This window comes from Centroberyx affinis, unplaced genomic scaffold (assembly GCF_046629955.1).
Source record: "Centroberyx affinis isolate AG114_WGS23_722 - 3 ecotype Tasmania unplaced genomic scaffold, CSIRO-AGI_Caff_v1 ptg004049l_1, whole genome shotgun sequence".
Taxonomy (NCBI): domain Eukaryota; kingdom Metazoa; phylum Chordata; class Actinopteri; order Beryciformes; family Berycidae; genus Centroberyx; species Centroberyx affinis.
Window position 1 is genome coordinate 81,626 of NW_027281845.1, and position 60,948 is coordinate 142,573.

The 60,948-nt window shown below is 41.6% G+C and overlaps 2 protein-coding genes across 3 annotated transcripts; both read left to right on the forward strand.

Annotated features, from left to right (window-relative positions):
* Positions 1 to 18,149: 18,149 nt before the first annotated feature.
* On the forward strand, positions 18,150 to 48,534 carry phc2b (polyhomeotic homolog 2b (Drosophila)). The gene is made up of 16 exons (XM_071542277.1): positions 18,150 to 18,193; positions 22,853 to 23,123; positions 24,254 to 24,415; positions 24,873 to 24,950; positions 25,687 to 25,848; positions 26,844 to 26,987; positions 27,503 to 27,800; positions 34,904 to 35,208; positions 35,464 to 35,472; positions 36,206 to 36,470; positions 41,233 to 41,438; positions 42,691 to 42,823; positions 43,820 to 43,931; positions 44,033 to 44,147; positions 44,946 to 45,270; positions 45,475 to 48,534. Exons 1-16 carry the CDS (start codon positions 18,150 to 18,152, stop codon positions 45,627 to 45,629), a joined length of 2,784 nt encoding a protein of 927 aa, XP_071398378.1. The 3' UTR covers positions 45,630 to 48,534.
* A 1,118-nt stretch (positions 48,535 to 49,652) lies between these two features.
* LOC139663590 (T-complex protein 11-like protein 2) lies at positions 49,653 to 59,777 on the forward strand. Of its 2 annotated transcripts, XM_071542309.1 has the most exons (10): positions 49,653 to 49,779; positions 50,145 to 50,238; positions 50,441 to 50,573; positions 50,709 to 50,829; positions 51,868 to 52,088; positions 53,888 to 54,024; positions 54,974 to 55,155; positions 56,041 to 56,222; positions 56,792 to 56,964; positions 57,707 to 59,777. In XM_071542309.1, exons 2-10 carry the CDS (start codon positions 50,157 to 50,159, stop codon positions 57,937 to 57,939), a joined length of 1,464 nt encoding a protein of 487 aa, XP_071398410.1. In that variant the 5' UTR covers positions 49,653 to 49,779; positions 50,145 to 50,156; the 3' UTR covers positions 57,940 to 59,777. The 2 variants fall into 2 exon arrangements, with proteins under 2 accessions (XP_071398410.1, XP_071398411.1); XM_071542310.1 differs by lacking the exon at positions 49,653 to 49,779 and having other exon boundaries at positions 50,225 to 50,238; positions 50,445 to 50,573.
* Positions 59,778 to 60,948: the final 1,171 nt, after the last annotated feature.

Below are 60,948 nucleotides of genomic sequence, written 5' to 3' on the forward strand. Positions count from 1 at the left end.
TCTCTCTCTCTCTCCTCTTAATCTCTCTCTCTATCTCTCTGTAACCCCTCCCTCCCTTCCTGCTCTGATACCTCCATCTCTCCCCCCCCCCCCCCCCCTCTCAGCCATTCATTGCAGACGTGCGCAGTGTCTCATTTAGTGTTCTCATTCTTTCTGTGTGAGTCAGTGACGGCGACCAGGCAGCGTCACTCTCTCTATCCTTTTGTATCACTCCTCTCCTCTTCACAGTACGCGAGCCACTGCGGTCCACAGCCTCAACACACTTCTCTCACTCTGACAGACTGTAAAAAGAAGCCGTGTACGTGCTAGGAAGCATGCAGCACACAAAACCACCTCTGGTCCATGTGAGCCACTGTGAACACTGTGAGACACTTTTCTCTTTAACTGAGAGACCAAGTGTGTCATTTTTTTTGCACCTGTGTGGTTTCCAGTAAGAAAAAAAAGAAATAAATTGAGTTTAGAAGTAGGTCAAACCACTACATCATGCCTGGCAGTGCGAGGCTGCTCTCAGGCTCCGCCCACTTTTCCTCTTGTGTCACCTCAGATGACCCCCTGATACTCAAATACACACACACACACACATACAGAAAGATAGCACCAATTACTTTCTAATGATAACACTATATAATTAATAAATCTCTGACAAAATATTCAATCATGTTAACTTTTGTTTAGTGATTATTTTCTTTTTGTTTTATATATATATATATATATATATATATATATATTTTAACTCTGTAGCACTTTGAAATTCACTGTGCATTATTATTATTATTATTATTGTTGTTGTTATTATTGTTATTATCATTATATGTATTATTATTATTATTATTATTATTATCATCATCATTATGAATACATCTAGCTTGGCTTATGCAATACAACTATAGTAGTCTTCTGCTCTGGGTGGTTTACATGGACTCTAAAATGCATGACTAACCCAAACTAAAAACAACTGTTGTTTCCTACCATCCTCACCAACTCACTTAAAGGATAAGGCTGGTGTTTTTGTAATGCATTGCTTACCATCAACAAATCCTATGAAAATAACAAAATCAGCAATGATTTTGTTTTGCCAACAAGTCTCGTCCATGTAGCTGGTGCCCAATGAAGCCATGTCCCAGGAGCCATAGAACTCCATTGTATTAAAAAAAAATTAAAAACACGTCAAAGAGCCATGCCGTTGCTCTGGGCAACATATTTCATCATCGCAATGCACCGGGCCAGCTGACTTTTTCCTCAAACAACTTAATAAACCGGCTGTAAATCTCAGGAAAGTAGTTCCGTAGCACCGAACCGGCGTAATGAAGAATTTGTTCCCATTTGAATTTGATTTGGTAATAACTACAACAGCCTGACTTTTCGTGGTAACAGTTAGCGATTTTTAAAATTGAAACTATGTCTTTGTGAGCTGTATTTCAAGGTTTTTAGCTTACAATTGGAGCCAATGACTTCTGGGTTGACGGCTAAAAACGGTACGTGGGATGTCAGAAAGTAACGGGAGTAGAGCAAACGCATTGATTTTGTTATTTTCATAGGATTTGTTGACGGTAAGCAATGGATTAAAAAACACCAGCCTTATCCTTTAAATATCATCATTTTATTTAATTCATCTTTCATTTAAAAATACATTTATCACTTTTTTTGTGACATATAAGACAGATGAGAAGCAGCTTGATGAACTTGACTGACAACCTAAATTTCTGCCAACTATTACCACCCAGGACCAACTGATACTCACTGAGTTCCATAATAACCACATGGTCACACCAAAAGCCTCAACCTTTGCCAAGTTTTCTCCAACCAGCATTTATGACTACACACCCTTAAGGTACTGGGATGCTTTCGATTTACATTGTTTAGCTTCCCATAACTATGTTATGAATCATTTCTTAGCAGTGAAACATGCTATTTTGCATAATGAGAGGAAGAGAGAAAATGACCACCCTACTATTAGTAAAACAATATTTACTTCAATATCGCTTGTTGTTTACCTACTATAGCTGTTAAATGGCAAGACTTACATAATACAATGGTCACATTCCTCCAAGGAGATTTCAACAGGACTTATTTTCAGGCCTCTTGTGAGGTAATTACTTGTGGATTATATGGGAATAGTTAATCATCCGCTCACAGGAACAAAAACATTGACAGGTTCAATAAGACTTTGCGTCATTGGAATGAAGTTATACGTTATTGAGTGAAAATGAATGGCTGGTATTTAACAAGCAGCATTTAGGTATCAAAACATATGGGATGTCAGGAAATAAATAAATACGAGTAGAGAGGAACTAAAAAGTATTCTTGTATTATCATATTGTTCAATACAATAATGTGGTGTACAAATATAACCCTCAACGGTGAAGATCATAGCACTGATTGTGTAAATTGTATTTTTCAATATGTTCAATATAGAAGGGGAGAGGGGAAGGTTAGCTGGATGACTGTGCACTGTAAGTATATATTACTTATATGGACAATAAAATTCATAATTTTATATAAACAATAATCAATAAACAATAAAATTCATAATTTTATTGTACAAGTATGTCATACGTTTAATATCTTTTTGTAAATCCAATACTGATACTTGGGGGGAAAAAAATTCAATATAGCTTTGTTGACTATATATTTATTTTCCAATATACTGTAGATTATTCATCTACAGTTGGAATTGGCACGACATTGACATTCGTCTTTTCCGAAGAGAGCAAGGTGTGCCAACGAGGCCAAACAGAGGCACGGGCAGCACAGTACAGAACCAGCAAAGGCCATTCAAGGCCACGCTGCCACACACAGGACCCTTGTTCTTATTATACACACAGCACTGCACACCACACAGCGCACTGTAATTTCGATGGCAAAAATCCTATTATTTTGATTGGGTGTGGGGGAATTGAAGTAATGAGTGTGTTCAATGTATTTGGTCGTTCAGCTGCTCCTGGGAAGGCGGAGACTCTCTTAAGCTGCTGCTCACAAACCCAGTCAGACTTCAACAACTCGTGCTGAGGTTTTCCACTAACAGCACTCAGAGGCACATGTTCATAAAGAAAAAAAAATACAAGGAGAGGGCGTGAGGCTGCTCGAATACAAGAATGAGGAATCAGAAAAGGACATGGTATAGAGGAAATCCTTCTCAGAACTTATGAGGATGCCACAAAGGAGTCTTTGACATGTCAAGGAAATTATGTGAATGCCAAAAGGTGATGTTTCAGTTGACATATATCAGCCTGTGGGCAGCTGAACATCCTCCTGTGCCTTATTGGGTCATGTGGGTTTGGCATTCTTATCATTGCTAATCACTACGCAAGTGTAAATATTAGGATTAGTGATGCAAGTGTATTGCGGTAAGGTATCTGACGCAGAAGTCAGTGCACAGGATGTCTGTCATCTGCGATGTCCTCTTATGCCTCAGGGTGGGGATGTCTGCTAGGGGCTGAATTAGACTAAATATCCTTCCTCACAATAGTCATCCCTGCTGTACAAACACTCAGTGAGACAAATTGGAGAACTACGCAAAACAATGAGGAGAAAACTGAAAATTTCTTGAACTAATAAGCAAACTTTGATCCCAGAGGCCATTCTATCGTCATTCCCAAGCTCTTTTATGCAGAAAACAGTTCCAAAAGGCATCAAGGTGGTGGCTAAAGGCTCTTTGAAGCATAAAAGCAAACACAACAGGACAGACCAGAGAGAGCGTCTAACCAGGAAACAACCACACACAGCTTTTGACTTCAGGAATTTTCATTGTTTAGGGGAACAATTAACTGGATGCTATTTTGAACACCTTTGACAACCAAGAAATGATGACAATCTCCAAAGGAATTCTCACATGCATTTTCAGATTTTTCTCTGGATTTTATTAAAGCCAAGCTACCTGGCTTAACCTTTGTTTTTCAGGTAATTCTTTTAATCTCTGTGTTGAGTGCCAAAAGATTATTGGATTTTGTAAATTGTGCTCACGCGATCACACACGCGAGGGTGGACTGCAGGGCCCCTTATCAGAGACTTATGTATGTTTAGCCACAAGATCATACTCTACTACTTAAAAAACCACTAAACTAGGGCCTCAAGATGTTAGGGTCAATAGTGTTAGTGTAAGATAGTTTTTATTTATGGTTGTTTGTCCTCGGTTGTAAGTGTTTACTTTTTGTTGTATAATTTTGTCTGTGCGAGCGTATAGTTTGAGCCAAGAATGGAGATATGGTCCCTTATAGATCAGCAACATATTGGCACCCCCTTGTGGAGAATTATAACATAACACAACACAACAATACTCACAACATCAGACCAGTATCAGATTTATGCTGCAACACAGCAGTGAATGATTTAGTAAGAACTTGAAGCAGAAATGAAAGGTTCATTTAATGCACCACAATTTTCTGGACTACACCCCCCCCCCCCCCCCCCCCCCCCCCCACACACACACACACACACACACACACACACACAAGATTAAAGAACACGCTTGTGAAGGGGAGGTCACTGTTTGACATTGTGAACAACTGACTTCCTCCCTCAGTGACTGCCACTGCATTGCTCTTTAGCCAGGCACTTAACCTAATCCTCAACTACTTGTTCTGTGGCCAACAAGTATGTGAAATTGTTTGGGCATGAAGAGGAGCTTTGCTGAAAAGGAGAATGAATGCTCATCAAACATTTTCGGCATAAATAAAGGTGAAGAACACACCCTCCAGCATGTCGTTTAGTGCCGGGCGGTTCACAGTCTCACCACACATTTTATATAGGACCTCTGTTTGATTTAGTTGGATTTGATGAATTCGATGTCACATCTAATGAAATCCAGGGTTATCCAATTGTGTGTGTTGCCTAGTGAAGTCTTACAATGAAATATTTTTATAGTCATTTAATTCTGGGCAGCAGAGCGACCGTCTTTCATTACAGGTTCAAGGCACAACATCAAACATACACCTTACTGAAGTGTCTTTGAGCCAGACACACATTATTTCTCAAGTATCACATTATTATCATACTTAGAAAGCAAAAAGGAGACTTTTTTCTTCAACAAATCTGCATATAAATTTGCTCTTTGCTCTTCAACCTGGTGGAGTAGCCTCTTGGCCTTGAACGTTCATGTCTGAGGGGATAATTGTTCCAAAGATACACAGCAGAACTCACTACACAAATATCTACAAACATGGCCAAAGTAAATCACAGCTCTGTGTGCCTTGTAAGGTGACCTCTACATGCTATCTGAATGTTCATGCAAAACTGCTGCATGAGCAGACACACAAATCAAGTTAACCACCAGGAGGGGGAGTGATTGACATAACATGTCAGTAACTTAATTATAAGTAAGCTTGATTATAAAGAGTAGATAGAATAGAAATACTCAAGAATGCTGAAGTCATATAGCCTATATATGAATAAATATAACTTTTTTGTATCTGCATCATGCCCATTTTCTTAATTGTTATGCAGAATTAATCTTCGCATGCATGAACATCACGTTACCAATCATGACACAAAGACCCACACTGTGGGCATTGTTTCTCTTGTCCTGCTTTTACCACCAAAATAACACTGAATTAGTCTCTCCATTTTTGCTGCGTGAATCTGTTTGACCTTATTTAATAAAGCAAACTGGAAATATCTTTTTCTGTATACAATTTGTTAATGCCTAACAAAGGTTTTTTGTTTGCTCTTGACAGAGGGAATAACCAGGGCTCAAAACTTGTGGTTATTTTTGAATAGAGTATCTATTAGCATACTAATGCTTACCAAAAACAACAGGGGAAAAAAAGAAAAAAGAAAAATGTTACTCACCTCGGTGCCATGAACTCCTTTCAAAAGAGCGGTATTCTCTGTTGGGAAAATCCGTGTCTGTGGAATAACGGTCATTGATCCTTAGCTGTCTCTTATCAAAATAATGGAAAATATTAAAAACAATAACATTGGTTATTGTTGACACTGTGGAGACAGAAGTGCAAAGAAAGAGCAAAGAAAGCCGAAGGAAGAAATTAACGATGTTTTAGCATCCCAGCTTGTCACAGTTTACTCTCCCTCAGCAGTTCCTCCCTTTTTCTCCCATCACCTGATTTCATAATGCTATGAAGTCATTATCTGTCCTAGGAAAACGCCGACCCATCATGGGTTTTCAGGCGAATTCCTTCAAACTTCATCTAAAGTAACTCAGTGAAGCTGCACACAGTCGCTTATAGGTTGTAAATTGACTCACATGCAGGCCTCTTCAAATATGCCACACTAGATTGGGCTGAAGATGGTACTGTGACTTACAGTAAATAGGACCTGGTGTTATTTCTTTGCTTCAGGCAAATCATGACCCTGATTGAAAATGACTCTGTATCGATGTCTATAATGTTTAGATGCAGCAGATAGAGAAGAGCACACACTCAAATAGTCCAGATGTTTCAAATCCTTTTGAAACATCTGTCCATGATGACTGAAGGATATTTACGATGGTTTGATTAATGTGTACTGGTGTTTCACACACAATTCATATTAACAATACTTAAAATACTTATCACAACTAATACTAATTAATATTTTTTGTTTTAAGTTGACGATGGGCGATATTTTGTGGCAATATGCTGTGACATCATTTTAATCATTGTCACGCCAAAAATATCAAGGATTCAGTGTTTCCATCAGAATGTTGTTCTTTACAGAGTGGGAAAGCCTCTGAAACAGCATTTCAACCATCATGGGACACTAATAAAACTGCTAATTTGGGTTAGCAGCTGCTTCAGGCAGGGAGAGGCGAGATTACAGACTAACTTGACATCCACTTTCACTACTTTATCAGTCAACTCCATTTTTAGAGTGAAAAAGGACTCCAAATGAAAGTGTTTTAGACTAGCTTATTTGGCATTGCCTTTAAACATCAAAGAAGAAGAAATTTGACTACCTCTCTCTACAGTGGCTGCTCCCATGCAGTCACAGAGACTGCAGATGGCTCCTCTATGGATCTCTGTGGTTTTGTTGAGCAGCTCAGCATCAAGTAAAGGCAACTCTCTGGTTCCACCTGCTGGACTGAAGAAGTAAGCACACCAAAATATCCTACTCGTGTAGAAGTACCGATGCCTTGCGGAGAAGGAGGGCCTCCTCCAAAACATGGAGAACCTGAAGATGCTCCAGAAAGACAAGGCCTTGAGCATCCAGGAGCTTTCAATCAAGCTCAAGACAGAGAAGGAGATTCTCTTCGAAGAAATGGAGGAGCAGGCCATGAAGCTCAAGGCCTGCGACATGGAGAAAGAGACCCTCAACTGTAACACCAGAGAGGCAGAGGTGGGAGGCTCTGGAGAGGAAAACTGCACAAAAAGTCCAGGAGGCCTTCCATGCTCAGAAGATTCATAAAGCTCCTGACTCCAAAACAGAGGAAGGAGAAGAAAAAGGAGAAGAAACAGGAGAAGATGGAGTCTCATTACAACAATGACTCCAACATTTGACTTTTCCTGAAGTACTTCAAGCCAAGAGAACCTGAGCACCCCACCATCCTTTGCCTCCCTCAATAGAACATATTATATCAATGATATGTCTAAAATAATGAATAAAATATAAAATACTGCTCTGCCTGTATTGTTTTATTCCTGTAGAGAATTGTAAGTGGCACTGCAGTCAATGTTGTATGCAGAGTAGCAAAGACAGCTGGACAGAGACAGTGTTGTAGAGAAAATATAGACTAAAAGCTGTAGTGGATCTATAGTTGTTTTTCTGTTTTTAACGTATGTATTTCCTGTTGAAACAGGATGTTGGGGTGGGACATAACACAGGGAGGGATAATTCAAAAGTCTTAAACCAATGGGATATCAGTTAGGGAGAGAAAGGCAGTTTTATTTGATAGGAGGGGTGGGACTGTTCAAAAATCTCTGATGATCTGTTTTGGTACAACATAGATCACCATTAAATATACTGTGTTTAGCAATGGGAGTTCATTTCATGGGGACTGTAAAGGGTACTTTTCAGTCCAGTGGATTTAACCAAACAATATTTACCCCCTAAATTCACAACACATTAGTAATGTATTCCTGCTAAACAGCTGTTGTTTCAGTGTTGGCATTACGTCATTCATGGCAACAGCAACCACTAGGTAATCTGGGGCATGTTCAAAGTTGGCACTGTTTTGCTATACTTCCTGTTTGCTACATTTTGGGGCAATTGAACATGCCCCTGCTCTCCATTAAAGGAATAGTTCACCCAAAACTGAAAATTCTGTCATTATCTACTCATCCTCATGCCAGTTGAAACACAGTTCGTTTGTTGTTAGTTCATTTAACACACAGTGAGGTTGCCAGCACAACTTCGTAGCAACATTCTCCAAAACAACTGAAGTCAGTGGGGACCGGTTCTTTAGAGTTCCAAAAACAGCAAAAGATTACCATGGCCAAGGTCGATATTTACACCATTATTTAGTGTGAATCTTCACTACAGCCGTTGTTTTCGAAAAACCGTCAGTTCTGTGTTTTCCACACAGCAAAAACTTCAGAGTTAATTTAACTCTGACAATGTAAAAATCAACACTATGCCAGTGTCATAGTGTTAAGGCAGAGAGAGCCAGAGCAAGTATTTCATTGTATTTTAATACACATGACAATAAAGTTGAAAGTTGAAAGTTGTCTCTATCAGTCCACACCATCACACAGTTAATTTAACAGTTTTGCTCTGTGAGCGGACAAACAACTCTCCAATCAACACTTGTCAACTCCAAATAATTGTCACTGACAAATTATCAACACTGAAAAATTGCTGTGTTAGGACGAGGAATGTTTCCTGTAGTTTCATCACTCATAGAAGATTTTATGTTTTTTTCCCTCAATCTTATCTCTCCTGCTCATTAATTCACCTAATTTGATACAGCTTATCTATTTTCTGCCAGCAGGTGGCTGTGTTATAGTGCATTCAGAGAGATCACTCCCTCAAGCTTTCTCCCCCAGATTAGGGCTAATTAAATTAGAGAATTAGAACTATACAACATCTGGGTGGCTGCTCTGGAACAAACTATTCTATAATAAGTAATAACCCAGTTTTTTCTTCCTCTGTGGTACTGGTTTAAATAAATGATAAACACTAAGAGGATTAAAAAGTATTTCTCGATAAAACATCTGGGCAAAACATCCACCACCGACCACAAATAGTGTGATTTTACAAGAGCTCGACAACATTGTGCCAGAGTCGACCACAATAATCACAGTTCAAGAGTGTGTTTCTCATTGTTTTCAGACATATTAAAATTCTTTGTCATGGTGATTCATTTTCAGGTTTGCATTTGCCTTCTCAGCTCATAATGTTGTGCTTGAAAGCGCTGTAGGAAGACAGGGACACTTGTGAACAGATCGCCCCCAATCCTGATTTTGTTAAAACAGTGGATCAACCGAGCTGAAAGGGAGTCTTCATAAATATTCCATTAGGGTTCTCATGTATTATACACACACCATTACATTTGGCTCATGATATTGTGTAAACATGACTTTGAAGGTATGTTCCAGCCCAACAGAGCGGCGTTTGAGCTCGGCGTTACCGCTCTCTGAGAGGTGATTTCAAATATAGAGCATTAATATCATGTTGCCTGCCTAATATCATGGCTGCTAGCCCATAACAGGTCTTTAGGGATTAGCCAAGTTACTGGAATGATGCTGTGTTCATGCTGATGCTGGGAGCGTGGCGTCGAGGGAGCTATGAAAGACCAGATAATTAACTCAAGGGCCAACCAAATAAGTCATATTCTGATAAATTATTCAGTATTTGCAGGCGGATGAATACACGTCCTCCTCATATTGCAGGCAACACAATAGCGGCTCCCTGAAACATTAGCAATTCATTGCTGTCTGTTTTATTACCATGCTGGGTCATTTCCATCTGGATACACATTAAGAATTCAAAGCTTGTACACTGTTGTCTTGTACACTTTTAAAGGTGTTGAGAGCTGATAGTGCTGCACAAGAAGTTGAGAATATACTTAACTAGAATAAGTCAAATTTCAACAAAATCAGACAACAAAGTAAGAGAGAAACCCGTATCTCTTGTATTGTGTGGAGGGGATGAGTTCATACGAAAAGAGATTCATGAATTATCTTTTGGTTAATGAGCGGGAAATGGTGACATAGATGGAAGTGAATAGGGGGCCAGTGAGGCTTCAAAGATGTGTTGGATAATACATGACCCCCCGATGGTTACGGCTAATCTTCCTTGTGCCATATGCAGGATAAAGAAATGAAGTGGAAGTTTAAACAAATGAGCGTGCGTGCGCACACACACACACACACACACACACACACACACACACACACACACACACACACACACACACAGTCTCTGAAAGTGACCCCTGATTTGTGTTTAATGGCCTGCATTTGCATAATTTTTTTTCTCTTCGAATAGACTAGAGAACATGATTCTGAAATGAAATCTGAAATAATCGGGGAATATCTCATACTTTAAGTTTTGCAAAACCTACTCTAGGCATGATTTGTCTGAAGTCAGAAATCCATGGATGACAAAGGCTACTTTCTTTTTTTGGATCAATGCACATCTGACCCGATATTTATGATTAGTAGAATGGGATATTAGGCTATGAGCATATTTATTTTTCTCCATTTATCTCCACTTTTTGAGGTACGTGTACTGACATTCTCTATTTCAGTAAACTGAGCATCTCTACTATATCTAATATTTTAGACTATGGGTTCCCAAACTTTTTCATATCAAGGGCCCCCATATAGACTTTAAACCACAGACCCCCTTTTCGTAAAGGTTTTATCCCACGGATCCCGCCAATTTAAGAAGATATTAGTTGTGTAGAGTGAAACCTCTAATTTATAGCCAGTGTCATTCATCTTGTCATTGTGACAACTGCTAGCAAATGAAACTGAAATTGAACTAATCCTCATTTTGAAGCAGTATGGTAGCAGTAAGTAGGGAGATTGCCCTTTAACTGGAGGACCAGGGTTCAAGCCCCCTGTGTTGGCAAGCATCTGCTTTGCTGAAGTGTGCTTGAGCAAGACATGAATCCCACCAGCTGCAGGGGTGCTGTTCTGTAGAGCTGTGCTTCTCAGACTGGGGGTTAACTTGGGACCCCCCCAGGGTGACGCGAAATGAGTTATGGGATAGGAACAAATATATTTCTATAATACAAATTTATTATCACGTGTTATTTTTGCTTTTTTTCTTGTGAAAATACTGACCAGTTGTCAGCCTCCAGGCCTCCTCTGATAATCAAATGAAACATCCTGAAAAAGGAAAACAATTTTTAGGGTGAACTGTTCACCACTCTGCATGTGCAGTCTGTGATTGGGGCTCACAAGTAGGCATCACTTTGTTTTAAGGAGTCACGAGCCAAAAAGTTTGAGAACCACTGCTGTAGTTTATCCTGAGCTCTCAGTTTCCTGGAGGGGATCAGTGAAAAGGCAATTTCCCTGTGGATCAATGAAGCATCACATTATTGTTATTATTTTGCTGGAGACCCCCTGGAGCCACCTTAAGGATGCCTGGGGGTTCCTGGACCGCAGTTTTTGAAACCACTGTTTTAGAGTGCGTAAGCCCTTCGCCGATACAATAAAGGGCAGTGCAAATAAAACGCGGGCAAGGGTTAAATCTCCTTTTGTTACTATGGAGATCATGACAGTGGAAGTGACTTGACAGGCGCATGGAACAAGAGACAAGGGGGCGGGGTGGGGGGGGGTTGAAGGGCCGGGGAGGTGTGGTCAAATGTTATTGTCACTGATCATTGGTCGGATACGCGTCACATGACCAGGTTTGGAATGCAAATGAAAAGCGTTCCTCTCGCTCGCCCCTGCTCTTCTACTGGCGCTGGTCTGTTCCGAGGCTGTCGGATATACCGTAACCAACATCCAGAAATGGTGTAGAATATCAGGAAAAACAGCGAGGGAGAGTGGGCAGCAAGAGAAGTAGCTACAAGGCCCACGCTAAAGGTACGGCGACAGTACATTTATTTCTGGGTACACTATGCCACGGGTGACATGAGGGTCAGAGACTGTGTGTGTGTGTATGTGTGTGTGTGTGCGTGTGTTGGAACGCGTGACTCGATACTAATATCATACTAGCGTTACCGGGGCAGCAGCACCGCAGACAGACAACGTTCTAGCTTGCTTGCTTGCTAACGTTAACGTTAGCTTCACGGCTAACAGTCAACAGTCTCAGATAGTACAAGAAACTACCAGTAGAGTGACGAATATACCACCCAAGCAACATTAGCGGTTATGATGCGTGGATCGGCTTGTAAAGGAATGCATTAATGTCATGGGGGGGATCGGCTATATGAAAGTTATCGCAAAGAGCACAACGTTGGTTCATGCCTCAACCAGCAATAACGTCAGTCTTGGGGTTTTAGTTTTTGCTTTGCCTCAGCACTTTGAAAGAGATTAACGAAGTGCCCTGTGCGAGACTTCAACTTTGTCCCTTGGGTCATGACCTTTTGCCCGGAGGAGGGGCTAGTTATTTTGACAAGTGCAGGTCGTCTGTACCGGGGACAGTACAAGCACTAATGGGCTACTACACTTTAATAGTACTGGAACAATGTGCCCATGGCCTTCCAGTGACCCAAATGTGGCCAAAATAATAGAATTGCATGTAATGAGCCCCCCTCAGGTTCATTCAAGCGTGTGTCTGTGTTCAGTCAGTCTGCCACTGTACACACACCCCCTCCTATTATCTGTAGTCATCCTGAACTCTCAAGTGGGTCGGAGTATGCCCAGTAATTTGCTTATTTCAAGAATAAAATGCTGCAACAGGCTCTAAAGAGAAGCTCCTACAATTTCCTCAAGGCCTCTGAGGCTAATTGCAGGGGAGGCTTGTTTTATCCACTTAATATGACAGCAAGGTGTTATCATGAGTCTCTCTGAACCTTAGGTCATACAGCCCTGGGAGAATCAGCTAGAGATAGGCTACTTATTTGCATGTCCATTCATATAGCTGAAACCTAGTCTAATGCAGTAAGCTGTTATTGAAATGACTTGATCTATGCTATTTATTGGGTGTGTTATGAAAAAGCTACAAGGTTTAGAGAGAGTAAGATGCACAGAATCCTCACTATTTAGTTAAGGTAAGCTATATGATCATTGTGAGACGTGAGATGGCCTGTATGTGCCCAGCATAGCTGCATGTAGCCCATATAAGCCCTTTTTGTGTTTATCCCTGGCTAATTCATGGACCTTTGTTCATTTGTGCACTGGTATGTAGCATTTTGCATTCATGGAACTTCCAATCTCTTTATGTTTTGCCTAATGTGCCCTTGGCCATACTCTACTTTCCCTTGCCTTATCCACAACCAACCATTAGGGATCATCATCATCATCAGAGAGGTTTTATGCTTTTTCTCAGGTGTAAATAGTTGGACTGATCCTTTCCTTGCATAGGTAGGGAGGATGCTCTCATTGGGATGATACCAACCTGATGCACTACCATAAATATAAGGTGGCTGGTTTGATCACTGTAACAGCTAGTGTGTTCATCAACAGCCATGTAGCCTATTCCGTGATTGTGGCACAAAAAAAACACTGAACAACACTTGTTTACTCACTCAGTAATTCATTAACTTGCTCTGAATAAGAACAACAGCTAAATGCCTTAACTGTAGTATGTAAATGACATTGTCAGTGGCATTTAAACGCAAAAGTGGTATGTGACCTAAAATTGTGGTCCTGCTCAGTGAAATTAAAATATCTGACAATCTTGTAGAGAAGCTAATCAGGTCACTATATTTGTTTGAAAAATCATCGCACTTCTCTTTGTCTTTCTTGGTGCACATAAGTGGCCCCTGCTGTAGCTGCTTAAAAATGAGACATAAGCGAAGCTATGAGATGCAAGTTGTCTTCATTTGGTTGAGAGCATTTGGCTGAGCCTCAACTGGCAGTAAGAAATCCTAAATTGAGGTTGATGTCAAACTAATGCACCTTGTGCCTGTCTCCAACTCCAAACAAACTTATTTACAGATACGTACATAAGCTGTTAAAATTGAACACGATTAGTGAGTATCTTGAGGCTACCATTTGATTCAGAGTTCAAATAGTCCTGTGGAGGTGAACAAAGTAGACATACTATTTATAGATGCAGTTGCTCAATTCAAGACCCCTCTATCCTTGTCCCTCCCTCTTTCCCTTGCTCCCGTGCCATTACACAAACAAGCTTTTCAATTAACAGCTGAACTCGGGAAAATTTATGATTTTCCTGTCATCAGTTTCGATTGGGGAAACATGAGCAATTTGCAATTTAAGTTACGCTATCTCTGTTATAACTGCTTTAGGCTTAACAAACATTGGTAAGCCATTCATTAATATGGGCAAATGTCAAAGATATTTCTTAAACTTTGCACCATCCATAGGCTTTGGGTCAGTGGAGATGAACGCACTAGAATAGCACACGAGTAACATGTCAGGTCAAAGGTCACCCTTAGCCAATGATGATCCTCCACTGCATCCCAGGGAAAAGAGGCTTATTGAAGATAAAGTTGGCCTTTGCACTGGAACTGATGTGTTGTAACAGTTTAAGCAGCTATGGAAGTGATTGGAAGTTTACATGATTATACGCTATCAAGATGTGACATTTTTGTTAAGCGAATAATTAAAAACTAGCCTATGTGCAGATAGAAAAGTTGCCCTCAGAGAAAAAAATGAGGGCACTCATATTCTACCTCATGGAGTAAGGAGGGGGTAGTTTTCAAGTACAGTCATCTAACCCATGTAAGAGTGATTATGGATTGCATCTTTGCAGGTCTCACTATTAAGTTCCACCCAATCTCCTGGACAATTATGAGTCTCCAATGACCGAGGGGCAGCTCTGTTATCTTTTGGCCTAGTAGACCGTTTGATGCCCTGCCCTAGGGCCAGACAGGCTGGCTGGTCCACAGCTGGCATTGACATAAATGTAACGTGCGTGTCACTGATGAAGGCAGGAAAGTGCTTCAATTCCCTGTGCTGCTGCTCACCATCTTGGCTCATACCTGACCTATTTTTCCTCTTGGTTTGAAAAAGCCTGAGAGTGATGCCTCAGAGACTGCTTTGATAGAACAGTCTCGATTGAAGCATGTTGCTAATCTGCAGGCTTTGCGAGAACTATTTAACAGAGATATTTATAGATCAGAGAAAGAATCTTTCATTATTCTGTCCGTCTGTCGCCCCCTCTCTGTCTGTCTCTCTGGTTTTCTCTCTGTTTCTCTCCAGGTTTATTTTGGGAGTTATTAGAATCAGAGGGATTTTAGCACCCAGTGGCATTCTTGCGGGGGGGGGGGTTGCACCTAACAGACGTGGGTATGTCTAAATGAAGCTGAACAGAAAAAGACCAGTGTCCTCTGGGGAGAATCAAGTGAGAGTGTTTTGTATTTGCACAGTGTGTGGCTGCATGTGCTGGAATGACATGCACACAAGCTCAGCACACTTACCTGGAAAGCAGCCAGGGTCTCTTTGTGCTGGTCTACTCAACTGTGTAAGAAGAGGTCCATCTGAGTCAGATGGCTCAATTACAACTAGCGGACCAATCTGGCCTCAGGATCAGAGGTTATCTGTGTCTTACACACTCTAACAAAGGCAGTGCCTTGCTCACTATGTTTGGACAATACCCATCGACCATCATCAGTCTCAGGGGATGACCCCAGCTACACTTACCAAATAGTCCCTCTAAGGAAATGTTGTTTTGTAGGCCACATGATGTGGATACTGGATAAGCTCACTTTTACTGTTGAGATTTAAGAGGCAACCCCTATCATCCATCACAAATTGGGCAGAAAATAGGCTAGATGGTGGACATTGTTGTCCATGGGTAAGATTTGGAATTGGAGCTCTCAATGTAATCTTAATGACCAAAGTTAATTTTAGCTCATCTTTAGCTCATCTTATAAGCGAATCGTCAACCCATCGAAAACATTGTGCAAGGGTGTCTCAGTTTTATGCCTGTTTTTGTAATCCTAATGAAATCCTAGTGCAAGTGAAATTGTACCACAGAGGAATTGCATGCTCTGCATTAATATCAGCCTCCTACAAGGACTAGCCTGGTTCACCATCTTCTTCAAAAAATTAACTTGAGGAATACTCCTGCAATAAATAGACGGTGACAAATCTGACACATATCTCTATGTTTCAAAAACTTCAACAACCTTGAACTTTCTGTCCATCAAAATGTATAACAGTCTGGTGGAGTCAGATGCTTCATCTCCCCTGTCTGATATGAACAGACACTCCTCACTGAAAAATAATTGACACTAGACAGAGACAGACAAACAAAACAAATTCATCTTGCCAGTCCCTTAAGGGAAGAAATTCTTTGCTGTTATTAAGGACCGTGATATTAGACAAATCAACTAGGCTAGGCCGCTGCTATTTCCCTTGATATTTCATTTCATTTCATTTCAAAGATTTTAGATGGATCAAAATAGTATGGAGGTGATATATTTTGAAGGTTAGATTGCAGCCCATTTTCTGGCTGTATCTTTGATGCAGGAATCCAAAAGCAGTGTCTAGGGCTTATATGGTGCCTAGATCATTTATTTTCTTTTAGAGGGCTCCCCAGAAGAGCTTATTAGGCGTTAGCGTTCTTGGAATTGATCATGTGCTTGAATGCTCATTGAACTGAGGGCGGGGTTAGTTTGTCTTAAAGACCCCGCTAGACCGCCCCTTACTCCCGCCCCTCACCGTCACCATTCTCTGTTTACCCTAGCATCTCATGGCCATTGTGGGCCTGGGGCTGTCAAATCTTGAGGTGCATCATCAAGTAGCTCGTATCAAAATGAGCCACCCCATCCCTATTCTTTCCATCCTATTGTGACCCCTTCTGCTGCACAGATCCCCTGGCCAAGTGTGCGACTCGCGGCCTGCGTATCTGTCTCCAGCGCCAGCTAATCTATATGCTAATGAGAAGATCATAATCAATGAGGTGCACGCATGGTTGGCCCCAATCAATACCACATTGCACCAGCAAACGACTCAAATGGCTACATTTCATACAGCCAGACAGTTGGGTGGCGTGTTAATGTGGCGGGGCAGACCATGAGTATGCCATTATCCTCTGGTTTTATCTAGCCTATTCCGCATAAATGAATGCTGTTGTCATTAAGCAGAGGTTTGAATTCAACTGCGAAGCTATCCCATTTCACATTTATGAGGGGATTGTAATTTTCTACCCCTATTCTCTTTCATATCCAGAACTGCTGTAATGAGGTGGTTTTTCATTTTCCCTGGCATGTCCCTCACAGATTATGATTTATATAATTAGTTGTGTTAGAGCTTTAAGGGTGAGGCTTTACCATGATTCGGCTAATCTTTGATACAGATTTGGTCTGCCATTACCCCACATGTTAGGAAATTGGTGGGTAATGGGCTTCTTTGGAGGACCAGAATTCCCTTTTTTTAAAATTCTCCTTCTCCTTTTATTCCAGTCTCAGTCATCTCAAAATTGATGATGATTACTGTCCCACTAGTAAGATGACAGGTTAGATCTCCACTCTGGATTTAAGTCACTGATCTTGTCCTCGGCTAAATGTTATGATACAAAATAGGCTCACTTAAAGCTGCAGGTTATTTGTGAAAGTGGTCACCTCTATAAATGGTTGAAATGGGTCTGTGCGGTAGCCTAGTGTTCAAAAATGATATACTGAAATGGAGCCTTCAGTTTTCAGTTACTCAGACTTATTAGACAGTTATACGGACTATACTCAAAATGCAATTTGCCATCTCAGAATTTTATTTTTAATGCAATATCTCTAATAATTAGGATTTGTGTTTTAAAAGATCTTTGAGGATGATTATAGTCTAGCTTCCATTCTATGGTGGAGGGTCTATGCATCCTACAAAATTCAGTATTCTGGCAGCAGTGGAGGGGGAGGGGAGAGACAGAGTAAAATCATTACCATCATCTTCATTAGGGAGGATCCTGTTGTCCAATCAGCATGCTGCTCTGCACGGGGATTCCATAGGCACCCCGTTGGCTGTCGCTAGGATACCACATAATCAGGAGGCAGGCCGGGGCCTGGTTGGTGGAGTGGGGTGTTGATGCTGGGACGACGAGCTAGCTGTGTGTTGGGGGTAGACAAGAGGGGCTGGGGGTTTGGATACACCACAGAAACACACTCGCACACGCTCACTCACTCAGCCAACCAGCCAGCCACTCAGTTAGACAGACAAAGAAGAGCAACATCCTGCAGGAGGACAGCACACTCCCGGGGGATGGGGCATCATACCCCTGCATCGCGCTGGGGGGGCCAGAGAAGGTAGGAGCACCAGGGTTAGGGGGCTTTGTCTCAGCAGCAGAGCACCCCCACCCCCCCCAAACACACACATGCATTTGTCTCTGCATCTCCTGGCTTTTTAAAGCCATTATCGCACATCAATCGATTTGTGCAGTTGACAAATGTGTTCTTGTGGTATATCTTTAATGTGGGTCATCATAATTTGTCTAGACGTGGACTAAAGGATGGACGCTGATGGAGGCTCCTGCATCCTCCTTGCGGTGCTCTTAGCTGTGTAGAGACAGCCAGTCTGTCTGAAAGTCTCTTAACAGCTCTCATCCTGCAGGCTATGCAAATCCTCTAGACACAAATCTGACAGTCGGTTGTTATGGTCTCATAGTGCCGGTATGAGTAGATCAATACTGTCCTCTGGTGTGGGTTGCCAAGCACTTAAAATTGTTAGGTAGTTATGTTATGTAGGCCAGTTCTATGCAATGTATTACAGATTGCTGGTACTTCTTTGCTGTGATCTCAAACACAGTAGCTTTACCACTTTTCACCAGCACCAGCTTTCCCCCCAAACCAACTCAATACAGAATGGCTTCCAGTTGTAGATATGGAAGTAGGATTCGGGATAGGAGTGGGGGGTGTTCTCTGTAGCACCCCTGCTCTGATGGATGAGTGACTCCTCTCAGTAAGACAGGGGCAGAAGGCATCATTACCAGAGGGGATTCCCTCCCCTCCCTTCATACATGAGGAGGCAACGAGGCTCAGATGTAAGGCTTAAATGACTACATAAGGCATAAAGGCAGGCAAGCTTTGGCAGTGATGGTGCTTTGTTTACAACCAAAAAGCCGCTCTAACCAGACTGGATGTCAGCCATTACTTTTTCTCCAACAGGCATAATTATAAGAGGCATATTTAGAGGTTGTGAAATTTTACAGGCACTGCTGAATGCGAAGTTTATGGTTCCTTTGTTTTGGGGGTATTATACCAATCGTTTTTATTTTATTTCCAAATTTGACGTCCATTTCAGTTGAGTTTCAGTTAGTTTTTATAGTGTTTTTCAGCTGTGTTTTTCATTTAATTTTTCATAAATGTTTAGTTTTACTTACAGACATTTCAGTTTCAGTTCTTTTAGTAGATTTTTTTTCTTTTTTTAGAATTTACTAAAATATTTTTCAGGGTTAGGTTTAGTCTTAGTCTAGTTTTAATTTTGGTTAGCTGACCTATAATAATGTTATTTTGCTCTAAAGTCAAATTCAAATTGTCCAGGTTGCAGGAAGTTCCAAGTTTTTTGGCATTGACTGTTTAAGTTATGTACTCCATTTCGGGCTGCTCTGCTTTCGCCATTTTCAGGAATAGCATATGGTTTATGAAGCTTGCAGATTGTTTCTGAGTCTGTCTTGTGGCATAAGTGGTCTATAGAAGTGTGCTGTGCTCCTTAATCCAGCCAAAAGAATAGGGGGACGAGGGGGAGGAAATAGCTTAAGAATTGCGGCATGGCGGCGGCATTGCTCCTTATTTAATTACTTCCATCACACCCTCTCCCCACTCCAACCCATTTAAAATCCACAACCCAGTCACTGAACCTTCACCCCTCTGGCCCGCATTCATTCGCTCTCTTTTCCTACCAGCCTCCACCCCCTATAACTTAATACACCTCTAACCCCGAGGCTAGAAATTCCATCCTCCCCTTTTCTGCCTCTCTTTTCGGCTCTGTTGCATCAGCTGTCATGCAGTTTGAATCCCCCAGCACACACACACAACACACACAACACACACACACTCGCACACACTTCCACCCCCACCTCTACCACCACCATCTCATGTCCTTGATGAGTTTTGAATCTCCTCTTCTTGTGCTAGACCTCGGCTTTATCAAACAATTTCTTTACTTTCTTTATACCCTTTTAGCAAACACTTTATCTTTCCCTGTCTAACTCCACCTCTTGTCTATAGATCCCCTCCTTCCCTTCTCCCCTCCCATCCTCTCAGCTTCGTAGCATCACCTGTCATGCTGTCTGGGGCCCTCCATCTCATCTGCCTGGTGAGCTCTGAACCTTTTCCTCCTGTGCTAATGGATAGCGGGGTACCAGGGGACCATCCCTTTTAAAATGGCCTTTAAATCATCCTCTCTCTTCACCTTCATGCTGATGACTGACATGGAGAAATGGATTCAGAAGAGGAAGATATTCTTGTGTCACATACTTTTGGTTGTGACCCAGTATGCTACTTTTGAATGAGCCACAGAACCATAGAGTTTAACTAATTGCTGTTAAGAAGGAGATTAGGCTTGTAGACTAGCCCTATATCAGTGGAGTTTGAGCAGTAATTACGCCTACATTGAAAAAGATGGGGTGGTCTTTGGCCTGGGGTTAAAATTTTTTTGGGCGACAGATTTGAAACAGCCTCTGCCCCCCCTTCCCTATTCCCTATAACTTTCACCAAATGAATGTGTGCTTGTTTAAGTGAAACGGCCCAGGATTCAAGATAATTTAGGGTAGAGACGGATGTTAGCCAGCTACTTGGCCTTTTTCGCCATAATCACTGGATTTCATTAGCTTTCTAAATTGCATTTTTTGTGCTTTTCAAACCAGCCTCACCACCTCTGCCTCACCTCCACTTTTTGTTTTTGCAGAAGTACTGTGCACACATTGGATAGTGTTTCAGAAACTAACTTTATGGTTGTAATCTTAGAACACTGTGGGGATAGTTTATTTAAACAGCCTCCTAAAATTAGATTTAACATTTCTGGTATGAATTTCAGTGTGAAAACAAACTTCAATAGAATCATTCATTTTCCAGCTGATGCTCATGTCCTTCTAATACAGATTGGTGTCTGTCAGTTAGAATGCTGTAGGAAGGAGCAGAGGGATGCAGAAATAAAACTTCTCCAAATCAGCGATATCCATCTAGGAATAGCATAGGTGTGATATAAACGGGGCAGTGGGACGTGTCTTTCCAGTGTTCAAACTATTTGGTCCCCTCAGTAAATTTGTGCTGAATTCCTTCAATTTCAGTTTAGCTCAGGTTATTTGTACAGTGATAAAACATAGAAGGGAATTGTTTAAAAACTCTGATCAAATACAACGATAAAAATTACTAGTTTGAGAGAGGTGAAAAATACCCCAAAGAACTTCTAATAATATCTTGTCTCAAAAGCAAATAAATGACAAAAATAAAGATGACAAGCAAAGACACAGCTGAATTTGGCAACAGAATCTAAATGGCAACATAGCACAGCATTGTGGGAAATGGTCCAACAACAACAAAATGCAAATGACAATGCAGACGGGTCCTAAGACTATATTTCAAACTATTGATATGTCGATTCATTGGCAATGTGAATACAACTAGCCTAATCCACTAACATTCCATCAACATTTAATAACCATGTGAAATATTAAGGCATTACTCAGGTTTTCTTTTCTTAGCTGAACTTTTTCATGATGAACATCATTCTTGTCAGTCCATCTTGAAACCATATGCTTCAGAGTTTTAGTTGAGAGATTAAATACATTTGTCAGCTATGCATGTAAAAGTCTATGTCCCCAAACTAACATTGTTAACAAAGGCTGTCCAATCAATGATATTGTCAGATATGCTTTAGTGATATTCCCAAATATGTTTTCCTCATGACAAAAAAAATCTAACATTCCACTCCTCATGATCATAATCTCATTCAGAAATGCAAATGAACTTTGAATTATTCTGTGAATTTGTGAAAATAGTTTTTGAGTGTTGAGCCTAAATTGCATTTTGGTTACAGAAAAGTTAGGCAAACAGACTAATGGAGGAGCTTGCATACACACACACACAAAATTGGATTATGGCACACATAAGATTAAAAATGTAATGCCTTGTAAAATGCTTTCTGTCTTTGAACATGCTCATACTCATTCTCACTTCCCCTACGACTTGATTTTCTTTATTAGATCTAATTGAATTGATTTATTTAGGCCTACCTTGCCATTTTATGCGTCTTGCTGTCCTTCCGTCTCCGTATGATTGTACCGTTCTGTAACTGTTGTTTTGGTTGTTGTTTAGCTTGTCTCCAGACCAGTTGTGCCTTTGCTTGTTGGCTTGATTTCTTTTTTTTTTTTTTTTGGAGTTGTGATGTTTTTATAAGCCCCTTGTTGCTGGTTTGTTTTCATCTCACCTGCAATATTTATCATTCTTTTTTGTCTTTTGCATTTTTTTTAGCATTGTATTCTACCAGTTAGTTTATATAATCTATAATTAGTTTTTAGCACTTCTATGGTTGATCTCTGTGCAAATACCCTAAACTTTTATGTTTAGTTTAGCTGGTACATCGGGATGATGAGATTACCAGCTAGTGTGGTATATCGAGAAATTAATAGCCCAAAATCTCTTTCACAGGACAGAGAGTCAGGGAGTAGCACTTATGCTATAATCCATATATGTTTTGGTCAACAATTCCCCAATGAACCAAGCACAAAGAAAATGTTTTCCGTCTTCTAGCTGGTGCAGAATTTTAGGGTTTTACTTAACTCGCCCTACAACAGCTCGCTGTCCTGGACACAGAATGCCAATCTCCTCTGCTTCCTTTATCAGAGTTTGTTGTGCATAGGTATACAGATGTGTGTATTAATTTGTTAAAAAGTGTTATTATCCTGTCCCAAAGAAGCTATCATATGGTATGGCGTTCTGCTCATGCGCTGCCCTCCTCTCTTCCAGGCACAGGAGAGCCATTCAGAAGAGCCGGGGGTCAAAGGTGAGAAGAGCAGAGGGCACCATGGAGAGTGAGCCGGGGGCCCCCGCCTCCACGGCCAGCAGCACCGGGACCACCACCGCCTCCAGCACCACCGCTGCCAGCAGTAGTAGTACTTCTAGCACTACAAGTAGTAGTAGTACTAGTGGTAGTACCAGTAGTAGTACTACTACAGGGAGACAGGCGGTGCCTCAGATATCTGTCTACAGTGGGATACCTGACCGACAGACAGTACAGGTAGGTTCCCTGGTGTTGTGATAAAATTGTTTAATTTGTTGTCACATGTGCAGACACATATAGGCCTACACACAAAATATAAAGTTGATTAGTCTCCACCCATAAACTGTACAAATGCACAGAAAGTTAAGTTTACTTTGTTCTGTTCTACTGCCCTCTGTTGGTGCCCACAAAACCACATAAAGGCCTGTCTTGTGCTGCTCAAACTACACTTAATTCGACACTTAATTCCATGGATCAAGTTAATAAATCAAACAAAAGGCTTCAAATTGCAATTATGTTGTTAGATGTGTGTGTACTCAATCTACCGATGAAGGAAATACAATTAAATGGGCATTTTAGAGGATCTATCCAAGTTGAAGTGAAGACTGCTGTTCAAAGCAGCTCCAGTTCTTAGTTGCAGCCTTTGTCCTGTGCTTTAGTGCTCTTGACCCCCTGGAGACCTACACAGGCTTATCCTTTCCCTGAGTAAGGTCCACTCTACTTGTAATACTGATACTGTGATGGGAGGACGTTGGCCTATTCGGTCCTCCTTTCCTTGTCCTCGACCTGCTGACAATAAGGAGGCAAGCACTATTGTCACCAACCAGCCCACTCAGCATAAAGGACTGCTGGTCATTTATGCTGAGTGAGAGTTGAACGGATGTATCATTGCATTTAGGCTCCTTTGACCCTCATCCCAAGAAGTGTGGGTCAGGATGGTTCTATAATCCAATGGACCACAGGTCAACCTCACTCTCTGGTTGCTTGGCAACCAGCCCGAGGCTGTCAGTCAACTTGAGAGATGCATGAGGTGGGTGAGGAGAGACGTCGTCAGTGGGGGAGATTAGTTCCATTATGTAAGGTGAAGGATGTGCTGTGAGGCTGTTCTCACAGACATGAATTGCGTATTTATCTCTCAGTCTACTTGCAATGAGCTGGGAAATGCTAAATTCCTGTTAGTTATAAACAAAGATGTACTGTTCACACTGGTGGTTTTCCTTGCCTTCACTAAATTTATACTTTCATGTACATATACCTACACTCAATTAAATTCATTACATGCACACAAAACCCTTAGAAAATCTTCTGCAGGTTATTTTTACATTACTCAACCCATCCCATCTCTTTCTGTCTGTCTTCATACGTAGGTAATCCAGCAGGCATTACACAGGCAGCCTAACACGGCGGCACAGTACCTGCAGCAGATGTACGCTGCTCAGCAGCAGCATCTGATGTTGCAGACCGCAGCCCTCCAGCAGCAGCACAGCCTCAGCACCGCTCAGCTCCAGAGCCTGGCCGCCGTACAGCAGGTCAGCACACCGGGGGATGAGGGGGAAGCATGCGGTCATCACACCACACAATCATTCTCACATTTTTGCATGCTAATGATTGTTGTTGTTATTGTTTACCTGCTGCAAAGAGGGTTTCAGGAAAAAGTCATTTTTGTCTGTTTTTCTGAATCAGTTTTTTAGCAATAGTTGCTTGACTCCTCCATGGCAATGATGTAAAAGTAGAGCTGAGATGTGTGATAAAAGTATACTGCATGTTTTTCTCTATGGGCAACTAAAAGGAAAATGCACTGACATGTAGCAAGTTATTGACTAATGGTTTGGCAGTTTCATTCATGAAATCGTAATTTGGAAGACATTTTCATGCTGAGTGGGATATAATATAATCAGAACTTGTTATGTTTGACCAAAATATCCTCTATGGTCTCTTAATCACGTTTCCACTCTCTCCCTCTTACTTCCTCCTGCCTTGCATTAGGCCAGCATTGCAGCTGGCCGGCAAAGCTCTTCACAGAACGGCACTTCATCACAGCAAACAGGCTCTTCTCAGGCTACGGTGAGTGCAATTTACAGTCTTGGGCCGAGTTTCCCAAAAGCTTCTTAGCGCTTAAATCATCTTTGTCCATTGGATTATTATGGAACTAAGTTGATATTAACGCTAAGATGCTTTTCGGAAACTGGGCCCTACACTTAAGCAGCTCTCGTATACTTTTCCACTTCTCTTTCACACTTGTATTTGAAGAGTGTTATTTCAAAATGAGATATCTGCCATTTGAAAAATGAGATGCCTACTCTTGCAAAATACTTGATCGTGAAAAATTTAATTGTGGGACTTTTAAAAGGGTAGTAGGTAAGTGCGTGTACTTGAGTCCTTGGTTGACCAAATGATAATGCTTTTACTCTACTCTTACTATATTTTAGATATTCTGTTCAGAGATTCAGAGATATTGAATGATAAATCAGCATTTTTTTTCTCAAATTGGATTTATCATGTTTTGGAACGCAAGTCTACATGTATTTCTTGTGAGTGGATTATTGACAGTTGTATTGTAAATGATTTTAGGGTTTTGTAACCTAACCACCTCTCTCTCTTCTCCACCCCTCCAGCCATATCATGTGGTACAGTAGTACAGTAACTGCTTTTTACGTTCAATATCTGTAGCTTAGAACAAACTGGTCTATTGCAAAAAGTGATGTTCCAGTTTCCATACAAGATATACAGTACATGCCAGTCATGGAAAGGTAAGTCTTAGAACCTAATCATCCTGGTCTCTCTTCTCCTCTGACCCCAGATCAACCTGACCACCTCCCCAGCGGCAGCACAGCTAATCAGCCGAGCCCAGAGCGTCAGTTCCGCCCCCTCCGGTATTTCCCAGCAGGCCGTTCTGCTGGGTAGCCCGTCCAGCCCCACCCTCACAGCCAGCCAGGCACAGATGTACCTGCGTGCACAGATGGTGAGATAGCGGACACAAGGAGCATAGCCACTGGCACACTTACAGGAGTGTGCATATATGCATAAACACAAGGACACACACACACTGCATGAATAAACAACCAGGCATACTCGAGCTCAAATTTTTCCTCTCGAGGCTCGGTGTGTGTTTTGTGCTTGGCGTGCGTGTTATGCATGCATGCTTACTCTTCCATAGTAAATGGTGTGCTTTATTTTCATTTTACCACCAGAGGAGGTGGGAAGGCCGCCAGGGAGGTGGTCAGGGTAATCTGTCCGCCCCCAGAGGACTCATTATAAACACTGCAGGGAATGGCTTGAATGTGCATGAATGCACTGAGGACATTTTCAGAGGTCACAGGTGTTCTCTAAGCTGTAGCTAAAAGTCCAGTTGTTTTTAAACACAGTTGAATGTGGATAAAGTCGTTTTTTACTGCCCGGGCTCATTGGCATGTTATTTTAATACAGCTGGCTATGGGTAACTTGTCTGTTTCATTTTGGCGAGAGTTGTGCTGCTGGCTCTTGGTGTACCAACACAGACTGTCACTGCCTTCTCATTATGAGCGAGTAAACAGCATTGTTAACTATGTGTGATGCTTCTGGCAGACATCAAAACATATTTCTCTATGTAGACTGCCATGGCTTTCATTCCTGGTTTAGTTTTAGCACATGTGGTGTTTTGTTAGTGCATATAATTTGTGTTATGCTCTACACAAATATTTGTTCCTTTTTGCTTGTTTGTTGTTTTTCCACACAAAAACCGTACCTAACTGTAATAATCACTACCAAAGAGTTGCATCAGTATGTTAATGTTTTTTTAAATTATGAACATACTGTAGGTCTGCTAGTCTGTACTGTTATGGACAGGTTTACACATGAAAGAATGTATGTATGTTTTTCCATTCTGGCTTTACAAATTACTATGGATTAGAGAAGAATTAATTAATTAATTCACTCATTCATTCATAGTTCTCATCTGTGTGTGTTTGATGCTTTCAGGCCCAGCAGAGTAACCTTGTGCAGGTAGCCAGGAGCCTCGGCCGGGCCGTTCCCCTCTCCCCGCAGCTCATCTTCACCCCAACGGCCACGGTGACAGCTGTCCAATCAGAGAGCTCCACACAGGCCTCACAGGTAGCATGTGAAGTATTTGCATATATTTTATTTTGGTCAAATTTTCATTGGTTGCCATGAATGGTAGATTTTTTCGCTTCCTGCCATATGGAATTGCATATCATTTTCATAATGCCACTTCCTGGGTTGTATCCCTCTAATAAATACAAGTTTAAATGCAGAAGTGAACATAACATTCACAAGTGTAGATAAAGTTGTTGCAGTAACTGGAAACCTGCACTAGAGGGTGTCAAATGGTAATGGGAAATATTACCATGCACTTAACAGATAAATAATGAATGAATAAATTTAAAAAATCTAATTATAGCTATAATATTAACAGTATAACCTTAATACGCTATTGCAATTGAGACAATATGCCTCATTTGTTGGAAGACCGAAGACATCATGTAATGTAAGAATAAACTTCATTTTCATTCATTTTAGAATAAACAGACTCCTGATAACCTATGAATGAAATCCTAGCCTATCTCTTACCTACTTAATGCAACCATTTGTGTCAATAATCTCCCTCTTTGTGTCTTAAGAATCAGGTCCAGAACCTGGCCATCCGTGGCCAGCAGGGGGCGACCTCGTCCTCCTCTCAGACCCAGACCCTGCAGGCCCTGAGTCTGAAGCAGACGCCTGTGCCCATCCAGCCCGCCTCGCTCATCAAGAACCCCAGCCAGGGGACCCAGGGAGCCTCTGCGGGAGGGAAGGCCGGCTCCTCCGACAGCCCGTCTGAGGGAGGGAAGAAGGCGGACAGTGCGGTGGTGACTGAAGTGCGAGCTATAAACATGAGCCGCAGTGTCACCGCTGTCAGCGCCCAGCCTCTTATCGCTCCAGGTAACTTCAAACTGTTAAAGCCTGAGTGTGTATTAGCCTTTTACCCCATGAACCTGATCCATGGCAATGCCTACATCAGGAAACGGTAGATCAGTGGTTCTCAACCTGAGGGTCGGGATCCTCCAGGGGGTTGTGAGATAATTTTGGGGGGATGCAAGATGATTTATGGGACATGAAAAAAACATACTTCTACTATACAAATAAATTAGTTTCTAATGAATTTTTAACTTTTGCTTTTTCTTGTGAAATCCTGAATAGTTTTATGCCTCTAGGCCTCCTCTGATAATTAATGGAATTAATGGAATAACCTCAAAAAAATCATTTTGGTCAAACTGTTCACCACTCTGCATAATGAAGCCTGTAATGGGGATCGCGAGTAGGCATTGTGTAAAAGTTTGAGAACCACTGCAGTAGATAACACACACACCACCATGTTCTCTAATTTTGCCCACCACAGAAATATATTTGGCCCTCCATAAGAGTCTCACACAACAAGATGTTCTATGTTTGGTCTATGTAATGTAAATTCTCAATATCAGTGCTGTGTCTTGAGGGGACTTACACATTAGCAAGCATAATGTCAAGGAATTCAGCAACATAAGACATAAGAAGCTATTATTTACAAAAGTTATCAAACCAATAGCAGTTTTTGGAATGCAGCAACAATGTAACAATGTTACATTTCGGCTCTTGGTCGTCCAGGTCAGACAACCTGAATGTTTGTTGCTCTTATAGAGAATCCCACTCTACAGTTAAGGATTCAATAGTCTGTATGATCAACATAAACAGTCCACAGGCTTTTTTTTTTTTTTTAGATGGTACATGTTTTTTTTTCTGCACAGATGACACTGAATATTCCACCAGCGTGGCAGTTTGTTGTCATTTTTGTGGGCAAATAAATCAAGCTGCCAAATCTTCTGCCATCTGATGCATGCTCCATTTCTTTGAAGCAGATGTACATTTCAGACCTCAAGTTCCACTTGGGGCTTCAGGGAGTTGTCACGTATAGAAATGTGCTGCTGTGTTTACAATAAGACTGGAATAGAGAGTTGTTATACTCGACTTCCTGCTTTTGATAGCTTTTCTCCGCTGTATATGTGGCATGTCAGGGCCTGCATCACAAACACATTCACCCACTATGGGGGTGAGAAGAGAAAGAGTGTGGCTGGGTCGTGTCTGGAACAGTCAAGCTGCTTTGTGAATTGGAAGCTGTGAAAGGCATGCTGCCACCGAAGAGTCTTTCTAGACCACTTATTGTGTGGCTGAAAGTCAGCAGCTGGGTATTTTTTTTTTTTAAGCGTGAATGGCTGTGAATATGCCAGCAGTACAAGCTGATTAACTCAGAGTGTGCCTACGTGCTCATGCACTGAGCATGTGTAGCCTGCCTCCTTTTTGTGTGTGTGTGTGTGTGTGTGTGTGCTTGCTGGGGTTGGGGGAGGGGTAGCTGTGTGTGTGTGTGTCTGTGCCAGTAATGATGAGAGTTAACCTTATACACTGTGCGCATGGTACACCCTGCATTTGTGTGCCTGTGTGCCAGAGTGTGTGTGTGTGTGTGTTTGGGGTGGGGGTTGTGTGGGGTGGGGTGTGTGTGGGGTGGGGTGGCGGGGGGGGGGATTAGCTGAGCGTGTGAGTGCACAACTGTGTCTTTGTCTCGCTTTGTTGCAGTAATGGATTCACATAAAATGAAAGGGAGGATGGAAGCTGAAAACCTGGCTGCATGCAGTCTGAAAAATTAACATGGGTTGCCATAGCAGCAAGCCATAGGGACAGGTGTGCCCATGAGATGCTGGGGAATTAATACACTGTGGATCAGGAGGAGAGGCAGCCTGGTGGGCTGATGGGATTCAGGGTAGGATAAGGGCTTAGATTCAAGTTGACCGACTGGGTCATTACGCACTTTGATTTCCAGCCTACAATCAGAGAAGGAAACAAACTTTTTTGCCTACAGGCCACCGTCTCTGGTAAATCCTAAAATTCAGCCGCTACTGTCACAATTTTACCAGCCAACTTTGGTTTTTAGAAAGAATAAGACCTCCAAATGATGGATGGTTCCCTGTCACAGTGGTTGGTAGAATAGATAAACTTGGCGACAGACAGAGATTCAGCAGCATTTGGCTGATGGCTGGTGTTAATTTTCCACCCCGTCTATACCCTTGGCTTTAAAAAATTGGCTGTAGATGTTTTGGGTGCATACGCAATAATCAGACTCTGTATCTCATTTTTCAGACTTAACTGATATATCAACATCTTAACCACACCATGGTATTGTGAATAGATAGAGAAGTAGGGAAAACATTATAAATCGAATCCATCTCGACCTCAAGACATAACCCTAGTCTAGAGTGAGCCACACAATCCAACCTGATCAACAACGGCACATGGCCAAATGGAAGAGGCGTGGCTTGTTGTGTTGGCTATTTTTGGTCGGGAGTTGTAATTGAGCTGTCAGAAGGAAAGGGATGGCAGAACTTTTTGGAGGTATGTTTCTGTTATTCTGACTACCACAGACATACAGAGGGGATAATTTTCCCTTCAGTAGGGACAGGACTGGAAGCAACTGTTATGCCGTATGGTTCATAGTGTTAAGTGTTTGCCATCACCTCCTCTTGGGAGGCACAGGCCAGCACAACAGCAGAGAACCCCCAAAAGGACCATCCTCGCAGATTAAGAGACCAGGGGCCGTATCCACAAAGCTTCCTAGTACTAAGAGTTGGTCCTAGCGGTGAAATTCTAAGAAAACTCTGAGAGTGATGACGTTTTTCTAAGAATTTCCCCTTAAAAGTAAGACTAAATCCTAGTAAAGATACAAGCTATTCACAAAGCATCTTAGCCCTTAAGAGAGCTCCTAATGTGGAAAACTGTTAAGAGTAGAGAGGAGGACTTTTAGGAGCTTAGGAGTTTCTTAAGGAGAGGAGAAAATGGCTGAAAGATGCAGAAAAGACGCATTAATGCTATTATTATTATGAAAGAAATCACAATGTTAAGATATTTAGCAACAGTGCAGCAGTGATAATTTAGGTCTATGCAACCACATAGTAGAATAATCATACAAACAATCACAGCTCCTTCACAGACTCATATTGTGACGCAACCTATTTAATTCCCACTGGACGTGCGCACCGTGCAGCAACAAAACAGCAGCTACACACATCCGCATCATCTGCAATATACTCTTGTTCAAAAATCCTATTCATATAGGCTCACCAATATAGTCTATAAATTATACTAATACTACTAAGTCTTGATTCTGAGTCTTGGTTCGTATGCTTTTCAAAGATTTTGTCCAATCAGCTCTATTGATTGATTGATTAAACAGGGATTTAAATTTTTGATAGTATAAGCAAACGTGTTAATATCGAGTAAATTGTGTTTTATCTTGTGTGATTGCTTGTGTGCATTCTGGATGACCAAAAGAGGTGTGTTGATTTTTCTTGATAAACCAATGACAACATCAAAAAGAAAGCATCATACCTGGCAACGGGGTCAACCACACCTCCTCACTAAGATAAAAGTTCTTGTCCATTCCTTGCTCAGAGTTGCTCTGAGAACTTTTCTGAATCACTCTTAAATCACTCCTAAGCTAGGACTAGGAAGTTTTAGGCTGAGATAAGAGCTCTCTGAAATGATTCTCAGAATGTTTGTGGATACGGCCCCTGATCTGCACTCGATGATGTCTGTGTGTTGGCATATGAATGTAGCTGCTAGCAACGGTATCAGTTGCCAGTTTTAGTTAAATATAATACAAAAAAATCTTGGAAAGGCACTAAAGTGTATTCTTCTTTTAAGTATTCTTGGAAAAAGCTGACTTACACTTTATACAAAACATTATGGTGCACCTGCTTTTGCACAGTCTATTAAAATCTATTCTCCCCTTGTTCTTCATCTCCTTTTCATGAGTGATGTGAATTTAATACGTGAAAGGTCATAGCTTTCACCTGAATTCACCTTGTCGGTTTATTTAATGGACTGAGCAGGTGTACTAATGTTGTACACTCACTGTGCAGTATGCCATCTAGTTTCCTCCCTCCATTTATGTATATCCAGCCCTGACATTCAGACTGTTTCTTTCAGTTTTTGTCATTTCAATTAAAAGTTTTACTTGGCTAAGGCTTAGTGTTTAAGTGTTTTCACTGTGTGGCCTAAAGTGAGACCGGCTTTGTTTTCTCTGGATCAGTGCTGTCTTTAACCCAACCAGGGACTGGATTCATTTAGCTTGTCCTTTCTTAACGCTAACGCCTCCTTGATATTTGCAAATCTAATTTTGAATTGCATTTGTGTGAGGAAAGATAGCCCAAGCCTTACTGTTGCTCTATTGGTTTAGTTTAGAATGTGTTACACTAAAGCGAGCCAAAGCAGCGGCCACAGTGGGAATGTGGAAACTCAGGGATTTTCCAGGGCCTGGTGTTAGAAACCCATTGGGAACAGTGTACGGTCCTTTCCTCGAGACATCCTGCAACAACACAGACAAACAAAGAGACACATAGGTCTACACACACGCACAGCTAAGGGGGAGTGCTGGCCACTGCCACATGCTGAAGAGTGTGTGCGTGTGTGTGTGTGTGTGTGTGTATATATGTGTGGGTGTGGGGGCTTGAGTCATTCCACTCCTTAATCCCAAGGCCTTGAGGGGGAATAGCATTTAAATGAATTCCCCTCTCTTCCTCTCCTTCCAAGACCTCTCTCTGTTCCTCATTAGGGGCCTGAGAAAGCTGTCGAGATTCACAGGGAGGGCTGGTTCTTGTATCCGGTGCGCACTGATTCAGAAATCCCCCTCCTCCGTTCAGACCCAGCCTAGCTGCAGAATTGATGGGTCTTATTATTCCCTGAAGTGTCTGTTTAAATTTGCCTGTAACTGTGAGCCATCTTATAGCAGCATTATAGGTTGTCATGCTACCGGCTGTATCCAACCATCCAAGACTAATATCCGTCCTTCTCTGAACTTTGTAAATCCCAACTACAGGCCTTCCCTGCACACCATAGCTAACCACATTTTCTCTACGTGGGTTCCATTGCGTCTCACCATGTGAAAAAGAAAACACTTTCCAGCAGATCCTGTAGCATTAAAGGGGCTAATGACATGCAACTCTGCTGGATAGAAACATCTATATTTTCCACAGCAGGGTACAGACTGCGGTTAGCGCTTCACAGGAAAACTTTGAAACCAGATGGAGCCTATCCCACACAAAACCTTATGAAAAGAAAATGGGGAGGGGAAGAGAGGGAGACAAACGTTGGTGTATTTGGCAGTAGTCCATCCTTAGATTTACGAGGGGGTTTGTTAACATCACCGCACACACCTCCGCATTCACACAACTCATCGGACCGGAGCTACTGTACAGTACCACAGTGGTGCGGGGAATGTTATCCCTATTCCTGAGAATATTTCTGTTTTGGGTAGAGTAGAAATGACTCAATTAGTCCTCCCTGTTTCCTGGTAGAGTTGTCAGAGATCAAGGAGTCAGCAAAGAAGTTGGGGCCCACTGACTCACCATTGACTATATACAGTGTCATACATGCATGTTCTTTCCCGAGGCAATTCTAACACTAGACTAGCCTGGGGCTACTTCCGCTGCTTCTGTTTTTTTAGGAGCACTCTTCCACATATATAGTCTACTACAATACATGATCGATGTGCTGTGTCCCGGGCTTCGGGGCAACTTATCGGCTCAGGTTGTCATTTTGCCCACACCAGCACTGACAGGTGATGACAGGCCACTTTCAGACGGTTTGTGAGTAATGGCCGGGCCAAAACTGCAACAGCGAGCCTGTCTGTGCACCTTTCAACAAGCTCTTAATATTACATCCTGTCGACAAGGGGCGCACAGACGATGGGAATGCAACAAAACAAGTTCCCTTTTTGCAGACGTCTACATTTTTCACTGTTGTTTATGAGCCGGGGGCACAGTCTGCTCCTGATATACACTGAGTTTGGACAGTGGTGGGCATGCATGAACTAAATCATGCTCATGGGTTGTAGCAAGTCGTAGTTGGTCTAGTATTTATGAATTACATTATAGGAAACAATAGAATCTGACTGGACTGTGGCCTGTAATGTGTGTTGTGTCGCCTTGGTCTGTTGAACACTCCTTTAGGAATTGGGCATGGGCCAGTATCAAATTTTATAATGTGATTACATTGGCCAAAAATATCTCCTGTAATGGTCTGATAACGTTAATTATCAAAGCTGGCACAAAAATGGCTATTAGTGCTAACCAAAAGTGAAGTCACTTCATGATGATTCATGACATTGAGTGTGTTATGTTCTGTTTAAATCTTCACACACATTTAACCCTTTGTACATTGAGAACCATACTGATGGCTCATTGCTTTGATTGGTCGTGTCACTGTCTCCCACAGGCTTGCTTTTCTGGACTTGCTGCACTGTAATCCATGGTGTCTGAAAAAGTCCCAGTGGCCACAGTAAAAGAGATACGGAGAGATGTTATTACCACAGTGTAAACTAAAACCAGTGTACTGCTCCACCTTTAATAGGAACAGGATGGGAGATTACAGACTCCATGAAACAGCACCTTTACTTCCTTGATTTGATGTATTTCCTGTTGAAACAGGATGTTGTGGCGGGACATAATGCAGTGAGGGATTCAAAACTGTAAACCAATGGAATATCAGTCAAGGAGAGAAAGGCAGTTTTATTTGATGGGAAGGGCGGCGGGGCGGGATTGTTCAAAACTCTGTGATGGTTTTATTGGTTGGAATTTTTTTTATTTACGCCTACTGGTGCAGCATGAGGTCACCATTAAAGATACACTGTTTTCCAGGAAGAAAAAACGTAATGGGAGTTCATTTCATGGGGACTTCAACACCAGCCAGCTGCCAAGTGCTGGTAATTTTGGCTTCAGCTGTGTAGTTTCACTACGCCACCAGCCACTTTGGCATGTAACCAGCTATTGTTTGTAGGACCTGTTCTATTCTAAAAGTAAAGTTGACTGGTACAATAGGTGATGTGGCTGGTGAATTTTGGGATACAATAGAAGTGTCTGTGACTGATACACAACAGTTAGCTACCTGCCCTGAGTAGGAATCTATAGCATTAAAAATCATCATTCCTAAAACTGAGTTTCAGTGTCTTGTTCTTGTTCCAGCATACACCCAGATCCAGCCCCACTCCCTGGTTCAACAGCACAAGCAGCAGCAGCAGTTTGTGGTCCATCAGAACCAAGGTTCCCAAAGGACCCAGGGCCAGCTGCTGCAGACGGCCTCCATTCAGCCATCGCAGCACCCTGTGCCTGTGTTGCCCAAACCTGCTCCTCACCAGCCCTCCACGCCCAGCCAGCAGGCCACCATCTTCCACTCCACCATCAGCCCCCACGCCCTTCACTCTTCCCTCAGCCACGCCAAAGCCCAGCCAGTCCAGCTCACTGCCATCAACCTACAAATACAACCAACAGTGAGAATAACTCAATACTTGAATTATTGTTGAAGAAGACTCACAGAGGACTTTTAAAATTGTCCTTTTTCATTGAAATGTTGTCAGCAGAGATGGTTAAAAAAAAAAGCAGAACCAAAAAAGCAGAGCTAATGTTGCTATAAACACAGTGCAGGGACTTTCCTGTTCCCCTATGTCCAATCAATGACTGTGTTAACAGTTAATGTCTTGACACAAGTGAGCAAGTTTGGACAGCTACTGTGGCTGGATTAACAGCAAAATGATGCGTGTCAAAATAAATTGAAAAGTGATTTCACTTGGCATGCATGATGTTAATGCTCTAGCTGCGTGTTTACCTACAGCCAGCTGATGAAAGCCACGGCTTTTACCAGTGAGGCAATTATTTAGGATTAGTTACATATTTTTGTTGGATTACCACAAATATTTGGGAAAATTCATTCAAATATGGGCAAACAGCAGTCAATTCTCAAAAACTAAACTTCCATTCCTTCCCACCACTAGCTATGAGCTAATACGAGAGCATTAACATACATTATCCATTGCAGTGGCTCTCCAAATGGCATAAGGGATAAGATTTTTTAGTATTTTCTGAGAAGTTCAGCTTTTTCTGTACACACACACACTATTTTTCTACTTTTTATCCCACCTTTTTGTGTTGATGTTCACAATCCTCAATGTGTTTTTTTAAAAGGGGTGTCCAGCAAAACAAAAATTGTTGAATTTAAAGTCACTCAGTGTTTTAAAATAATGAAAATTGCTTTAATTCTCTCCACTGTTGCAACACCATCTACAGCATAGACAATTCTGTTGTAAATCATATCTAAAATCAGTAATCTTCTGAGTTGGGGATTCCTGGAGCGATATTTTCGTCATAGATTGTTGTCCCTTTATTAGTTATTGACATAAAAACAACTCCTAATCTGTCTTTTCATTACATTCTCAGATATCCTTTCTCATTTGTTCTTCCTCTACCTTTTGTTCTTAATGCATTTCTTAGGCTTCTCGATTGGTCCAGGAGAGTAAAGATAAGCCAACCTCACTGGTGGTCAGAGAGACCTGTCCAGCACCCGCTACGCAACAGCAACAGCAGCAACAGCAACAGCAGCACCAACAACAGCAACAACAGCAGCAGCAACAGCAGCAACAGCAGCAGCAGCAGCAACAGCAGCAGCAGCGGCAACCCACCCCTTCTCCACCACAACCCGCCAAGCCTATAGAGCCGCCCAAGGTCGACCCAGCCACACCAGCTGTCCAGCCACAAGGTAATGAATCGGAATTTATGATTTTTTTTTGCTATGGATATAGCAAGCCTAAATCAATCTTTAGAGAGTACACTGACTTTTTGACAAATAAACTCTTTGACCAACATTGTGACAAGAAGATTGGTTGCAGTTTCAATACTGTGTGTAAAGTACTTAAAGCTTCAATATGCAACTTTTCGAAATGAGGCTGGAAGTGTTTTGTCAGCGCCGCCCTCCTCCCCCTGAGAAGGTCAAGTTCACACCCAAACACTTGCAATCTACCCAAAAAGAAAAAGCTATGCAGATGTTTACCCATGTTTTTGAACAGGTGCGACACGTTTAGCTTCACTCTTCTTTCGTTTGTTGCTGCTTTCCGCCATTGTTGTTACTATGACTTCCTTGCTTTGTGGCCGCTAGCCTCACCTTGATAGCCACAGCCCAGCTCACTGCTGGCCACACCCACAGCAAAAGGTATACGTCCCAAAATGTTGCGAACATTATTGAAAACCCAGTTTCAGGCAAATAACAAGATTTTGTATAACCAGGGTCACAGACACACAGACTGATAATGTATAATATATATTATGTATGTATTGTTATTTTAATGTAAAAAAAAAAGCTACATATTAATGATGTTTGAGACATTTTGGGGCATATATACTATTTGCTGTGGTGGTGTGTCTTTTGGGCGTGGCCAGCAGTGAGCTGGTAGTGGCTATCGAGGTTAGGCTACAGCGCAGAGAAGCCATAACAACAACAACAACAACAACAGCGGAATGCAGTAAGAAAAGGAAGTATAGTGAAGCTGATCATGTGGCAGACAAGACCAGTCCAAAAACACTGGCATTGCTTTTTTGTTTTGTTTTTTAATTGCAGATTGGCATCAAGCTGAAAAGTTACATACTGTAGCCTTAAGGTAATTTAGAGATGATAGAAAGTTAACTTGTACTGTCTGCTAAACTTAGTGTGCCGAGTAAATAATAGACACCCAAAGGTGAAACTGCTGCCAATCTTCTAATTAACAGTACGTTGATTAAATAATTAATTGCCAGAAAATTTACATCTTCCTTCAGTTAAAGTGTGACTTTTCTAAACAGTTAAAAGTCAAAGCTTCTCTGTCTTGAACTGTCCTAATGAGGCACCAGAATGAAGATGTTGTGTTTTTCTAACTTGTATCTGACTTGCACTGACAGTTGTACATTGTTATACAAGCTTCTTGGGAGTGGATGTTTGCACAGTGCATGTTGCCTCTGACATTTACACTTACACCTCAGACATTTCGCTGAAAACTCTTATCCAGAGCAACTTACAAGAAGTCAGCAGAGAGTGTTTCATTATTTTCCTCCAGTGACAGTTTGAAAGGACACACAGCTGTTAACTGACATGTTGCCTGTTGCAGGGATTGGACCTGTGACTTTTCAGTTACGGGACAGTCTCTCTAACCATTAGGCAGTGTTAGAGGCATGCTTGTGTAACAGGCTATCGTGTTAGTTGCTTGGGAGAATGAAACACTGAAATGTTTTGCTGTCCTGGACCGAAGCTTGTTCAAGTTGTAAAATGTAGATGCACAGGGACCTGAGATGCTGTGCACAGTCTAATCCGGTTTAAAAGCTTTTAGTTGTGTGCATCAACAGGAAAATTCCAGAAATGTTGCAGAGTCAGTAGAATTTATTTTTACATTGCTGGATTTTTGCTTATTATGCACATTTAGTCTGCCAGTTGGTTTGGATAAAAGGGCTAAAGCAGGTTCTATTATGGGACTTGACTTGGGTAAAGGCAATATCATTGAGATAAGTACATGATCATGCAATAGCTATACTCTTTTGCAGCTGCTCACAAATGGGATTGTTCCCTTTATAAAAGTTACCAGAGCGCAATCTGTTCTGTAATGACTTTCTCTCTCCCTCAAATTGTTGGGCAGACTGCTCATACTGTATTTCTTGTAAAATTAAACATTATGTAAAGCCACAAAGTGCTGTTTATGGCCAGTGAGCTGGGTGTGATGCTTAGTAGAGGTACACTGCTCACCACCACAGCAGGAAACTAGTTTTTTCATCCACTGGCCACAGTGGCTGATGGATTCTAAAATACGCCTCACGTTTTCACCGTTTTATCATCCAAATATGATTATTTTTTTACAATTATTTGTTCATTTTTTTCAAGAAAATAAAAGAACCTCCAGAAAATGGCAGTTTGTCTGCCAAAGTGGCTGGCAGAGTAGACAAAAGTTTGTCAGGATTTAATTTAGTGTTCATTTCCCACCCTGCTTTTTGACAGTTCTCTTTGAAGTAAATAAATAGAGAAACAGGGCCTCCAGGTCCTTAACACCCTGCATGGAGCAGATTGCACTACATTCACATCACACTGAGCGGATAAACACCAAAAATGGCAGAATAGTCTACAGCAGGGGTACTCAAATACAAATCTTAAAGGTCCACAAAGAAAATTTTCAATTAGACAAAGGTCCGTTTATTAAGGTCAGTCAAGCTTTTAACGAATTATAATTAAATTATTAAATTAATAATATAAAATTAAGTATAAAATATATATAATATAAAATTAAATTATATAAAATATATACAATTAAATTAAATAAAACATAAAATTACATATAAAATTAAATTAAATTAAAGCTACAAATCACCATTTCCCCATTATCCCCATCCCCCAAACCCGGTTCACACACCCAGCCACCAAAGGTGAATCAAACCATCCTAAGAATCAAAGTCCAAATAAGTCCAGAACTATTGTACATTGTGTCAAACACAGTTGCTTAATGAGAGAAGTGGCACCTTTGGTCTGCTGCCAAGACTTTGAACTTTGGCACAAAAGGTGTGATGACCAGGCAGAGACACTGATGCAAGTGTTCATTGGTGAGTCGGCTGCGGTACTCGTTCTTCACCGTGTTCATTGTTGAGAATGCAGACTCACTGCTGTAGGCTGGCCACCTTTGAACACGCCATTTTAGATTGATTCACGTTCCAAATCTAGGCTAGTAGCTAACTGCTGACGAAACGAGCTGCGCTGTCAACTTGATTACACCGGTCTTTGTTCTCTTCTCTTGTAAAAATAAAGTTTGAAAAAAAAAGTGCGGCTCTACAGTATGACGTCGCGTCCGCGACTCACCGCTTGATGACGGGACGCTGAATGTGATTGGACCAAACCAAAGCAGAGTAGACGTCCTCACACAGACAGTGGAGCAGTCGGGCAGTCAGAGCGCTGCTTGCAGTGGAGAAAGCGGATAATTTTGACTCGTTGCGTTGCGGCGAAGTCTCGCAGATAATACAAATAATACATATGAAAAGTATAATTTGCTCAGAGTCCGGAGACAGTTGTGGTTCGGTCCGGATCCGGACCGGAGTCCGGACTTTGAGGATGACTGGTCTACAGGTTCTAGCTTTCTCGGATAAGCCATATTATTGCACGAATCCCTAATGATCTGCAGAGAACACTACAAAGTTATGGCAGCTTTTCACACGAAAAAAACTAAATTTGTTCCATTCTTGTCATTTTAATGGTTTGCCATTATCATTGGTCAGATCAAGCCGCCTACGAGCAGAAAACACATGTTCTTGCCCCACATTTATTTGTCGCTTTAATGACTTCATGATCAAGACTGCGTTTGGGGCTGTGTTACACAGTCACAAACCTAGGCGAACCTAGCCCAGCCCACATGAAGCCAGTGTTCACATTAATAGCAGCAGCCTTGAGGGACGAGGATAGTGGTTGTGGGAGGAAAGGAGGAGGCGGCGCCTCATTGAAGCTTTTCATTTAGGAATCTCCTGAAGTGGCAGCGCAGTTGCTCGCGCCGCTCCGCAGCTTTGAGTTGGCGGAGCAGCGCTACTACAACCTGATTACACACAAACAACAGAGGCAGGTCGCTTTCTGTTTATCGGATCATAATAACAAAGTAAACGACACATGTTTTCTCGCTGAAGAAAAATCGGAACTTTGCACGTAGGTAAGAAAACTGATCTTGCGCAAGGTTGTTGTCTTAAAATAACAAAGCATGGCAGCTCGATGTTTACTTTCGCTTTGTGGGTTTTAATGAAAAGGCGAAGAAGTAGGTTGTTGTGGTTGTAATTGTAGGAGTGATACATGGTGGATCAGCTGTGTAGGCTGCATCCCAGTGTAATATTCACTAAATCTCGTCAGTTTGAACAGTCTTCCGTCAGTAGACATGCATGCCTGACTTGCCAGAGTGGATCACTTCAAAATGTAGAGCTGTTGGGGATTTGGTAGCAGTGCTGGCGATGCCAATTGGCAGGTGGACTTTTAAGAAGTAGATGGATACTGGATAGAATTGGATATTTGTTTGCGTCTAGCTGTAAATAAAGTGCTAATGAATTCTCTATCTGCTCTGCATACCATTTTGGTATACACAGAAATTTATTGGTAAATAAACACTGACATCTATTTGTGATCATCATAAAGAAAACAACCACTTATATAAACAAAAATCAACTATATTTTTAAGTAATACATGAATTCATGTTTTTTCCTCAAAAGACCCCATCCTCATATAATTTCAGTTTGATACTTGGTAATGCTATGAATTAACATTAAAAAGATTTACGTCAGCCTAAAAATATGGGTTAAATCTGTGACACAAATAAAAGATGGTTAAACTGAATTCCGGTGGGTTTAACCTCCACTACTATTCCTGGTGTAAACCTTTTTTTTCAATGGTATTTTCATTTAAAACTAGTTAAGTCGTGAACACATGTCAAAGAGTACATTCTAGCTTATTGATTAGGCAGTGCTGTATGTATTTCTCCTTCAGGAGGAGGCTCTACCAAGAGGCCGAGTTCTGCACCTGGGACCCCGCCTCCAGCCATGACCTCAGGAAATGAGAGCGAGGCGCCCACCGTGACGGGCAGCACGCCTCAGAATGGAGAGAACAAGCCGCCCCAGGCCATCGTCAAGCCCCAGGTCCTCACACATGTCATCGAAGGCTTTGTCATCCAGGAAGGAGCCGAACCGTTCCCTGTGTGTGTAAGTGCCCTCCCTCCCTCCCTCGACACAGTTTTCCTAGCAGCGACAGACACGGTAAACAAGCCAAAACCACCGCGCTCTCCAGTGTACGTGCCCTCAGGGAGCCGGCGCTGTCAGCAAGCAAACGCAAACACTCGGTGGCTAGTTGTAGTGACAGCTAGCAGTTTCTGGCCTACTGTTTGATTTAGTCATTAATTATGGTGCGGGAGAACCCTGCAGCTGTGAAAAAGAATACAGGTGGATGCTGTGTGTGTGTGTGTGTGTGTGTGTGTGTGTGGAGGAAGTATTGTGGACAAAACATCAGGATCAGCTTCCTAATAATAAGCTGCATGTTCTTTTGCACAATCCGTGTCTCAGTAATCTCAAGGCATACAAATCCTTCTTTAATCTCTGTCCTCTCCTTCATGATTGAAGTGAAATTAATATTTTAAAAAAACGTATGTCGTATTGTCTACTCAGTGCATCTATATGCCTATGATTGACCTTTGTATCAGCCCATCTTCATTAATCAGTAAAAGTGTTACACTGAATGACAGCCTGTTAAGACGCAACACATTGTGACATGCAATGACATTTTAAACTTTAAGTGCTTCTTGTCTTGTCTTTGGACTCACTGCCTCCTACTGGACATCTGTTGCAAATGCCTAGTACCTGCAGTACTTGGTAGTTAATCGTGAATAAGAACAGGTCTATTAGTTATACTCTAATAGTTATACTCATACTACTACTATAGTTATTTTGTAGGGCTGAACAATACATTGAATTCATACTGATATTGCACCATGAAAGAAAACTATCTACACTGTCTAGACTGCAGTATGGGCATTTTGAATGCATTTTTACAAAACATGTAATAAGAGTTAAACAGTGAGATTGAGAAGGGTCTGAACAGATAAGCTTATACCTCATTTAAGCTAATCGATACTATTTGGCACAAGGAGATTGATCATCAGTGAGTCGTCAAATGGGAGACAGCTGTAGTCGGGCCACTGAATGTGTTGAAAACCTTTCAGCGGCCCGACTACAACCTTTCAAAAACCAAAAGGAAATGCACACTTAAACTAGTCTTTGCAAGTCATAGTGTTGTTTTGATATCTATTAAAATCATCACAATACAATAAATTGTCCACATCAGGCCATCCAACTATATTGTCAGTCAAAGCAAACACAATCCGTTGTTCCTTATGCCTGCAACACGCACCATTTCATTTTGGTACAATTGTAAATGTCTTCTGCCTATCACCAGGTGGAGCGCCTGCCCATTCTCATCGACAGCCCAAAGAAGCTGGACCATCAGCTCTCCTCGGACCCGGACAAGACCCCTGTCAGCAACCCAGCAAACACCACAGACTCTGAGCCTGAGGACATGAACCAAACAGGTGAGGCAAAACACAGCTGTTAATTTTGTGTCCGTAGACTAGTAGGTTGTAGACCCTAAATCTAGATTCGTTTAGCACTCTATCTGCGGAGGAGAAAAGTCTCACCATGGAATTTGCAAAGTGGGAATAAAGGCACCAAAAAAAGTCGAGAGATGTTGTATTTCTTCACCCAAGGGAGGCGTTCAAAAACACAGGGGTTGAGCGGTGTTGCTTGGTTTGTTGTGGAGTATTTGGTTACCTTTTGTACCTGTGTGTGACACAGAAAGCAGCCAAGAGAACAAAGTTGTGAATGGGAGCCAGGCAATCAGCGCTGACCATCCGCTAGCTCTGGAGCAGAAATAGAAATTGCTTTTCCCTGTGAAATGTCTGAGTCAGACTAGGATACTGTCAAAAATCCAAGACAAACCAGCAAACCAGGTATTTCCAGGATCTCAGAAGTGGGGATTCAAATCATCCTGGATAACGGCTACATAAAAGTCACTTAATGTTGTGTAATCAAAACATATAAGCAAGAACTGGTAAAATCTACATAATTTGGTGAGTTTCATTCAAAAAGCGTCATATCCATTTAGGCAGACGTCTTCAATAAGCGAATGTTTTTCCAAAATATCTTTTACTTTGAAGATTGCAGTCATTTCGTAAGAGTAGCTCTCACTTTCTTCAAAGAGTGGATGTCTCATTTTGGAACAGAACTCTTTATTACCTCCGACAAGGAGGTTATGTTTTCGGTGCCGTTTGTTTGTTTGTCTGTTTGTCTGTTTGTTTGTCTGTTAGCAGGATTACGGAATAACTACTGGCCTGATTTTCATGAAACTTTGTGGAAGGGTGTAGCATGGGCCAAGGAAGAACCCATTAAATTTTGGAGCGGATCCGGATCCGACTCACGAACAAGCAATAATAGCACGAACCTTGGCGGAGGTCTGCGCTCTCCGAGTGCCCTTCTAGTTATTCAATGCATCTCGCTGATGTTCATGCTGAAATGTTATCCTCCCTCAGAAAAAGACCAAGAGGAAGTGCCCAAGCTGACGTGTGAATACTGCGGTTGGGTCGACTTTGCCTACAAGTTCAAGGGTTCTAAAAGATTCTGCTCGATGGTTTGTGCGAAGAGGTAAGTCACCATATTATCATTTTATCATTTAAACAGTATTGACTCCCACTCGTATGCCATGGGGAAAAACGTCTCTAACAGCTGTGGACCTTTTTAAACAGGTACAATGTGGGCTGTACAAAGCGGATAGGTCTTTTCCGTCCAGAGAGGAGTAAGCCAACGAATCGCTGGCGCAGAAGATCACAGGGCCGTCCCAGTGTCGAGGCTAAGAAACAGGTACGGCACCTCCAGAAACACACACACATTCCATCACTGTAATTAGACTTCACCATTAACATATTAATGGCCCTCAGATACACTATCCACTGCACATTTCACAAGAACGCGCCACTGAAGATACTCTGCACTATTCACACCTCATGCCTTTTTATGATAATGTGATTTCTGCACATCATTTGTATCAGTGATGATGATTTTCTCCCTCTGCCTTTGTTGTTAAGGAGTCATTAAGTAATCTATGACCTTTATTAATCTCTATCAGTGACCACACAAGCAATAAAGTTGTATTTTCACACTAGTAATCTAGCTAATCGCAGCAGAGATCCATCAGAAATGTTGAGTGAAGAGGTCGTACATCACAATGCAAAATACTGCAAAATACTCATTTGAGAACGAGGCTTTTTAGCCGAACTGTCTTGGGACAATGGCCTATCACTCGTAGCATCGTCCTCCGTCATCAAGCAGTTGGAAATATGAAGGGGGGATTAGGAGTGTCTTGAAACGGTAATGGGTGGGGAGCGTTTGTTCGGTAAGTGAGTTTTGACAGCCAAAAATCTCAGCACCTGGCGAAATAATCGTTGAGTCATTGGTATTGATCCAAGAACCTTATCAACTCCCTGCCAGATATTTTATGGTCATTTTCTGCTATCGTGCAGTAAAAATCTTATTTATTACTCCTTTAATATTTGCTATGATTAACACAATTTCCCAGCAGTGTTATAAGTCAAATAAATTCTTGGATACCGAGTCTTGACGTCATGGCTAGCTAATCTGTCTTTGGGTGTTGTGTTTCAGAAGCTGTCTCCGTCGCCACAGCAGACCCAGGGCGGCTCCGTATCCTCGCCGCATCCCTCGCAGCCCAGTCAGGGGGAGTCCAGCCCGTGCTCCGACATGTCCAGCTACGAGGAGCCTCCTTCTCCGCTGTCGGCCGCCAGCTCGGGACCGCTGGCTCCTGCCCCGGCCCCGGCCCAGGTCCTGGTCCACCGGCAGCCGAGCAGGGCCTCGGACCAGGAGGGCTGCGGCGGCCGTGATGTGCCTACGCTCTCTCAGCACTTCCTGCCCAACGACCCCACCAAGTGGAATGTGGAAGAAGTTTATGAGTTCATCCGTTCCCTGCCAGGTCAGCGGTGTAAACCAAAGCCCCCGTGTACTTATCTCTCTTTGATGCTCAGGTTGTTAAGGAAGCACACTCAAAATGCTTTAAACAGAGAATCAATCAGTTTTACCCTGCAGATTTTTTGCCTGTTTTGTGTATGGATCCTGTTCAAGTTCTGAGAAGATAAGTGATTGATTGTAGCCTGTTCTTCCTCTGCTGTTCCTCCAGGTTGCCAGGAGATAGCAGATGAGTTTCGCTCTCAGGAGATTGACGGACAGGCCTTGCTCCTGCTAAAGGAGGACCACCTTATGAGCACCATGAACATTAAACTCGGACCTGCACTCAAGATCTTTGCACGCATCAACATGCTCAAAGACTCTTAGCCAGGAAGGCGTGTGTGTGTGTGTGTGTGTGTGTGTGTGTGTGTGTGTCTGTGACTGTGTGTGTGTGTCTGCACATGTGCACACATGCATTGATCTGTGTGCATTTGTGAGTATTCGTATGCATGTGTTTGTGTGTGTAAGCATGTGAGAGGGGGGAAGGAGTCCTACTCTGGGACAGGGCGAGAGATTCGTCATCACAGCACTGATGACTACCTTACCTCTGCACTATGATCTCGCTCTCTCCCCACTATTGGATTAGTTCCCTCCATATATAATTGGACTTTCCTGGATCCAGCCCCGCGAATCGCTCATATTCACTTGTATTTGCTCGATAATCATGTGACCATTTAAATTTTGTGGAGCTGATAGTGGTTTCATCAGAGAGGTAGCTCGAGCTCTCGTATCACACTGAGCCATTTGTGAGCTGGACGCTGTTAGTCTGCGTTTACATGTGCTCACTGGGAGTGAAGCAATTCTTTGCCACTGGACTGAAATGTTGTTTCAGACAACAATGAAATTGGGAAAGGAGCCCCGAAAAGACAGTTTGTCCAGTCTTCGCAAATTCGCATGCTCACATGTTTAACAAGCGAATACTTGTGGAAATGAAAGCCGATTCATACAGCAGAACCTTCTACATTTGGACCTGGCCCACAGAAAAAAAAAAAAAACACTGTCAAACTCCTTGGCAGTACAAAGGAACAACAGTGAACCACAAAAAAAGACTAACTGCCTTAGAGAACAACACGCAGTGCCAAAGGGCACAACCAGAGCCTTTTCAGCTGTGCCTAGGTGGAGTCATACTGCAACAGAGTAGATGCTGAATGGAGAAACTTACACGTGAAATGTGGGTACATCGGAATAAATTTCTGAATTGTGATTATTATTATTATTATTATTATTATACATGTTATTTTGTGCTGTTTTGTTACACTGTGTGTGTCTGTGTGTGAGAGAGAGAGAGAGAGAGAGAGAGAGAGATTGTGTGTGTCTGGCTGGGGACAGAAGAAGGCCTTTATAAGTCTATAATTTGCTCATCCTTATTCAATAGATGCTCCTTTGCCTCTTCAAAGCTCGCAAATACAAAGCTTGAATGCCGAGAAACCGCTTAAGCGGCTTCTTTTGTGACATTGATTTTCTTTCATGAGGAACTCACCGTTTTTCCTGTAGATATAAACCGCTTAGAAGTGATTTTTGCCCTTTCTCCAAAGCGATTTACCAAAATATGACATAAATTATTGATTCCTGGTCCTACTTTTATAGACAGACACCAAGTTACCCCAGGAACACTGTGGGTGCGATGCTCTTTTTAGCTCTGTCCTGCTTTCAGCACTTATTAGCTACCGGTCCCTCTTGTATTTGCCAATGTTGTTGTTATTATTCTGCTTCTTCCTACGAGGAAATCTGCCTTCCCATGCATGAAAATAAACCAGACTTTGCACATAGGTCCAGTCCTATGCCAAACTTCCTCAACTGGCATTGTGGGCTAATAGTCTTAACAGTGGCGCCACAGCAACCATCTAAAGTTTAAAACTTTGAAAATTCATAACAAATCAGTCGTACGTGCTACCGCTTTGCAACGTTCACCAAAATGTAGGCCCAAGTGAGCAGAAATGTTCAGATGCTTCGAGCTGGCAGGAATTATGAAGTCCATCACTCTGTTTTTCTCAAAAACTGTAAAACTAATTAAACCTATCTCCTACCACAAACTTGCTATACTGCATCTTCAGAGTGTCATCCACAAACAATCCAGCCAGATTTTTGAAATATCAAAAATTTAGCCCACAGTACATCAAAATGTTTTACTGTAAACAGCTACTGCAAATTCTCGCTAAATAAATCTCCAATGTTCATGAAAATAAATGACAACATTTTGATGTCATGGTAGATGAAGTGTGTAAAATTTCATAATTGTATCTCAAAAACAGAATTTTTGACAGTATTTTGAATTCTGCCCTCATGTAAACTTTTGCAGTCAATGGAAATAGAGCATTTTTAACATCAGTTTTTCAATTATGGAGCAATCAATCTTTGTAAAAAGAAAATTACAGACATCTCTATGTTGTCTACATGAAGTACGCAAATTCTCAGAATTTTGTCTTGAATGCTGAATTTTTTTACACTAGTTTGAAATCTGCCTTTACATGCATGCAAAGCTGTTATCCTGCACCCTGGTGGTTGGCTAAGTCATAGTGTCAAGCCTCCTTTAATTTTCCCACTTCTCAGGTAGTTCAACTTGGTCACAATTTGCCATTGGTGGCAAAGGTTGTGAGTTTGATCCCTGGTTGATGCAGAATGAACAACATTCAAAAATGTTTTAATGATAATTATGGTCCGGGCAGTTCTGCTGATGGACCCTCATGTATTTCTCATTCGTCCTCCTGTTCTTCTTCCTCCTCCTCCTTTTCTTCCTCTTTCTCCTCTTCTTCTTCCTCTTCCTCCTCAAAATGCCCGGCCCCGACGCTGCTGTGTAGCAGCTATAATTTTCTTATTTTTTTCCAAGACAGTCTACCTAAAGTGCTAAATCTGGGGAGGGAAATTGTGCGTCTTGTGTTTGCGTAGCTATGGAAAGAGGTTGGGTGCATTTGTACATAGAAGCTCTGGTGAGAAACAGAATGGTAAATCAGTGTGGAAATATGTCATTTGCTATTTTAAGTTATACATGATTCTTTTTTAAACAAAATTTTAACGGTGTTCAATATTTTGAAATATGCAAATGTGTAAATATCATGGCTTGGGAGGTGTTTTTAATGTTTTTATGAAAATATCATATCTATTTGTGTTTTGTGGCTGTGATGAAAGGTCAACTTTTCTTTTTTTTTAGATAATGCTTTGTCAAATGCTTGTATTTATCAACAAAAGGATTTGTTACGCAACATTTTTCAATGATAAATAATCTGCAACACAATTTTGTCTTGGACCACTTTTGTGTGTGTGTGTGTGTGTGTGTGTGTGTGCACCTTCAATGTTTGTGTCCTTGTACGTTTTCTTCTATGTGGACATAAATAAATTGTTAAAATGTGTGTGTGTGTGTGTGGAGGGGGAAAGGGACACAGAGGCAGGTAATTTTATGTTTTATTATGTCTTAAGGACATTATTAACATTCATAATGATTGCCAATAACAGAGCTTTGACCCATAGCTGTCTGAGTGTTGGTCTGCTGCAGCGGTTTTCAACGTGGGGTCCGGGGACCACCAGGGGTCCTTTTGGGGAGGTTCCAGAGTAAACTAATGAATTGTTAAACTCCACCACTATTTCATTTACAAGCAGTTAACACAATTAGAGAATGTAGAAGAATGACTATTTTGATCATAGTTTCACTGTTATCTCTCAACCTACAATACAGATAGTCATGGAACTCTGGACAAAATCATATGTAACAATAAAAGTATTCTTAGATGTGGTTCCGAGAGACAATTAGGGGTCCTTGATATGAAAAATGTTGAGAAGCACAGTGGTCTACTGTTCCTCAGTCTCTTCTCGTTGCCGTTAGAAGTGCCTGGCTTGGGGGAACCAGGAAATTTCCAGCTGTTCAGACATCATGTTGTTGGTTGTACGTATCATACAAAGGGCCAGTATACACACGCTTTCCATTTTGTTCCCATTATTCCACAATAGTGGCGTATAAAAAAAAGAAAAAAAAGAAACCAGTCTCGTGAGTTTTCTTTAAAAAAAACAATAACATGCCGCAGTGTTTGGAGTGGTGAAATATGGCCAGGGGGCGGACATGAGCAAAGGGGAAGCAGAAGCATACAGTAACGGCACGCCCACTGTTTTGATTTGAGCATGGACCGAACCATATTCAGCCACCAGCTTTTTTTCACTAATGTGCATTCAAATGCATGAAATAGAGACAATCTCATTTAGTGTCTCATTTGTATCGCGTCACATTCAGAAATACCGGTTTCGATCAAGTGTTATATTGTAAACAACGTCTATAATTTTAAAGACACCCCCCCCGTCGCGGAGAAAATGGTTTGACCCGGTTTTAAACTTGAATGTTGATGTTTTTTCCAGGTGTTCCACGTAGCTTTTAAACAGTGAGTGCATTTTACATGACAAAGTAGTATTACAAAGTACAGTTTTGCAGTGTTTGTACAAGGATTAGTTTCATCTTGGGAAGTCTAACAATTCTCGTAAAGACCAGCATTTGGTAAGTGAGCCATTTAAAATATTGTCATTAAGGTAAATGTATTTAGTATTATATTGTTATATTGTTTTTATATTGGTTTTTTTGTTTGTTTGTTTTTTAATCTTATAGTACCTTCTCGTTTATACTTGTTTTAATTCATTTTATAAGTATGATGTTTGCTTTTATTCGATCATTAAAGCACTTTGTAAACTACTTTTAAAAAAGGTTCTGTACAAATAAAGTATATTATTAATAGTAGCAATGTTATTGTACATATGTGTTAGCCTATAATAAGAAATCACCAGATTATATAGTTTACCCATTCTATTATTTACTTATTGAGCTAGTTAGTACAGAGTTATTTAAAACGGTCCCTGCCTATCCAGTCTCTTGCTGCGATGCCAAATAACAGCAGAGAGGAGGCTGCTGATGACGCGCCCAGTGACGTGCCATGTCTTGAAAAGTTGGACTCTCCGACAGGTAATAAAGCTCTATCATACCTATTGTTATCAGGCATGTGTGGAGACCAGGGGACCATTAATAATTGAATTAATGCTGACACTGGCAGTTTCAATTAGATCTCAACCCCCACCTCTTTCTCTCTGCCTGTGTGTGTGTGTGTGTGTGTGTGTGTGTGTGTGTGTGTGTGTGTGTGTGTGTGTGTGTGTGTGTCCTGTCTCAGGCAGCCCACCTAATACAGCCTCATTATCCAATCTGATGGAGCTGGAAAATTGTGTTTCCAACCTGAGCCTGGCGCATGAGATAGTGGTGAACAGAGACTTCTGCTTCAGACCCAAAAGCCCGCCCACAGACAGGCAAGACGAGATAAACCGCAAAACACCTACCACAACTAAACCCACCGCGGTTATTCTTCTTATTTTGGTTCAGTGTAAATCAATTAGGGGATGTGTCTCTTTTGAATTGTTTTTCAACCATTTTCCCATCTGTAGCCTGGAGGGGAGAGTGACAGAGATCGTACACAGAGCGTTTTGGGATATTCTGCAGGAGCAGCTGAACAGCAATCCTCCAAACTACTGCCATGCTGTCATTCTGCTCCAGGAGGTCAAGACTGTAAGTGTTTCTGCCATCACATCAGTGCTAGTGGTAGCTGGGGAGGCTGCTGTGACCTTTGACCCCATTCTCATATATCAAACTGCGGATGTGTACAATATACTTGAGTATATCCTAGAGTCCACTGAGTCAAATGAGACTTTAAAGAAAAACACCACATCAAAAAACACACACACACACACACACCAAGGTCCCCAACCTTGTCAGTGGTAAAGTTGTGATGTCAGACTTCATTATAATATCTATTTGCTATCCCAAGTCTTCAAATAAACTTCAATACGTGGTTGTACTAAAATCTATAAATATCTATATCTATAAATAAAATCTTCAAATTAAGGAAAGTGAAATAATTAAATGTAAATATTGCATGGTGAGTGTAACCCACTGCTCTCTCCCATGAACTATGCTCACCAAATTAATCCAGGTGAAAGCTGTAATTGATTTCTTCTATTGAATCCAATTTAATCATGAATGGTAGATGCAGATGAAGGAGCAGCGACTAAAGAAGCCTTGTGATACATGATTTGTGCAAATTGTGCAATATTAGGAAACTGATTGTATATATTTTATCACTACATAAGATGGCATGGTTTAATAGGCCCGCCCAAAAGTGGCAAAGTACCAAAGAAAATATGCAAATACTCCAAATGTAAATATACTTACATTAGACTATGTAACGGCTAGATTTCATGACCATGTTCTGTTTTGTTTAATTTTACTTTAGGTGTGCTTGAGATTGACTTAAATATGAGGATGTATGACTTGCCAAACATAGTGTCACCTTTGAAACTGAACCAAAAACTTATTTTACCAGTAAGCAAGAGCTGATGTAAACATCCCTTGTATTATTTAGTTTGAGCCTCTACATAGAGTCCTGGTTTAGGTGTTAGAGGAAAGGAATGGTAGGTGGCACTGGGTGTAACATCAGGGTTATTAACGAGATACCTGCTTTCAAGATACTTGCTTTCAACACAGATCAGACCAATTTTCTGAACATGAACCTTCTGTATATAAACAACAATAACTCATCTCCATTAGATGCTGCAGTCCCTGCTGCTGCCTGGCCACGTGCGACTGAGATCTCAGCTGGATGAGGTTCTGGACGCGGAGCTGATCCAGCAGGAGGCTGATCACGGAGCGCTGGACCTCCACAGACTGGCAGGATACGTCATCGACACCATGGGCTCCCTGTGTGCTCCTGTACGCGACCCAGAGATCAGGGCCCTGAGGGACCTCGCTGACCCTGTGGAGCTCCTCAGGTGAGGGGCCGTTTGAGGCCTGAGGACTTGGTCTTGTCAGTTTGATAATGAGCTGGAACCAGACTACTGCTTGGAAAATGACTGTAGGTTTTGGTTGGAGAGGAAGATTGGATAACCCAATAACCCCAAAATTGGCGATTCTCTGTTATCTGTTGCTCCACTAGAGAAGATTGGATAATTGTGTTTTTTTCCTTTCCATTTGCTGTCATTATATGATGAAACAGGTCTAAAAATCACACTTCTAGCACAAACAAACACAATCAAAGCAGATTCTGACAATATATAGAAAAACTAGTCATGCAGTGTAACACCAAAATCCGGTCGGTTGAAACTGAAAGGTTTAATAAACATAAAGAAAGTGATTCACTTAAAAACAATTCAGCAGCATGACTCGTTTTTGTTTTATATATTGTCAGAATCTGCTTTGTTTGCATTTGTTTATGTGCTAGAAGTGTGATTTTGAGTCCTGTTTTTACCATACAATGGCAGTGAATGGAGAGAGAAAGAAACAGAGCAACAGATAACAGAGAATCACACATTTTGGGGTTATATCATGGCCAGGAAGCTACACAACCCAAGGTACAACCAAAGTTCAACATCACTTTAAAGCTGCACTAGGCAAGATTTTTTTAATGTAAAAATACACCCGTCTCATCAGGCTGCAGTAGAGAAGAGCGTCCCATCCCCTCTAATTTAGCCCCCGTAGATTCGTCCTATTTGGCCAAATGAAATTCTGGTGTCAGTATGCACACTTCAGGAAGTGACAGATCGAAACACAAAGTGCTAAGATTCTTGTTTTTCTTGATTTTTGCAACACCTTAGGTGATAAGGGGTTCTTGTTTTGGTCTTTTGGACTCAGTGTCGGCACTGACCCAACATAGTTTAATAATAAAGACACTCAGTGTGGACTGCAGCTCCGTCTTCTACCTTCTGATATTTATTCCAAACAAACCGCTGCTGTTGCTTCTGTAAACATAAAAAAAGCATCTCCTCCTGTGCAGAAGAGGATTTTTCTCAGGAGAAAGCTTTCATGAACCGGTTATAGGTTTAATCACTATTGTATGGCAATAGAGAGTAGCAAAACAGACATTTTATTTATATGAGAAAGTTGCGGATTATTAATTTAAGAGGGATTCCTAAATGGCAGCAAGTGAGCGCTCCATGGAGAGAAAGCTGGACTCATCAATGTTAGATCTTCTGACTCTCTCATCCCTCTGGTTTCCTTTGGTATAAAGCATCACAGAGCGGCCGGGTTGGTAAACATGAGCGTGCTGTGTGCAGTTTACTGATGTCACTTTACATGATCGCCTGGTATCATGTTACTTCTCACTGTCATTTGAAGCTGCCAACGCGCAAAGTCGCCTAGTGCAGCTTTACTGTTATCTATTTTTTACGTTTTTTCAAATTTTAATGCAGGTTAAAGATATCTGTCGATTTCTAGTTAGTATTCCGTTTTTAGTTAGTGTGTTACTTTGATGGAAGGTATGAGGCTCCAAGTAAATGTTATACATCAGACAGAATCTATTAAAAATAAAACCTCACCACCTCTGCACCACAACTACAAACATCTTCCTACTGCTATGATCGCTATAACCCAAATGTTGCTTAGAAAATGACAGCATTTTTCGGTAGGAAGGGATAATTAACTACAATTTTAAACCACATGTCCACTTACCTTCAAATATTTTCTGTTGCTCATCCATACCTACACTTGTAGTTTTCTTGTAAAGCATCCATGTTAGATTCTTTATAGCTGCTTGACCTAAACTCCCCCACCGATTCCCCTGCCCTTCCCTCAGGGAGATCTTCCGTGTCTTGGGGCTGATGAAGACTGATATGGTCAACTTCACCGTCCAGAGCCTCAGGCCTCATCTGCTGCAGCAGGCCGTTCAGTATGAGAGGGCCAAGTTCCAGCAGATTCTGGACAAGGAGCCAGGTGAGGAGAGATCAAGGGGTTTATTCAAAAAATCTGGTCACACTTTATTTGAATGGTGCGATGCTGATACTCAACTTACTATCAAGTGACTATAACGTGTCACTAATAAGTCTACTGAGTTTCAGGTGATTCTCACAGTGGTGTGAAAAGTAGTATATAGATATTCAGTGTCTGGGTTAGGGTTAGAAATAGGATCAGGTTAGGGTTGTGGTTTAAAAATGGGTTGGTTGGTTTGTATCCGGCCCAGGACCTTTGTTGCATGTCATCTCTCTCTCTCTCTCTCTCTCTCTCTCTCTCTCTCTGTCCCAATCTTTCCTGTCTCACTCTGCTTTGAAGTTTCAAATAAAGGCAAAAATGCCAAGAAAATAATGGGGTTCAGGCTTGGTTAGGTCAGGGTTAGGGTTACATAGTCTGTAGAGCAAGTAGGCAAAAGATACTTTTGTCACCTGATAGTCAGTTGAGTATCAACATTGGATTATCCAAATAAAGTGTTACCAAAAATCTTGTTCTTCTTCTAAAACAAAGATGACCTCAAATGTCTTAACATCTTTAATAACTGAAATAGCATTCATTCGTAGCAATCATTTAATTTTTGTAGGTGTTTACAGTAGGTGTCAGTTGTTTCAAAAGGTAGATTTCTCATGTCGGCATATAAACTCTTTGCTGATTCTGTTGGAGTGAGGCCAACACATGTTGCAAAAGCAGCTCACTGGTTTCAGCTCCCACAACTCCCTAAACAGACACTTGAGAGATCCCAGGAGACAGCGGATGGCACTGTTTTTTCACCAGTGCTTCTTTGTTGAACAAGCCATGAATAAAATGCTCATCTTTGTTCGTTCGTATCACTCCAAACACCTCATGAATCCTCTTGGATAATTCAGTGACACTGCAGTAGATCTTAATCTTTTGTTATTGTACAACATGTTATGTATTTCCCATTACTCTGCAGCTTCTCTGGACAATACAACGGCTTGGCTTCAGGCAGCAGTGTTAGGAGAGTTGTCAGCTGTCAGACTCCTGTCTGAGTCTCCCGGTCCTGACAGCCGCGGTCCAGTCAGCCCCGCCGCCGTCCTCCACCGGGCCTACATGAGTCTGCTCCACTGGGACCCGCAAGACCAGACATATCCTGAGGTTGGTTGGTTGGGGGGCCTGAAAATTTCTATCACCCTAGCCTTTTCATCTGCACTACTAGTCAAAAGTTTGGACACCTGTAAAGCCAGTTTGATCTAAAGGCTTATGCTTAAATGCTTGAATTTAGTTTTTTAGACAAATATAAATAGTGAAGTTGATGCCTATGTATGAATTTCTTTCCAAAGCCTTTGCCTTTCCATCAAGGCAAAGGGCGGCTACTGTAAAGAATCTAAAATATAAGATAGTTTTGATTTGTTTAACACTTTTTTGGTCACTGCATAATTCCATGTGTGTTATTTCATAGTATAGCGGTAGTGTATGTGATATTTTTATTGTTCATGGCAAAATTCTCTGTCTCCCTACTCACTGCATCACCCTGCTGTAATAGCATGACACATGACAACACACAGAGCTCAGTTAGTGTTGTAGACCAGTGGTTCTCAAACTGGGGGTTGGGACCCTCCAGGGGGTCGCGAGATGATTTCCTCAAATTTTTGCTTTTTTTTTGTGAAATACTGACTAGTTTCCAGCCTCTAGACCTCCTCTGATCATCAAATGAAACAACCTGATACAGTTCACCAGAACTGTTCATCACTCTGCATATGCAGCCTGTAATGGGAGTCAGGAGCAGGCATCGCTTCTTTTTAAGAGGTCAAGAGCCAAAACGTTCGAGAACCACTGCTGTAGAATATGCAGCGCAGTGTTATCGTGTCCAAAACCAGAGGGTTATAATCTAGACATGGCTGTTAGTTTTCTGTAGAAACACTGTAATGACTCAAACTTAACCTGTTAATGACGAGCCAAAGAGCTTCCTGTGAGTCACCATGTGATGTGTAAACACTGACTAAATGGTGACTGGGGGTGTTTTCTGTCGCCCACACACAGACTGTGCTGATGGACCGAGCCCGCTTGGACTTGCTGGGCCAGAGGCTCAGGGTTCTGGTCCTGGAGGCGTCGGTGCTGCTGCTGACCAGCACTCAGTGCGGGGGCGCCGTTTTCTCCCTGCAGGGGTTTGTAGGTAAACTCAAGCAGTCCGTCACTGCCCTGCTGGAGGGCAGTCACACCAGGTAAGAGGAGAATGCGGTGATGTATGTACTGGCTGTCACTGGGAACAGGTAATGTACGAGAGGGAAACCGATGGAGGTGACAGGAGGCGGCTAGCTTGTCAGAACGGATCCGGCTAACCTCATTCTTTCCGTTCAAGAGAAGCCGTGTCATGATTAGTAGATAAATGTGGAACAACAGCTTGTGATACTCAAGACCTACACACGCTCTGTGATCTATGCTGCAATAAAATGTAGCGCAGGCTATTCCTCGCTTAATCCCTTTTATTAAGATGTATTTTATTTAATCTAAATGCCTTGTGAGAGAAATAGGTTATTATTATAGAGCCTAATTTATAGAGTTCCTCGAGTCCCAGGGCCTTTATAAATAGATTTACAAGCAAGTGATGAAGTAGGTTATAATATACAGTACATATAAGAAAGCCTGCCTGTACATTACATTATGTAATTTAGACTCTTTTGTCCAAATGGTATATCACAGTCTTCATCAGCTAAGCCTTCAATAGGAATAAGTAGCATTTGTAGACTCAGAGAACCTGTACTTTGTCTAATGGCGCTTTCTGACGCTACAGGGAAGCTGACCTGAAGGGGGCGCTGCTGGGGCTTGGGGAGCAGGTAGTGGTGCAGGTGAAGGAGGCACTGGCGACCCAGGGAGGGCCTTCGCTGCCCCAGGACAGCCAGGATCTGCTGAAGGGACAGATATCGGACCTGTGGAAGCACGACAACCCCATCTGCACACTCATAGGTCAGCTGACTGCTGATGAGGAGGAGAGTAGCAGTGTACACAGCTACGTTTAGGTCATGTGCTGGATAAAGACTGACTTGGAGCACCGATAGGAAAATACACCCATACATTGGATTCACGTTTCCAATATTTTAATGCCGAACCTTGTTGGCTGGAATGTAACACTGAAGTATTGAATCCAGTGTGTGGATATATATTTTCCACATGTGTATCCCAAATATGAAGCCAGATCTTCCCCAACATAGAATATTGCGGTTTTCATGTAAAAACCTCATAACTCCTCATAACCTCATAAAATTTTCATGTCTTCACTTCAGTTGAAGGATTACATTTTCCTCTATGGGTTGAGAAAATTCTCCGACCTCTTGGCTTTATGAAATCCTATCAAAGCCCACTGGATAAAGTCAGAAATGCATTGTCATCAAGCTAAAAACAAGGCTGTATTTCTTAGTTTCTGAAAAGTTGACACTATGGAGATACAAGATTTTCACCTGACAGCAGTGATATGCTCAAATGATATATATAGTGGTTTAAAATGTATTATAATGTGATTTATTACTGTACATGGGGTTCTCTCTGTCCACATGGATGTTGTTATAATCGGATGCGGGCTGCAGGCAGCACTGCTGCAGAGAGCTGCCTACTTCCTTTGACTCTCTCTCTCTCTCTTTCTCTCTCTCTCTCTCTCTCTCTCTCTATCTCTCTCTCTCTCTCTCTCTCTCTCTCTCTATCAAACACCTAGGAGACAGAGTACAGGGCTTCCTCCAGGCCATGCTGGAGGCTGGCCCCACTAAAAGGAGTCCAGAACTGCCCGCTTCCCTGAGGCTGCTGAGTGCTGAGCTAGCCGAGCTGGGGACGGCCTTTGGGCGAATCGTCCACTTCAACCGCTCAGTGTTTGGTCCCTTCTACGCTCCTGTCCTCAGGAAGCTGCTGTTCCCACCAGGAGAGCCGGAGACTGGGGAGGACTCGCGCTAGGCCAAGCCCAGCCAACAGGACTGCTGCACACCTTCATAAGCTGGCATTTAGCATTGGACTTGTAACTGTAGTGTGTAAATATAATAATCAAGAGTATTAAAGGGAAAGTAGTCACGCCTAATATGTAAAACAAACTGCTCAAACGATGCAGCTAAAAAGCAGGTTAGGGCCCAACATTAGGCACTCGTACTGGCTTTGTGGTGTGTTACATTCTTATATATATTTAGAGAGATTTTTTTTTAACTAATTGAAGCCTTTAAATGAAGAACCATAAGCCAGTGCACATTGAGATGTAATCCAATGTGTGAATGTTACACAAGACCTAAAAGTACAGAACTTCTGTCGTCTTTAAATATGAATGTCTGCGACACTGCAACTTGCAGCCTGTAGATAATGCAATTTGGAATCGCTCATCTGAAAAGTTAAAACTGACTTGTACAGCTCTTCATCTGAAGGCTTTAATTAGCAAAATTCATTTTTTTTTTAAAGATGGTAGCTGAGGATTTTCACAAAATACATCACAGTGAAATGAAATTACATTTTGTGGCCCTTGTGAGCAGCTTTCTATTGGCAGACTGAATTTCCCCCCCCCTGTTGCTTTTGAAGAGTCATTAGCAGTCTACAGAAGCAATTCTGAGATTTTGTTAATTATTCAGCCACAATAGCCATATTCAGTCCAAATGAAAGCATGAGGCAGATACAGACTTTTTTTGTAATCATTACAATGCACCTTAAGCAAAGATTTGAGTGCACAAAACATTAGGAACAGCTCCCTCATATTGGGTTGAGCTTTCTTTAGTACAATCCATTTTTGTCAAAGCCAGAGAATAACACTACCAATCAAAAGTTTGGACATACATTTTCCTTTATTTTTACTATTTTTCACATCTTAGAATAATAGTAAAGACATCATTACTATGAAATAACACAAATTGAATTATGCAGTGACCAAAAAAGTGTTAAACAAATGTTAATCAAAACTATCTTATATTTTAGATTATTTGCCTTTGCCACCCTTTGCAAAGGGTGGCAAAGGCTTTGGAAAGAAATTCATACATAGGCATAGACATCACTATTTATATTTTATATTATATATTTTATTTTGTATATATATTCAAGCATTTAATCTTAAGCCTTTAGATCAAAATGGCTTTAAGATAATGAAAAACATACCACATTCAATCAGGTGTGTCCAAACTGTTGACTGGTAGTGTGTAACTTTCACCTAGATTCACCTGGTCCATTTCAACAGTAGTTCCTAATATTTTGTACACTTGGCATATTAATGACAAAATCCTGTGTGAGTCACCTTTAGCAGGAGGGAATACTAGCACTTGAGATTGATTTTGCTTCTGAAATGCATTGTTTTTTGATGATGGCCGAGTACTGAAACATACAGTATCTGTTTCCACTGATGTCTATATTCCCCCCTGCTTCAGTGTGCAGCAGGATCGAGATTACGACACACCATGTAAAAGTTTCCTGGAATACTTTTTTGTTAATTGTCACTCACTGCATTCAATTCAGTCACTCTCAGGATAATCGCACTCGGGGAAAAATGCAAAGTACCAAAGAAACTATGCAAATAGTTGTTTGTAAATAATACTTATATTAGAATATGTAGCTGGTTAGATTTTATATTCTATTTTCTCCATCTTTATGCTGACAGATGTGTATGTAACAGTCACTTAAAGATGAGCATGTATGACTTAAAGCACTTACCAAAGATAGTGTGCACTTTTGAAGAGGAACCCAAAAAAAATACTGTATATATACAAAAAATAATACTTTTAAGTCTTGATCAGTTGGTGTAATGTTTCTCTATCTGATGCTACCCAACCATAAAAAAAAATCATTGTTACAAGAAACTTCAGAGGGATTCTTTTGTCATTGTATTATTTAATTTCATTTATATATTGCTTTGAAATTTGAAACAGTATCACATTATCATTGACAAACCATACTCTGTCCAAAAACATGGGCAAAGCATTGTATGCTGGTACAGTTTTTTTTTTCTCTACATTTTATTACATTTCTGTTTACCCTTAATAATTCTCACAGTAACTATCTTCAATAGACCTGAATCAATAGAAATGCTCATTAATGGTCTATATCATTAATGCTCTATAGTGCTCTATACATTACAGTACCTACATTGACAAGATCAGAAAGTCACAGGGAGGCCAGGAAATAGACTCGGCCTTTCTGACTGACCTTTCTCAAGACAGGAGTGAGAGACGGGTCCTGTGCAGCCAGTCATGTGGGACAACAGGTTACCTTTCCTCTGTGTGTTGGGGTTCATATCAGGGGCAGTGGAGGAGCAGGGGGGATACAGAGTGAGATCTAATTGGCTAACTAGCTCCGATTGGCCCTGCACATTTCACAAGGCTTACCTCTCATTTTCTCTCTCTATCTCTTTCCACTCCTCTGCCCTCTAAACTTTACACACGCAAACACACTCACATTGGCTGCTCCCCTTCAACTCACAGCTTGGTATCCGGAAACTTGAACGCTGGGGTGAGCTACACAAGGAAAACACCGATGTTAAAAGACCGGTACATGCACAGCCATATCATGCCACCAAAACTTATGTTTGCTTTAAATAGCTGCTGCTCATTAAAATGTAATGCTTTTATATTATGCATCCATACTAGAGCAGGTTGAAAGTGTCTTGGTGACATACACAAAATGGAACATACATTACAAAATGTTTGAGAAATGACGACAGTGAAAGCATGGATGGATGAGATGAGTTGCTGTAATGGCATAACGGAGAGAGGGAACATAAAAAGCAAAATGGGTGAAATGAAACAAGACGCTGCTACAGTACATACAAAGACTGTTCAGGCCAAGTGCATCAAGGGTACAAAACACAAAACACTGCCACATGCATCATCAGTGGAAGCTAACAGTTAACAGTCAGAACCGCACACAGACCAGCACATCTTAACAGTCAGTCTCCAGACAGCACTGTATTACACACTGTCTTCTGGAGAGGAGCTCAATACC

What these genes read in the sequence shown, in the direction of transcription:
- phc2b (XM_071542277.1), top strand. Translation starts at nt 18,150, where the DNA reads ATGGGGCATCATACCCCTGCATCGCGCTGGGGGGGCCAGAGAAG. An exon ending in CCAGCCTCTTATCGCTCCAG is followed by an intron (nt 27,801 to 34,903) that starts GTAACTTCAAAC and finishes TTCTTGTTCCAG; the next exon opens with CATACACCCAGATCCAGCCC. An exon ending in TCGATGGTTTGTGCGAAGAG is followed by an intron (nt 43,932 to 44,032) that starts GTAAGTCACCAT and finishes CTTTTTAAACAG; the next exon opens with GTACAATGTGGGCTGTACAA.
- LOC139663590 (XM_071542309.1), top strand. Translation starts at nt 50,157, where the DNA reads ATGCCAAATAACAGCAGAGAGGAGGCTGCTGATGACGCGCCCAGTGAC. An exon ending in GACCCTGTGGAGCTCCTCAG is followed by an intron (nt 52,089 to 53,887) that starts GTGAGGGGCCGT and finishes CCCTTCCCTCAG; the next exon opens with GGAGATCTTCCGTGTCTTGG. An exon ending in AAGACCAGACATATCCTGAG is followed by an intron (nt 55,156 to 56,040) that starts GTTGGTTGGTTG and finishes GCCCACACACAG; the next exon opens with ACTGTGCTGATGGACCGAGC.